Here is a 61,605-nt window from a genome sequence, read left to right on the forward strand (position 1 = left end):
CTCTTGACTCAACCGTGTACCTCGGCGCCTTGATCATATCTGCACTCCTTGGGAGAGTCCTTATTACCTTAGTCGCCCAACCTAAGTCATATGCTTAAGTTGAGAATCCAAGGTGCCTCTCCCGGATGGGCTTCATTGACCCCAAATCTCCATGACTCAGGTTCCGGTGGCGGTGTAGCCTTTCCCTGAGTCATGCAATAGGTACCCCCTTATATGACGTACTTTAGGTCTTACATTTGCCTCTTGCGAAATTGTATTCGCGAACTAGGGTGTACGCCATAAAGGTTCGCCTCTTTCTCTTTTGTCATTCTTCTCTGATTATTTTCTGTAAAATTCATTATCTCTGCGAGAGTCTCGCAATCATATATTGTATCTGAATTTCGCAATCTCAATTTTGTTGTTCAATCAAATGTATTTTTGAGAATTTTACTTATTGCGAGATTATCGCAACAACTTAATCATTCATACATTTCTTGTTTTTATTACCTTTGCCATCCTCTGCTTTTTTATTATTTTTTCTACTGCTTCCTTGGTAGTGGTATGTTCATCCTTTTTATTCTGAGCTAGCATTAATTTCGCAACATATCTTTTCCTTTCTTTTCGATTGTATCCACCATCAACCTCTCACTTCTTTGTACATATTTGATTTTGTGTCGCCAGTTTTCTTTCTTGTTTGCTCTTCCTTCGCAAGATTCTATCTCAGTTTCGTAACATCTCTTTCCTTCAACCCATTCTCCCTTTATGATTCCTACACCATTGGGGTGAGGGAATTTGATGCATTGGTGGAAAGTTGAAGCTACACTAGAATCCCATGTAGCCAAGGTCGACCAATTAATGCATTGTAGGGTGATTCTACATCAACGACACAGAATGAGATTTCAGAAGATATTCCCTTCAATGGAATTTGCATAGTAACCTCCCCTTTAGGCTTGTTAGCAGTACCATTAAAACCATATATATTATATGTTGATGGTATAAGATCATCATCTATTCCACCCATGGTTTTATAAGTATGATAAAATAAGATGTTCACAGAGCTTCTAGTATCGCCTAGAATTCTATTGATTGCCTATGAATTTTCAGCTTCATCATCCTCATCTTCTTTCATTTTTGGATTAATTTCTAATTTTATTACCAATAGATTGCCATGCACCTCTTCTCCTTCGGGAATTTCTTCTGCAGTAAAAAAAATGATCTGTTTCTGCCATTCCTCTAGTGGCGAGATTTTCGCAATATTCATAATTTCTCTTCCATTATTATCTCTTGCGAACACTCTACTCAAAAATTATCATGAAAATCTTCAATTGTCTTATATGAATGTACGATAGAGTGACAGAATAGATTTTTTGCTTTTGCACCAACTTCTATGAAGAATGTTTCTTTCTTTTTCATCGTATTCACTTTGTGATGTTCTGGCGGTGGTGGTAATGGTTGAGATTGTGGATGCCCTACCAGAAAGTCGTTTAGTTTTCCTTGATCTATCATTCTCAAAATAATTCTCTTTACATTTCTGCAATCGTTTGTGGTATGTCCATGAAAATGATGATAAGAACAAAATTCATGACTTCTGTGGTTTGGAGGTGGTTCCGTTCCCATGTTCCATGGTGTTGGTATATTCTCCATCAAAATTATAGATTCCCATATCTTCTCCATACTTGCATTTAGAGGTGGCATCTTGATTTCTTCCCATATTACCTTGTGACCTCCTTGTCCTCTATTAAAGTTTGGTCTTTGACCTCCATAAGTTTCTTGCGGTTGATCGAGTCTTTGAATCTTATTATTTCCTCCACGACTATAGAAATTTCTTTCTCTTTCATACTCTTCTTGATATCGGCTTCCCATAGCTACCAATTTCTGCTGATTGTTACTTGTCACCTTTTCTTGTTGTACTTGCGAAGTATTTGCCACTGTGTTTATTAGCTTGGGTAATAAGCTTGCATTTGATGTTTGTGAGCTGGTGTTCGCAACTGGATATGATTCCATTTCATTTTTTCTTTCCTCTAGAGAAATGTATTCTTCTTGAAGTGCTCGCAATTCAGTCATTGTAATCGTATTCGTGACTCTGAAAATTTGGACATACAACAGGTTTGTTGCAAACATAGCATTGATAAATGATAATATGAGATATCTCTCATCTACACGGCCAGCCATTTCGCTACACATAGTTCTCCATATTTTAGTCAAGTGTTTCAAACTTTCGCCAATCCTTTGTTTTAATCCAAACACATCTTCTATACCAGGTCGTGAGGAATTATTACTTATATATGCTCCCAAGAATGTGGTCTGCAGATGATTGAAGGAGGTTATTGAATTCTTTGGTAAACCTTCAAACCATTTTAACGCTTTTCCTGTTAAGCTGAATGCGAAATATTTGCACAATACCACATCATGATTTTCCCATTGTAACATGCACCTCACATAAGCTTTAATGTGCTGAATTGCACAAGTTGTTCCATCAAAAATGCTGGTTAATGTGGGCAAATTGCATTTAGGTGGTATTACTCCTAATTGTACTTCCCTTGTAAATGGAGTTTTCGCAGCTTCTTCTATTGCTTCATCCAATTGTCTTCTACCTACTTCTCCTCTGTTATTTAGCATTCCTCTCATTTCTTCTAATTCTTTCAAGATTTGTTTATTTACACCTGAATCTTGACCCATTGGTCTCTTTAATTTTTCTTCTCTTCTTCTGCATTCACGTCTATCTTCTCTTGCGAAATTTTGTATCTCTTCTTCATTATCCTCATCTCGTCTTCTTATGCGATTCTCTTCCTCATCCCTATCTTGAATTCGCAAATGATGATGTCGTTCATTTTCCCCTCCGTAATTTTGTTCATTTCTTATCAATTCAATTCGTTGTCTTTCAGCCATTCTCTTTACTCTATCATACTCCTCATTGAGATTATCGTTATTCCGGTTTTGTATACGCCTTCTTTCTCGATTGTCATGATTGTTCTGGCGAATTGTCTCCTGAAGCTCTTGTTCTTCCATTTCCGCTCTCAATCTTTCATGTTCGCAGATTAAACTTGCTTGTTCAACATTATGTCTTTCAATTTCTTATTCAATTGTCTGTTGATTTCTTTGAGTTTCTCTCACATGTAAAATTATTCTTCCTTCCTCTTGATTTCCTTCGCCATCTTGGTTATTTTGTGTCTGATTTTGCCCGTTCTCTTGATTTCCTCCAATTTTCCCATCATCAAAAGTTTCATTTTGTGGAATGTAACGATCATCTGTTCTTTCTCTATTTTCGCGATATTCTTCATTAGGATTTGATATTTCTTCTTGAATATTGTTTCCAGCATTGATTGTGGGTGAATTTCGCCTCATTTCTCTTCTAGTCGATCTTGAATATGATTTTGTAATACTTCTCGATCTTCTATTGTGCAGTCTTATATTCTCCATCCTTAATTCGTGATTTTGCCTTGTTAAATTCGCATGTTCTTCTGCCTCAGCTCTTCTTTCTTCATGTATTCTCCGCCTCAATGTTTCTAACGCTCCAATTTCTTCACCTCCATGAATTATTCCTTCATCTGCTTCTTGATCGCGAAGTGTACGCTCACTTTGTCATAATCTGTATTCCTCTCTTGAACTAGTGTTTGTTGAATTGGCGATTGAATTTTATTTTCTCTATTATTTCTCATTCTAGTATATTCTCCCATTTCACTTCTTTCTCTTCCAGCAATTCTTTTGCTTCTTCTAATAGTAGTCGGTTGTTCGGATGTATTTCTTCTTCTAGCCATTTCTTCAATGCTAACAGTATTGCAAGAAATTATTAAAAATTCTTAATCAATCACTTTAAATTTTCACAAATCTCAATATCAATCTTTAGCTTTTTCTAGAATAATCTTCAACTCCTCCCTGTTTCTAGCGCCATTATGTAGTTGTAGGAAATCCTACACTACACCCCTCATATGATTTCATTGTTGATCAACTCATTGTTAGGTTTATATTCTTAATTTTATTGATTAATTTTTGAATGTTCTTACAAGAAAGATAAAGAAGTCAAGAATGATCTCTGCTCTGAACTTTATCTCTCCTATTTACTTGTTTCTTACTCAAAAAAGATCCCCCTCTTCTTTACAACTCGAATGACTATTTATAAGGAAATACATAGTGGATGACAGCTAATTTGTCCTTTATTTTCGGATATGGTTTGCGACATTCTCGCAACCTTACAGATGTTAATTTCGCAAACTCTCTAATCTTCGCAAGACTATCACATCTTTCTCGTGACCTTAGATGACGTTATTTATTCTATCATTTCTGAAACTGTTGTGCGACGCTGTTATGCTGTGTCATTGGAAACATTGTCATTGCGAAATTCTGATCCTACAAGAACAATGACAAAAGCGAAAGGGGCTAATCTTTATGGCGTACACCCTAGTTCGCGAATACAATTTCGCAAGAGGCAAATGTAAGACCTAAAGTACGTCATATAAGGGGGTACCTGTTTCATGGCTCAGGGAAAGGCTACACCGCCAGTGGAACCTGAGTCATGGAGATTTGGGGTCAATAAAGCCCATCTGGGAGAAGCACCTTGGATTCTCAGCTTAAGCATATGATTTAGGTTGGGCGACTAAGGTAATAAGGACTCTCCCAAGGAGTGCAGAATCTGATCAAGGCGCCGAGGTACCTGGTTGAGTCAAGAGTGCCAGAGGCGTTTGAAGCGTACCTTTCCATTATTGACAAGTCTTAGCTTATATTGCACTCGCCCGAAGAAAACCCCACTTAGGGTGCAGTCTCGTAACCATAAGCCCTATAGGTAAAAGGGATAAGAGGCTGCGAAAACAACTGGTTGTTGTTAAGACTGGATGGGAGGAGCTAACCTTGTATGGTACAAGTACGCCTCCTTGAAGGGGCAACCAGGGGGAAGATAAGGGCGGCACCCTCCGTTAAGGAGATGATAAGTGTCTTAAGACGCAAATTTCATGAGGCTTTTTACTCGAAAGGGTATTAAGGCTTGTCATATTTGTGCAACAATCCTGAAGAGGAAATAATATAAAAGAAAAAAATAAGACGAGATCAATGGGTTTTCGCATGAAAGTGCGAAGACGTCCTGCTATTTCGTCGTAAGACAGAAATGTCATGGGCTTTATTTTCGCAAGAATATTTAGGCCTATCATATCGTCGCAACATTCCTGAAGAGGCCATAATACAAAAGAAAAAATTAAGGCAAGATCAATGGGTTTTTGCATGAAATTGCAAGAACTTCCTGCGATTTTGTCGCAATGACAAGAGGTGGCATAATAAGACCTTTAATTAGGAAGGCAAAATAAGACCACACAGGAATGATATTTTGAAAAGAATCAAATTTCACTTCGCATAAGATTGCGAAATTATAAATAAACAACTGCGAAGTTGAGGCACAAAATAATAAAAATTTGCAAAATCGTTCATTTGGATACAAATACCAGAGGCAAGTATGGGAATGAATGAAATTAGAAAATGTTATTTGTCTCCACATGGTAGATTTACACAAAAATTAAAAAATTAATGATTATATTGATTAACCATATTGCAAGGAATAATTGTTTTAATGAATGCAGGTCAAAATGAAAGAAACTCAAAGGAATATGGAAAACCAAAATAATTCGCAAATATACAGAAAGGAGGAATAAATGTACAAGTATTACAGAAAATTAAAGAAAGAAACAAAGACTACTTCTTAGTTGATCCTTCATCATCTTCATCAGACTTGTTCCCTTCTTCGTCTGCATCAGAAATTTCATCTCCATCAGAACCTTCATCACCATCAGATTCTTCATCATCAGCTTTGCTATCAGAAATAATCAGACTGGGAATGTTCTTTGGGATCTCCTCCAAGAGACAAGGATAATCATAATGAGGAATACTTTGGTCATCACAAACCATTTGAATAGTTTGATTGTGAAAATGCATAACATCATTCTTAAAGTTCGCAACAGTGATCTTGATTTGATTCTTTAATCTAGAGTACTTGTCGTTGCGAGAAGAAAGATTCTTTGCGAGTTCCACTTTTTCAGCTTCAAGTTCCTCAATCCTTTTGCGATATCTACTTTCAGAATTTGCGAGCAAAAGGCAATCAATTAATAACTTGATGAAAATTCATAAGAAACAAAAGATTAGTACTGGAGAACAGTTAATAACCTTCTATGTGAGAAATCATATCTCTAATCAAGGTTGTATGCTCAACTTGGAGACTAACATTTACACCTAAATCTTTTCTGGCATCGTCTAATATTTTCGCAGCCCAAGCGAATTCATCCTCATTACTTATAAGAAGACAAGAACGAATTTGGTTTTCTCTTTCAGAGAGCTCGGTATTCTTGCGGTTAGCTTCATCTCGTTCAAGTTGAACTTCAAGAACGGTCTCTTGGAATTTCGCCAAAGCCTTAACACCTTGATCATAGATGCGATCCTTATCATCTATGAGACGGATAATTTTGGTTCTCAACTAATTGATTTTCTCTTTAGAATTAAGAAGGAGACGCTTAAATCGGTTGGCTAAGCCTAAACTAGATCTATGGTCAATTTCTAAGAGGAGAAATTTGGATCTTAGTTCATTCATAGAAAGAGATGAAATTTTATCGTTTAAGAAACTATTTAAAGATTTATTAAGACGCTCAAGAAGGGTATCATTATCCAAGGCATTAGGAAATTAACGAAGAATGGTAGCTTCATCAGAAAGACCATAAATGTCTGCAAAAAGGATCAATTAAATAAGATAAAAAAACAGGATTAATGAATGAAAGGAAAGGAGGAAAGTAACATACCATAGAGATGATTATTAGCTTGCTGAAGACTAGAGAATTTGTTCTTATACAAAGAAGAATCAATTTCTAGTTGTCTGTTTTTCTCGCGAAGACATTTGACTTCAGCTTCCAATTCCTCATTCTTTGTGCGAAATTGAAGATTCTTCTTTTCAAGATTTTCGCGTCTCCTCTCTAGATCTGAGGCAACAACGAAAGAAACTTTTCCAGCCTGCGAGAAAATATAAAAAGTATTAAAATAAAAAGAGATTTTGAGTTACAACAATGATGAAGTAAAATGATGAAAGCATACCAGACTATTAAGAAAATGCAGGAAATTGGGAGTCACTGATCTAGAAACTCCACAAAGAGAATTATCACCATCCAATAAAGGAACATCGCAAATTGTAGCAAGAGCTTTACATGTGTTAGTGAATTGACTATCTCCCATTCCTTAGAAAGAATCAGAAAAGAGGCCAGAGAGCTTAGCCATAGAAGATTCAGATGGAGAATCTTCATTTGCAACAAGGTCATCATTATCCTCATCATCCTCATCATTCTCGGAGTTTTCATGAGAAGGAATATTTGAAGGAGAGGAATAACGGATTTTTATTTTCTTTGAAGGAGGAGCAGTTGGTTTTTCCCTGCGAAGAGCACCTTTGCTTTTATCACCAGTCTTCGCAACATTGGCAGGTTCTTCTATTTCAACAATAATCTTCACACACAGATATAAATAAGAAACGGAAGCAACAGTATACTGTTTAAAATCATAAGAGAATATTTCTTACCTCATCTGTGTATGAGAGAATAGCTAACAAGGTACTAGTCTTCCCAGTCTTGTTATAACTATCTTTCAGTTTTTGGATCTGTAGAATGTCGCAAGAGTAAGCGAACAAAAGAATAAAGACAAATAAAGAAATATAAAGTGAGCGAAACTGGAAGAAACATACTTCTTTCTCTTTCTCGGGCCAAGAGAATACCCAAGGTTGATAGGTAGCGAGATTCTCAAGAAGAACATTTGACCCAGCAATGTAAGGTCCTTTTAATATCAAGGGAAAAACACACCATTTATCATCTTTGGATTGGCGAGGAGTTGTGCTCTTACCAGAATGCCAATCAATGTCTTGCATGAGTATTTTAGCTTCATCAATGTTATCTTTCCTTTTCAAACGAATACCCCAGTGAGTATTCTCTTTCTTCATGGAGATCAATTCATAATTTTCAAAGAAACTCGCTACTGTGTATTTCTCAGCAATTATCTCCAAGTCTGCGAATTTAGGATCCCTAAGTTCTTTGGAGTACAAAGATCCTTTACCATCACCACGGTTAGCAAACTCTAGCATCAGACGGATGCAATCCCCACTCAATTGGAAGATAGCTCGTGAAAATCCCGAGTGAGCGAAAATTTCATAGAACAGAGCACTAGTGGAAAACAGATGTTCCGCGACCGTCAGGACATGTCATATATACGAGTTATACGACCATTTCCAACCGTCTCTGTTGGGGTCTCTGATAAAGCGCCGCTGTTTTGTACGACCCTTAACCGTGGGTCTCAAATAACGACGGATTTTAAGGGTTACGAGCTACAGACCCTTAGCCGTGAGTCTCAGATTTAAATTATAATATAAAAAAAATATAAATTCAGACTTGCTGAAATGCCTGAATGGCTAAATCTGAAATAATCTGACTGGAACTCAAAGTTAAGTCAAATGAAACTCAAAAAAAGTCAAGTCAAAGTCAAGTAAAATGGAACTCAAATGAAATCCAAATTTAAACTCAAACTTGAGAATTCCACATTCATTCACTTTATCCATTTGGTTTAAAATTACACAAAAAAGATGAAATTTTGGCTCAATACAAAACATGTCCAAGCTAGGTAGCTAATAAGTTCTAACAACAAGATGCTAAACTAATAGACAATAAGCTAAAAACAACATGTTAAACAACAAAACCATAAGATCCTCCGATGACGATGAACTTAGCCAATACTTCATAAATGATATCAAGTAGAGCATCCATGTGTTGTGTCCCTGGTTCACATACGACAAAGAACGTCGTTCGTGCAACATACACCAACCACCAATACCATAAATGTAATGTTCAAGGTATAAGGATCATGTAAACAACAGTTGGCTCATTAGTCAAAATTAATATCTGTAGCTGACAGGGAAATCGAAGGCAGATACAAAGAAATGGGTTGAATCCTTTGGAAACTCATGTGTTTTTATTTTTTGTAAGTAACGACATCACAGGGGAACAGATAGATCATTCTAAGGCAACAGATAAAACTCAAAATCAAATCACAAAAGGAGGTTCAAGTTTTGTTGTCAACTCACATGTGTGGGCAGGGGCAGCTACATTCCAATCTACCAGAAAGTAACACCAGCTACATTCCAATCTACCAGCTACATACATGCCGTCAAGATGTTCTTTGTAAATTCCATCATAAAGATGACAAATCTCCATAATCAGGTACAGTTTACCCTGCAAAAAACCACAAGTAGTGGATTAGGCCAAAAGACGACAAATCTCCATAACTGAGTGCATGTTTTCTCATAAGTGCATATTGAAGACTAAAGACAATAGGCTCTGAATTGAAGACTGAGATTTAAGTTAGACTTACTCCACCATCAAAAGCAACAGGCTTGCCAAAACGACTCAATTCCGCCTCTAGTTCAGCAATACTTTTATTAATTATCGACTGGAGGCCTGGGATGCGAGACTTGATTACAGTTCCCAAGTGCTGCAAAATCGACCATTATGCATCAGTTTGAGTATGAAATAAAGCAAAGCTCATAGATAACCAAGTATAATTTTAGGAACAGCCAGACAACACGAGTTTTCGCATTGCCAATCTTTATAAATTGCAACCTAGGTCACATATAACAAACCCCTGATATTAAAAATGTACGTTAAGATGAGGATGGTCTAAATCTAGACAACGAGATTTACAAGTTAAATAGAGTATACACAATCAAAAGAGACACTCTGACATTTTAAATAAATTTGGGAGACAATCCATTTAACATGAAGAATTCCTAGCTTATCATCAGTACCCAATGGAATTTATTTTGTATTTGAAATAAAAACCATCCATCCCAAGCCGTAACAGCCATCATATTCTATGGAGACATTCGCAGTATTCCGCATTTTAAAGACAAACAAGGAACCAATCCACAAGCTACGATACTCCTACCCTATACCACTTGAATATCATTGCAGTAGTTTGCCAAAATAGGACTAATCAATCTACCATATAGAAATTTAAAAGATAATCCTAGCTACCAGTTTGGACTAGCTAACACGAGGACACCCCCAACAGCTGCAGAACCAAACTCTATACAGGTGGTCCCCCAACATACTACTAATCCACTCAGGTTCTTTCCACATTTTGGAGTTTATTAGATGGAATCCCATGATTCACACCATATATACATCAAGGTTTATAAAATCTATACCCTGCAAAGTCACTTGCAAACCATAAATATCTGACAAAGCTCAGTAATATCAACAGACCCCAACAGAACCAAAGTGACCAATCACAGTTTGGAACAAGGTGGCCAACAAAAAACCCACCATTAACACTATGAATACTAGAACAAGGTGGAACATGTGTTTCGTAATTATTTACCTTTGTCGTGAGAACAGTTTGGACCATGCATATGCATTATAAAGTTGATAGTTCGAAACCCGGAACATCTCCGTCAGCTTGCCATAATAAATGACCATCACTTATGGCTTGGGAGTTTTCTTTACCATACACATCAAACCATGAATGTCTTACACAAAACGAAAAAATTCCTGCACAAGATCAGATAACAAAATTCAGATAGAGAACGGAGGTAGTTTTTTCCACGCAAATACTTGGACTATGGAACTAATTATTCTCCACATACCTGCCAAAGTTCAATCTCAATTAGTCAGGTATGTCTTTCTGGTCCTTGTATTTGTTAAGATTTGCAAGATGGTTTCTGATTATGTCGCAAAGCCTACAGAATTCAGTTGTTCTCTTGTGCTTCTTACAAAACTGGAAGACTCGGTGTGCAGTCATCATTACAATAGAGAGAAATATTACACTCAAACTCATCAAGACTGAAAAATCAAAAATGCCTAAGAGATAAAAAGCGGTTGAAAGGAGGTAAACCTAATTAAAATATCAGATGGCTTACCGCGTAGAATGCTTCTAGTTCAGTGTTGTTACGGAGAATTTCGAGAACCATTCTGTAGGCCTCTAACCACAGAGTAACAAGCTCGCGGTCAGATATATCCTTTCCCTTCTCTCCACCAATATAGCTCAGCATCAAGTCTTCAGGCCTCTTATCCGCTTCCAAGTCATCAATGTCTAGAGCTTCTTCTAAAGCCTCTGCCTGGGTCTTTGCATTCTCAACTTTCTCAGTTAAAAGATGCAAAAATGGTTTGATCACCTCTTCCAGAGAACCAACATTAACTTGTTGGCATACAATCTGGTACTGAATCAGTCTGTTCTTTGCAAACCGACCTCTCCTCATATCATACTTGTCTACAAGAAAATTAATTTGAAAGATTAACAAAGTAACACAAAAACCTAGTCAACTTGGATTAAAAATCATCATTCTAAGTCATATTGGAACTAATAATAACATCATACGTAATCAAATACTAATATACGCACAACCACTGAAGTATTCATTTTATAACTATCATGTTGTTAAAACAGAAATCCCGTTACATTTGACATCAACCAAAACAAAATTACTTCGAAGAAAACAGAACGTGCTTGTACATTAACATCACCAAACCAGTAATCCTTTCACATGAATTGAGACAAAATCAGTTAAAATTACACATATTACTTCATTACCTAGACCCTAATACATGATCAGTAGACTAAATCTAAACAAACAAACCCCAACTTCAGTATCATGAAAACAACTAACATCACCCAAATACCAAAATCAGATAAAACTTTTACCTGATGACGATGTTCCTATAACTTAAGTTGTTTGACTGAAATCAAACAATAAATACCCGAAATCAAACAAATACAAATAATGGTTAAAACCCAATGAAGACAGCCAACTAAAAAGAAAATCAAGTTGAAAGAAAAGAAAAAAAAATAAAACTCAAATTTTGCACCTGATGAAATTTGTAAAATCAAACCCTAATAACCGCACCAAATTGAGAAATCAACCTGAAATCAACCAATAATCGAAAAAAGCTTAAAACCCAACGAAGAGAATCAACCAAATCAACAAAAAATAAATAAATTAAAACTCAAATTTTGTACCTGTGAAGTTTGCAAAATCAATCCCTAATAATCGCACCAAATTGAGAAATCAACCTGAAATCAACCAATAATCGAAAAATGATTAAAACCCAGTGTAGAGAATCAACCAAATCAACAAATAAAGTTATAAGAACAGAAATAACGAGAACTTGAATTGAAACCTAATTGTACCTGATGTTGTTTGAAAAACCAAACCCTAACTTCACTAATGGCCAACGGTCTAACTACAAGATCGATGTTGTTTTTGTGCTGAAGATCGGTGTTGGTGTTGTTCATGGATGTGGTAGATAGATGATTTCTTTGAAGGTAGTCGGTAGTGGTTGGAGGGAGAGGGAAAGACAAGCTGAGGAGTGAGGAGTGAGTGTGAAGAGGAGAAAGATGAGGCGTAGATAGAAGGAGAAGATATCTTTATCCTCGATAATAACGAGGTCTCTTCTTTCCGATCCAGCCATCCATCTCATCTCAATCAATGGCTCAAATCTTAAACATCTACATCCGTTCATCAGACATCTAAAACAGTAACTGCAATGTACACCTGCGGGTCTCTGAATTGGAGTTCCAAGAGGGATACAAGGGTAAATAAATTTTGTTATTCTGATACAGCTTATTAAGCTCTCGGATATGGTCCATTTTCTTATTATATCAGAGACGGTTATTTATGGTCGGCGGTCCAACTACCATTAATGAGTGTCTCGGATGTGGGTAGTTAAACACCCATTTTCCACTAGTGGAGGAATATCTGGGTCATAAAGAGGAATGGGGAGACCTGCAAGAATTTGACCTAGCGAAATTATGATTGATTGATCATCACAATATTGATCAGAGAAAAGTTTGATAGAAAGAATTGACTTGGCACTTTCGCCAGGAATGGTAGAAAGTGTGAAACCTTTCTCAGCAAGATCTTTTTGGACGTATTTTAAGTTTTGCTCATGTTTATGGCCACTTGGAGGCATATTTGAATATAGAGTATGGGAATGAACAATAAGTAAGAGATTGAAGAGGGAAGAATTACAGTAGCAGATATTACGGAAGAACAATAGAGTTGCAGAGATGAGAGAATAAAAAGAAAACAGAAAGTAAAAAGAAAATGGAAAGAACAATAAGAAGAATATATAAAGAAGATTTCTTTTTACTCGAAGAAATAAACACCAGTAAGGCGAAAAGACGTGAGCGGTTGAAAAGCAACGGTTACAGAAGACGTGTCAAGAAACAGATGAAAGAAAGAATACGTGTGATAAATGCAGAATATGAAGAGATAAACAACTGCGACATTTCTCACATCATTCTCTACTTTGCAGAGAAGATATGAGAAGAGGCAAGATGTAGGATCAGAATCTCGCAGCAATAATGCCTCAGCGAAATTATCAATAACACAACACAACAACGTCGCAGAACAATTTCAGAAATGACATAATAAACGACGTCAGCTAAAATCATGAGAAAAATGTGATGGTTCTGCGAAAATAAGAGAGTTTGCGAGATTAACATTTGTAAGGTTGCGAGAATGTCGCAAGACATATCCGAAAATAAATGACAGATTAGTTGTCGTCCACTATGTACTTCCTTATAAATAGTCGTTCAGTTGTAAAGGAAATGGGAGATCTTTTTTGAGTAAGAAACAAGTAAATAGGAGAGAGAAAATCTAGAGCATTGGTTATTCTCGATTCCTTTATCTTTTCTTGTAAGATTGTTCAAAGATTCATCAATAAAATTAAGATTGTTAATCTAAAATGAGTTAAATGTTAATAAAATCATATGAGGGGTGTAGTGTAAAATTTCCTGCAACTACATTTAGGTCAATATAACCAATGACGGATATAAGCATTGTGTGGTAACACATATATGCACAAGTCATATTCCTTAACCCGAAGTTTGCGAACTTTGTTGATTGAGAGAAGCCGGAGGAATTGGCTTTTCCAAGTCCGCGAACTCAGTTTGCGAACTCAGTCCGCGAACTGACGGAAGTTCTCTTGCCGAGAATTTCTGCTGGGATTTTCCAAAAACTCATTTACGTATTTAGTCCGCGAACTGGCGGAAGTCTCCTTGCCGAGATTTTCTGCTGAGTTTGGAAAACTTTGCCAGTTGCCTTAAGTCCGCGAACTTTCTTGCGTACTTGAGTGGGTTATGATCTAAAGATGTGCTCTGAACCTGAAACTTAAATTACTAAGGAATGCAGTATGCAAACCGTGGCTATAAAGTTCATGAGCCGATTCAATCGAATCGAATCATCTTTGTTTTAATTGCGTCTTGTGTAGTTACATAAGATCTCATAGCAATTAAACAACTCTCTAACTAGTTTATTTGAGTCAATTGAACTAGTTATGGTGAAGAAGAACAAGGTTAGTATGAAATGCTCATATGGCTAACCTTTTGGGTTACTATATTAAACCAACATACACGTACACATTTGGGAACGATTTTCACAAACCCAGTAAACGTATATCTCAAGTGTGTGTGACAAGCTAAGTTTTCGATCTAACGGTTGAGAAATATTAGATTGAATCTAAATAAGGTTTTTATCTAACGGTGAATATTGATTGCTTTGTGACTAAGGCAAAACCCTGATTTGAAGACTATATATAGGAGACATCTAGCATTGGGCAAAACTAATCCCCACACGTCGGTGTGATACTAGTGCGCTCGCTAGAGTCGATTCTCCTCTAACCTTTGGTTTTCTTCTCTAAAAATAGGTTAACGACTTAAAGACTTCAGTGGGATTGTGAAGCCAGAGCGATACTACTTTTATCGTAGTTGTGTGATCTGATCTTGCATCTTCTATCGTACGAGTACAATCTATTGATTGGCTTGAGATCGTGAGAGTTCTCCGATAGGTAAGATAAATAAGTCACAAACATCTTCGTCTCACTGTTTGTGATTCCTCGACATCCACTTGTGTAGTCAAGAAAGATTGTTGAGAGGTGATTGATTAATCTAGGCTGTTCTTCGGGAATATAAGACCGGATTATCAATTGGTTCATGTTCACCTTGATTTCATATCTTAAGACGGAACAAAAACCTAGGGTTTTTCTGTGGGAGACAGATTTATCCTTTGATAGACTTTTCCGTGTGAGACAAATTTGTTTATTATCAAGTCTGCGATTTTGGGTTGCAGCAACTCTTGGTTGTGGGTGAGATCAACTAAGGGAATCAAGTGTGCAGTATCCTGCTGGGATCAGAGGCGTAGGAGTACAACTGTACCTTGATTTAGTGGGAGACTGATTGGGGTTCAACTATAGTCCAGTCCGAACATAGCTTGGAGTAGGCTAGTGTCTGTAGCGGCTTAACACGGTGTGTATTCAATCTGTACTAGGTCCTAGGGTTTTTTTGCATTTGCGGTTTCCTCGTTAACAAAATTTCTGGTGTCTGTGTTATTTCATTTTCCATATTATATTGTTTATCTTTATAATTGAAATAATACAGGTTGTGCATTAAAGTTTAATCGATTAGAGATCCGACCTTGTGGTTGTTTATTTCATTAATTAACACTTGGACATTGGTCTTTGATAACGTCCAAGTTATTCCTTGTATTTGATAAAGACTAGCTATTATTTTTAGCTTGAGTAAAAATCAAATCAAGAGAGAGATATTAACTCCTTGAGATACTTTTATCTAGATTGAGTCTGACTGTCTAGTTGATTCTCTAGCAAAGTATTTCGGAGTTAGTCCATACAGATTTCTAAGAGAAATATTGGGTGACGTTGTTAGACCCCCACTTTTTCAATTGGTATCAGAGAAAGAAAACACATTAAAGACCTCATCAGTCTGTGTTTGTAGCAATCCGACTCTGTGGACAAGAGCACTATCTCTGACAACGCAACATCAGTTCAGGGTTGCTCAGATAAGTTTCAAAGATTTGAAACCACTAAGGAAAACTCCTTATCGTCTCCTTCCGCCGAATCTGCATTCAACTGTAGAAAATCTCTTGATGAAAAGTTGGATGATCTCTCGGGCGATAGTGATTCTGAAGAAGGACAGAGTCTTGATGACGAAGTTTCTCAATACATCAAGTTGTTTAATCGTGAATTGAAAGAAACAAAGACAACTGCTTGCTTGAGAAAGTACATGGGCCCTCTCGTCAAGAAAACAGAAAGTTGAGAAAACTCTTCAAAGGTTATGATGGTGGATACAAAATGTTACAATCTACCGTTAAAGATCATGAAGAATAGGTTCGCTCAAAAAAATATGAATGTGACAATCTTCTTCGAAATCTCTGCATGTTAAAAGATAGGCTTGGCAAAACTAAAGCATGTGAATTTCAACAGAAATGTTTCAATGACAAAGAACGCAGTTTTCTTACCAAATAGAAATCCTTGGAAACCAAACTCATTGCTGCTCTTAATAAGGTAAAATCACTGGAAGAGAATCTAAATAGGTTCGGTTCTAGCTCTACAAAACTGTCTTCTATGCTGAGAGCCTGTAAAGAACACCATGATAAACGTGGTCTGGGATATAAAGGAATAGACACTCCTAACAGTGGTAAGATTAAGTTTTTTAAAGATGTTAATATTTCTCCATGTGAAGAACCTGTGTCAGCTTGCAAAACACAAGGATTCTACTTCTTCTAAATCTACTCAAAAGAGAACTACTGATCGTAAGTCCTTTAACTGCTATTATTGCGGAAACAAAGGACACTCTGAGTGAAGGTGTCGTCTTCGGATAAGGAATGAAAAGTTCAAAACATTCTTACATGGATGTCTAAAGAATTTGTTAAACCTATATCACAGATTGGAATCAACCCTGTTCGGCCTCAAGGGATACATTGTGATAAGGCTTGTCCTAATTATGTATTCAAACCGAAGGATGCCTACAATGGTGGAAGGAAAAACAACAAAAGTATGACAGGTGTTGTAAATCAGTCTGGAAGCAGAAAAAGGAACATGAGAAAGAAAAACGAGTTAAGTTCCTCTAATTTTCTCAAAAAGGAATGTGATTCCAAGACTTCCAATTCAGACTTCTTACATGTCAACAATCGAGTCTCTGATATGAAGATCCACATAAACATACTGAGACGAAATATCAAGAAAACATGGAATGATGTTAACCCAGGTACTTCTAAATCTTCTCTTGATAATGCTTCTTCAACTAAACCAGGTAGTTTGTTAAATACCGATGAAAAGGAAAAATAAGAAGTGAATAATGATGAGAAAGATGCTCATCTTATTACACCCTGAGATGTTCATGTTGCATATCTTTTTAAATTTTGTCTTGTTAAAAAGGGATGCTCATGATTCTCAGGATTTTCATCTTAAGAAAGCTGTCAGGATTGTACTGCATTCGATGTTACATTATTCCATTTGCTCCTCAACATCTTTTTATTTTACTTTTTGGGCTTCTTTGGTCTTTCATAGGCCCGATTCTCTAGTACACGCACCAACCCTCACAAACGTCATGTTTCCTAGGTTTTGATGGAATTCCTTATATATATAATGTGTTCCAGAGGTGCAAAAAGATTTTCTAAAAGTCTTTTTGGTGCACTATGGAGGGAAGCAACAAGGTTAATGATGTTGAGCTATGTCCTATTGATATCTCATGCTTTCATACTCTTGATCATGAAAACGAAGACAAACTGCCAGTTCATATTTCTTCACAACTGGTAGGAAATCTTCTTGGAGACTTTAAGGTCGTACGCGAATAACTTGGTATCGCAACATGGAATCTAGACTACCTAAAAGGAGAACTAAGGAAGGCAACTGAGGAACTCATTATTGTACAATCCCTGGTTGCAGACAGGATTTAGTTTTTCATCTGATCTTGGTTCTAGTTTGTTACCTAGTATGTCTTCTTTTGGTTTTGTTGGAAGAATAACTAGCGTTTTCAATAGTAATGATTGTGACTACACATAGCTATTTTTGTTTTCAATAGCAATGTTGTGACTACACATAGTTTTTTTTTTCATCCTCTTATGTTATTTTTTATGTTTATTGGTATTAAATTCTAAAAATATTTGGAGGACGATGTTATTGCATTATTGATCTTTATGATTTTGTGATATTGCAACGTGATTATGGGATATGTATTGTTTGCGTCTGTGAACTTGAAGGTCCCATATGCTTTCAAAAGTAAAGTCGTTCATGAATTGGTATTCGTATTGATGAAAGGACGAATGGACTTTTGACAATTACAAAAGTTATGCCTATGCAATCATGTATTTGATGGAAAATAAGATAAAATCTTTTGTGTGATAAGGATAAAGTCTATTATGTCATTATGATGGAAAATATAATAGATCCTTGTATGTATTCCACGGTATTGATCTTCATTGATCCATTCTTTTTGTACTACTGTGAAGGCTCCATTTATGTGTCTTATGTTGAGCACGATACAACTAAGTCGATTTTTCTTATTGGATTGTTGGTTGTTCCATAAGATGCTATATGTTGAGCACTATGAATTAAATTAATCATCTTGGTTAGTTATTTAGATATTTTCTCCGAAAGTATTCTTTTGTCGAGCAAAACTTTTGACAATTAAATTGATTACTTTCGTGATTAGTTTGGTTGTTTTTATTCCAATTAGATTAATTATGTGTTCTCTTGTAATTAGTCTAGTTGAGTTTTCATATATTCCACAAATCCTTGTGTTGAGTATATGAACGACTATACTAATCATGTTCTATTGGTTAATGTAGTCGTATATTCCGTAAGGTTTTCCTTATGTTGAGTATGTGAACGATTAAGTTAGTCATCTCCGTATGATTACCTTAGTTGCAGCTCTATAAGTTCACTTATGTTGAGCATTAACAATTAAATTGATCACTTTTGTGGTTGGATTTAGTTGCGCATTCCAATTAAATTAATCATGGGTTTACTAGTGATTAATTTGATTGAGTTTTGGATATATAATCCAATTAAAAATCCTTCTTTTCTTTCGAAATTAAGGTCGCTCTTGTTTTTCTTTGGGGAACGACATCAAATGGGGGAGAGTTCTTTTGAACTTGTGCTTAATGGTAATATCTTGCGGGGTGTGCGGCTGTGGAATTTTATAGGGGTTATCTTGTATCTTAAAACTCCTTGATGAATGCATTTAGCTTCGACTTTATGATTGCATCTAAATTAAGTTGGTATGTATTTTTTATTTTAGTCTATGAAACGTCTCTTCTCGAAAATTTCATTAGGATCCCGTTCTTGTACCTTTGCCAATTTTATTGACAAAAAGGGGGAGAATTAATGTGTAGTTATACTACATATACATATGGTTTTCGGATCATTGTGTAAGGGGGAGTGGTTTCCATGTGAGATGGAGTATTGACTAAGGGGGAGTGATACATATCACCGTAGTATTATTGTTAAAGTCGTGATGCAATTAGACTTTGATGTTATATAATAATACTATGTCACTGTATAATAATGATTGAGAATCTCGATTTCTCTCATTGTTATAGCTACGGATCTTCAACAACGGTGATGCTAAACTTACAACCTTTGGGATCATTGGAGTACTTGGAAGGACGAAGATTTCAGGGAACGTTGAAGATTAGACTATGGAATAGGAGCCACTAAAGTTTATCTTTTTTTTATTCCATATGTATTAATAGTTTTGTCACTAAAATTGACAAAGAGGGAGAATGTTAGAGCACAGCTCGGTCTACCTCGCATGCGTTGCTATCTCAAGCATGTTTGTCAATGTTAGTGATCAAAACTATGAGTCTTGATTTCTAGTACACATAGCTAAGTCTCGGACTAGGATAGAAAAGTGTATTTGAGCTCAAGGACTTCATGGCGATTCATCATACAACGAAGAAGATCTACTCAAGGAACCGTGGAACTTCATCAACAAAAAGGTATGTGGAGACTTGAACTTATCTATCACTCAAAAGTCTATCTCTTCTATCTCCTACTTCTTATGATACAAAAGTCGTATGCTATATAGACTGGATCATACACATTTGATATTTCGAGCCGAGTATATTTCGCTTATCTATATCTCGGAATCATGTGTTGGTAAAGCGTTTCTCTTTGATCGGGTTTATCTTCACCTAATGACGAAAGTCATATTGTTTCAATCACTTTGAAAATCGCTTTGACGAGAAATAGTGTAACAATTATATAACGTCCTCTAAGAATGTTTCAATGGTTGGAATGAGAGTTTAGGTCAATATAACCAATGATGGATATAAGAATTGTGTGGTAACACATATGTGCATAAGTCCTATTCCTTAATCTGAATTTTTCTAACTTTGTTGATTGAGAGAAACCGGAGGAATTTGCTTTGCCAAGTCCGCGAACTCAGTTTGCGAACTCAGTCCGAGAAATGACGGAAGTTATGTCTCCGAGAATTTCTGATAGGATTTTCCAAAAACTCGTTTGCGTGTTTAGTATGCGAACTCAGTCCACGAACTGGCGGAAGTCTCCTTGCCGAGATTTTCTGATGAGTTTGGAAAACTCTGCCGGTTGCCTTAAGTCCGCGAACTTGCTTGCGTACTTGAGTGGGTTATGATCTAAATATGTGCTCTGAACATGAAACTTAAATTACTAAGGAATGCAATATGCAAACCGTAGCTATAAAGTTCATGAGCCGATTCGATCGAATCGAATCATCTTTGTTTCAATTGCGTCTTGTGTAGTTACATAAGATCTCATAGCAATTGAACAACTCTCTAACTAGTTCATTTGAGTCGATTGAACTAGTTATGGTGAATAAGAACAAGGTTTATATGAAATGCTCATATGGTTAACATTTTGGGTTACTATGTTGAACCAACATACACGTACACATTTGGGCACAATTTTCACAAACCCAGTAAACGTGTATCTCAAGCGTGTGTGACAAGGTAAGTTTTCGATCTAACGGTTGAGAAATATTAGCTTGAATCTAATTCAGGTTTTCATCTAACGGTGAATATTGATTACTTTGTAACTAAGGAAAAACCCTGATTTGAAGCCTATATATAGGAGACATCTAGCATTGGGAAAAACTAATCCCCACACGTCGGTGTGATACTAGTGCGCTCGCTAGAGTCGATTCTCTCTAACCTTGGGTTTTCTTCTCTAAAACCAGGTTAACGACTTAAAGACTTCATTGGGATTGTGAAGCCAGAACGATACTACTTTTATCGAAGTTTTGTGATTTGATCTTGCATCTTCTATCGTACGAGTACAATCTATTGATTGGCTGGAGATCATGAGATTTCTCTGATAGGCAAGATAAAGAAGTCACAAACATCTTCGTCTCACTGTTTGTGATTCCTCAACATCCTCTTGTGTAGTCAAGAAATATTGTTGATAGGTGATTGATTAATCTAGGTTGTTCATCGGGAATATAAGACCGGATTATCAATTGGTTCATGTTCACCTTGATTTCATATCTTAAGACGAAACAAAAACCTAGGGTTTTTCTGTGGGAGACAGATTTATCCTTTGATAGACTTTTCTATGTGAGACAGATTTGTTCATTATCAAAAATCTGCGATTTTGGGTTGCAGCAACTCTTGGTTGTGGGTGAGATCAGCTAAGGGAATCAAGTGCGTAGTATCCTGCTGGGATCAGAGGCGCAGGAGTACAACTGTACCTTGAATTAGTGGGAAACTGATTGGGGTTTAACTATAGTCCAATCCGAAGTTAGCTTGGAGTAGGCTAGTGTCTGTAGCGGCTCAATACAATGTATATTCAATCTGTACTAGGTCACGGGGTTTTTCTGCATTTGCGGTTTCCTCGTTAACAAAATTTCTGGTGTCTGTGTTATTTCATTTTCCGCATTATATTGTTTATCTTTATAATTGAAATAATACAGGCTGTGCGTTAAAGTTTAATCGATTAGAGATCCGACCTTGTGGTTGTTGATTTCATTGATTAACACTTGGACATTGATCTTTGGAACCGTCCAAGTTATTCCTTGTATTTGATAAAGACTCGCTATTGTTTTTAGCTCAGTAAAAATCAAATCAAGAGAGATATATTAACTCCTTGAGATACTTTTATCTAGATTGAGTCTGACTGTCTAGTTGATTCTCTAGCAAAGTATTTCAGAGTTAGTCCATACAGATTGCTACGCGAAATATTGGGTAGTGTTGTTAGACCCCGTTTTTTCACAGTCAATCAATATTGACGGACTAAGTGAAATCGGTCAAGCTAGTTGGCACTAAAAATACATTTTAGTCCTCTAAATAGTTAACTCAACCACAATTGAAATGGGTAGAGTAAAACAATCCATACCCGTGCATTAGAATCCGCTGAAATGGGTAGAGTTATCTCCTCTTCTTTTGACAAGTCTTCCAAATCAATATTGCATGTCCTGGAAACCGATATTTATTACCAACTACACCAAGTATGTACGTTTCAAAAAGAAAAGGAATGGATTGTCAAAATTGGATATTTTTATATTGGCAATGAAAACATAAGACTGGAAACCGATGTTTATTACCAACTACACCAAGTATGTACATTTCAAAAAGAAAGGAATGGATTCACAAAATCTGGTACTGTACAAGAAAGTACTGAGAAAAAAATGACTAACTAAACATCAAAATCATAATTTCTCCATTTTAGGCAGACCTCAACCCTTCCATAGACATATCATTATGTCGCAAATGAAAAACAGTAACTACACCCAACGAAAACATGGGCAGTACATTTACTAACGACGAGAAATAATCAGACATGTAAATCTAACTAACCAGCGAACCCGGGATATATACATATAAAAGACGGAAGCAAAAATATCAATTTTTGCTCAACCTCCTATTCGTAAGCTCTTTCCAAGCTTACTGCCTCAACCTCGCTTCATATTATGTGGAAAAATAAAACAAATTAAAGGGAGTGAGCCACAATTTATTAGGAGATAGAACAGTTTAGTACGCAAAGTCGACGTAAATTATGAAAATGTAGACAAGATCAGCAGCGATAATCAGGATGGTGCGACCAAATATTGGCAATCAAATGCATAATAGCAGATTAAAAATTTGGGTTTCTATCGTGTAAAACAAACGACTCAGTTCTTATCTCTGTGAGACCTTATTCCTCGGGTAGTATTAGCTTTTCTTGCGAATTTTATAATCAACATCTCATTTAACCGTTTCACATTCTGATGCAGAGTCCCTTATATTACACTGACCTTGTTAGACAGGTACTCAAGTAAAATTATTCGACCGTGTTAAAAAGGTACCCAACTTATATTATGCGAGTTGTTAAAAGGATACCCAATTTATATTATACGACCGTATAAAAAAATACCCAATTTATATTATGTGACGTTGTTAAATCAGTACCCAGTTTATATTATGCAACCGTATAAAAGAGGTACCCAATGTATTTTTAGGACCGACTGAAAAACTGGGTATACTGAAATCATCAGAAAAGAACACCATGTAGCACCTACCTGACGTGTACAATGAATGACATAAGTGTAAATCTAAGTTATAGGAAAGACAGAAAGAAAGAACAATTAGCTGATGATGGACAAATCTAAGTGTAAATCTTAAAAAGGAGAGAAACGACAGAAGACAAGTTAGCTGATGATGGACAAATGCAACAACCTGGTTAATAGCTTCAAAATCATCAGGATTAGCATATTATAATTCTAAATTATCATACTGAAATGCATCTAAACATGAATATGTATATGGCAATTTTATGCCACCGGCCCTGAACACGTTAGAGAACCTAGAAGGCAATCAAAAATAATAATTTAACATCTTTTGGTCACACTGAATGTATTGATCAGTCAGGAAAGAAGACGATACATGCATTAATCATTTTGGAAGCCTGGATTATCTCTTTTCCTAAGTGGATAGATTTGAATCTCAAGTTGCATTGTACTCTGGATTATCTCTTTTCTTGAGTAGCTCCATGCCAAAAGACTGCAGATTTGGGGGGAATAACGTATCCATTTTTAGGCAGTGCAAAAAAGGGCAACAGAATATATACTCGAGTACAAACCATAACTTCAAAGTGGTAGAATGTCCTTAACGAACAAACCTTACGTTCTCATAGTAAGTCAGTAGAAGACAGGAAAAAAAGTGCAATGATTTAAATGTAGGCATAGAGATTGGTACTTTCCATGGAAGTCTGCGGCAAAAAAGCGTAGGAGTTAAGAAAGGTGTTTCACATGCAAGTATGATTCACGCTTACAAGATAATCATACGAGTATAAAGAGAATATAATCGTAACTTTCTTTGAGTAGATACTCCTGTAGGTAAAGAAGATGTCTGTGATCATGATATCAATGGAACCCAACCAGTTGAATGATAGTTCAGTTAGTGATGCCATGGACACGCTCACATTTCATAAAGGCCCGCAACTAAGGGGGGATTTGTTTGGTAATACAACTGTGCTATCTTTCCCGAAGTGGATTATTTGCTTAGCTAACAAAATAAGAAACACAATTTTAGCTTACCAAGGAGAACGAGAGCTAGGGATGGCCAAAGGATAATGAGGTTGTCCAAGTATCACTATAAAAATAGGTCTTATTAGTGAGTTTTTTTTTAGGGGCGTCACAAAGACTATTTGTGAGGGTGTTTTGACCAACTGTAGGAAATAGTAAGATTAGTGAAAGGAGCAATTTTCTTTGGTCAGTTTCGTGCTTCCGACAAAGTAAATTTTTTTTGTTTTGAAAGAGCCGACAAAGTAAATTAGATTTAGAAAAATGCCCATGTGAGAAAATGTATTTCATACAATGCCCATGCTTTTTTCAGAAATTATTTAATACCCATGATTTGACCTTTTCCATCGGTTTTTTAAAAAACACGTCTAATAGCCGTTTGTTGCATACGTGTTACTGAATCAGTCCTTGCAAATGACCCTAAAGCCCTTAAAGTCGTTAGACTCAAACTTTAATGAACAGGGTTGCAAAAACGAGTCAGCGACGATTAGATTCGGATCTCCACCCGAGTTAAACCTAGTTGGACCAGCGAGTCCTCCGACTCGTGATTGAGTGTAGTGTAAATATATAATCTAGTTAACTCGTGACTCATCTTCTTCTCAAGCACTAACACCATAGTATAACAGAGTCATTGGAGTGCATGTTAATTATTAGTGATTTGATAATAAACAAACAAAGCATTAATCCTCTTAGATCTCACTTTCTTTATCAGTAAATAAAAGAAAAAAAAATTGATGATCCATATAAACCTTCCACCATCTGCTAAGCAACCTTTCTCAGGAATTTCATCAAACAATTCAAGGCATTCACAAAATAAATTTCTTGTGCATGTGAATGGAATCAATGGATTAATCAGTTTACCATAACATACACAACATACATACATGATGCATAAAACCCAAATTTCTATAAACCCAATACCTAAATTAACTTTCAAAAGCCTAATTGATCAATTAAAGTTCAAAGAGATATGCATCGGACGAATTAACACTAACCCATTATTCCAAATTGTGGGAATTTTTAACCAAAAATGACGAACTTCAACAAATCAAAGCCAAGTAATATCTTGAAAACTACTGATGCTTTGTTGTACTTCGTCTATTTTTTTTTTTAAGAAACCCTCTTGATACTACTTGAATGAGCCGAAGGTAGTACGTAGTGATGATGATTTTAATGGCGGTGCTATCGGTTTTCTGTGTTGAATGAGAGGATTAAGAGCCGGACTACTGATTTTTCGCAAGCCCGAGCGACCAGTGATATGTTTGCTTAAGAAGGCTATTATTGGGGCGTCACACTCCGATAGAGAGGCTTCATTTGAATTTCTAATGTCCAAAAAAATGGTTATGGGATATCTTAACACATATACATAATGTCTAGATTACCCTTTAATTAAAAGTGATTTTACGTCCAGGTTTGGATTAATTTCAACCTTAGAATTTTATTTGCATGTAATTTTACGTCCAGGTTTGGATTAGTTCCAACCGTAAAAGCTCATTTTACGTCCAGGTTTCTTTTAATTCCAACCGTAGAATCCGATTTTACGCCCAATTTTCTTTAAATTCCAACCGTAGAAGTGATTTTACGTCCAAGTTTGGATTATTTCCAAACGTAGAAGTGATTTTACGTCCAGGTTTGGATTGATTCCAACCGTAGAATTTTATTTGCATGTAGTTTTACGTCCAGGTTTGGATTAGTTCCAACCCTAGAAGCTCATTTTACGTCCAGGTTCCTTTTAATTCCAAACGTAAAATCTGATTTTACGTCCAGGTTTGGAATATTTCCAACCGTAGAAGTGATTTTACGTCTAGATTTGGATTTTTCCCAACCATAGAAGTTTATTTTACGGCCAGTTTTTCTTCCCACAAAAACTTTGTCCCAGAATTCACCAAGTATACAACAAAATTCATTAATTAAATTTTATCTAATTAAATTAAATTAAAATTAACTAAATAAGGGTTGTTTAGTCATTACAAAATTATTTGAAATAATGGGTTTTTGATATTACTTATGGGTGATCCGTTTTTGTCCCATCAGATGACGCCCCTCTAATAAAATGTGACGCCCTAATAATAACCTTCTTGCTTAAAGCCCGAGAACAATAACAAGAAGAGATCGATGTGAACGAGAAGTTTATTAGATTCATTTTGGGATACGCTAACGGCAAGGGTAAGCACGGAAGTTCACATTAGAAATGGACAGACGGATCTGGATGAATTGCTAACGGCATGGGCATTAAATAAATATAAAAAAAGCATGGATATTTTATGAAATGCATTTTCCCACAGGCGCATTTTTTTAATTCTCCCAACTTGTTACTAGTTTTTTTGTTTTTTTCTCAACCTTATCTGCTGAAACAGATCTCGTTTTATTTCACTTCCATTTTTTCTCCTTCTCTTCTGTTCCTTTTTCCTCTTCTCTGTCCTTTTCAATTTCAATAGATTGAATTAAGAGAGGATTCATAGAAAATTAATACTGATGTGTTGAGGGAGAGAGTTGTTGATGGAGCCATAGTTGATTGAACGCAGAACTGTGTTGAGTTAGGGAGAGTGTTCTAAGAAAAATATGATGTTTTTACAGATAAGATTAACGTTTCAATGAGAATCGATAATGGAGATAAAATTTACGAATCTGAGATTTAGAGAAACGGAATGGAATCAGGGATAGTTGATGGTCATGGTGTCGATCCGTCTGTTGATTCAAACTCAACAGAAAGGTAAGTTGACTTTAGGGTTTATTTAATTAACTCTGTTTTTGTGGGAAATTGATTTATAGATTGATCAATTAGTGATGGGTTTGTTGTTAGGAGTTACGGTTAGTGATTGCATTTGGGTTCAGTGGCATAAGTGATATCGAAGGTTTTGACTGTTCCAGTTTTCCAATTGTGAGTCCTATTTGATTCGGTCCTTTACACACTAAGTTTCATGTTTATATATTGCTTGAGGCTTACTTGTTGGTTTATTTTATTTGTAATGTATAGAGAAGTGCTGGAGAAATCTTGTCTTTCTCGACGGAAGGATGGGTTGCACCAAAACTCCCTAGAAGGGCTGACAAGTTCATGCTCTATATACTTAGTGCTGGGAAGAAAGCTCTGGCTGATGGTGGGATCTCGAAAGAGGTCATGAATGAACTGGATAAAACTAGGTGTGTAAAACATGCCATGGGTTCTTCTTCCATTTGATTTTCCTTGTTTATGAAAATTTATGGGGGTGAATGCTTTTGGATAACGGATTTGATATCTTGTAGCTTGCATGGTGGTTGGGTCTTAAGTGGCTGCAATTTTGGATATAATCGTAGTTTTTAATAGGATATGTTGAGCTCATATATCACTGACTTGGTACTTATCACGTGAATGTTGAAAATGTGTAGGCCAATGTCTGTCATGCTTATCAAGTCCTGGAAAGAGGTGGAGTAAAAAAGGAAATTACTGTCGTTTTCATGTATGATGACATCGTGCTCAATGAGAAAACTCTAGGCCTGGTGTCATTATTAACCACCCTAAAGGTGAAGACGTTTATGCTGGAGTGCCAAAGGTTTGTTTCTGTTTTCCTTTCATCATTCATGTTTAGCATGTTTCTTTCAGTATAATATTTTTAAGCTGACATTTTACTAATTTGGGGATCTTATTGTTGCAGGATTATGTAGGGCGCTGTGTTACTGGTCACAACTTTTACTCAGTTCTCCTTGGAAACAAAACTGCTGTTAAAGGGGGTAGTTGAAAGGTTATTGATAGTGGTCCGAATGATCACATCTTTATCTTAAAATTTGTTTTCTTAATGCTTGTAAGGAAGATCTATACATGATGCAGTCGTTGTTCTCGCAGCTCATGTGTAGCCGCTAAACTTTACAAATAATTTTTTGCCAAATTGCTAATGTTCCGATTAACTTGCAAAACAGAATCATGATGGATTTGTTATGGGAGAAGGAGCTGGAGTTCTACTTTTTGAAGAATTAGACCATGCGAAGATAATTTGTTGTTTCATTTGAAAGTGTCATTGTTGAATTGCTAATGTTTATAGCATCTGATTTCTTTTGGCTGTGCAATACAGAAAAGAGGAGCAACTATCTATGATGAGTTTCTTGGCGAAAGCTTTACTTCTGATGCTTATCATATGACCGAGCCTCATCCAGAAGGTAAGAAAGTCATAGCTAGCATGTATTACATTGCCTTGAGAAACATGTCCAATGCTCATGTCTAGACCAAACATAGATGCATGCTCGCCTTGATTGATGCATTTCGCTGATGACTGTGGTTTCTCACAATGTACAATCAGGAAAAGGTGATGTTCTTTGTATAGAGAAGGCCTTAGATGGATCTGGGGTTTCCCAAGTCCATGATCGATCACCTATTAGGAGCAGCTGGTCTTGTGGAAGCTGTTGCGTTGGTGCTGTGGAAGCTGTTGCAGCTGGTGCCTTTTTTTTGTTTTCATGCCATCAGGTGTGTTTAAAGTTTGTCCCAAACTTTATACAGGCACTTTAGATGTTTTTAAGCTTAGTTACTACCTTTTTGAACTCTCTGGGTGTTGTTCTGTTGCCCAGATTTCTGTTTCAAAAACAGTAAAACATGCATATTACATGCATATTTGTAAGTTTCAATGGAAAACTTTGTTATGAATGCAAGTTTCTATTATTAAAGTTTAGTTTCTTATTTGATATATATGAAATGGTGTAAGTTTATGTTCTGAAAAACTATGAGATTTTTGAGGATTCTTAAAATCTAAAATCCGGCGACCGGTTACCGTTGATCTTTGCCGGGAAAAAATTAGCCGGTAGTGGTAGTACAATTGGTGACGGCCTAAAAAGCGTCACAAATAGAAAAATATGAGTGACGGTTGACCAAACCGCCACAAAAAAGAAAAACCGACGCCACTAGTCACGACGGCTGGTCCTGCGTCGCAAATGTTTATTTGACTGCTTTTTTTCTATTTATGACGCTTTTTTTCTAATTGTGACGGTTTAAGAACCCTCACTAATAGAACCTGTTTTTGTAGTGTATATGATATGACTGCCATATAGGTTCGTCCATTCCTTTGCCGCAAGGACACAAAAAGAGGAGTTAGAAAGGGAAATGTAGCAAAAACATTCATCTAAACTTGTCATGCCATTCAAAAAGAATACTTAGTGATTTTCATGATTAAATAATCTCTAAGCTCTTTCAAAAAGTTTTTAGAAAGGAAAAAAAGATATGAACAAAGTGCCACTGTTTCATCTTTTTCATATCAATAATACATCCACAAGTTCCAATAGTTTGTTGGTTATGTGATATCAATGAAATACGACACGAGCATAACTTATAAAGATAATCTCAACCCTACCTGTTTCAATAGCCTCTGCCTCATTTGCTTTCCAGTGTTTGACAATAGTTTCAGAGAGCGGGTCATCTGGGAAATATGTTCAAGTATGCATTATCAATCAAGGATTTTCCCTTCTTATCCACACCATTCTCCATTTTCAGGTTTCGGCTACAACAATAAGTTAAGAACTAAACAATCAATAGAAGAAAAAAAAACTAAAACTCAATATAACTAACAATAAACATTGTCATATGCAAATTCAAAACTTATACTTTTGTTGCAATTATACTTCGATTTAGACGAAGTCCTATCCTTAAAAAAAACAAAAACAAAAGAACCAAAGAATCAGGTCAATAATCATTAAACTCGTTAAAACAAGCACAAGCAAAAAAAAAAAAAAAAAAACCTAAATAAAAATCCCCAATAACGTATAATCTTAAAATAGTTTGATCAATTTAGGAACGAGATCTGATATCAAACGGATATGACATACAATAATTTACAGAGATTTAATTATCAAGCAAGATGGAAGATTGTTCTTCTTCCGTGATTGGAAATTATATTTTTATTGGAAAAGACCATAAGCGATTAGCCTTCTTTATTTCTTCTGACAAAAAAAGAAAATCAATAGTTGAATGAGCCGATCATAAGGAAAAAAAAAAACAGATCTGGAATCATGACGGTAAGTATGATCATCCTTAAATTTCAAAAGGCTAAAAGCTAATTCTAAAACCCATCACTCTTCCAACCATTTCTGGATCGATGTCGGCCTCTTACTTTGATCGGTTTTGGGTAGAGATGAACAGGGGAACCAAAAAGAGAAAACTAGAGATTAATTAACTACGTGGATGACAAATAAAGTTTCTGATACTGCCATTTGGTGACACATCACTATGCGGTCATTCAGCTGTCAAAATAAGCTGTTAATATAGCAATTTCGCTCAAGAATATCAACCATGTACGGAAAAAAGAATTCAGCTGACCCTTGACCAACACGTTCCCGAACAGGCGTGCTCCGGGGTTATGTCCTTAAGACCTATGAGAGGCCACCTTGGCCTACATACAGTATTGCACCCCCAATTCTTGAGTACATTCAGTCTCTCTCTCAACTAATTACCCAATTAAAACCGAGTCATCTCAGGAATACCCCTTCAATAACCTTTCATTAACCGGACAGCACTCGTAGAAACCTTCCCTATATATTGACCTCACCCACCTTATAAAAGAAGGACTCCTTTTCCTCGAACTCTTCCTCATTCCATAATACACGTATCTTTGCGCAAAGTTCTTGTTATAGATTATTACTTTGAGTTTTCTCATGGGTGGAAAGCCAGACGTATCAGCAACATTGAAGGAGACAAGTGAAGGTTGTGTTGCCCCAGAACCAAGGACACTGGCACCATAGCTTCTAAAACGTTATGACAAGCTTGATGAAGAAGATCAAGATACACTGATAACAAATTACGCTTTCTTTAATTTTTTCAAACCAAATAACGAAAGTTTTGGAGAATTCATACCTGAATTGAGTAATACTGCTTTTTATCAAAAGCCTTCTCATCAAGGTTGGTTGATCGTTCTCTGTGATGAGGGAGAAATTGATTACAGTCCATCCAGTCGGAATTATGGTGATTGTTTTCTTTGGAACCCGATAACGAATGAGACAATTGAGTTACCTACATTACTGGAGTTTTATAAAGGTAAATATGGATTTTACGATTGTGTTTTGTCATCACCTCCTCCAACGGAGCCTAATATTAATTCCCACAACAATAATAATGACTCGGTGGTTTTATTTTTTTGGTTGTAACCGGGATGAAGAGGCTAATGGATACACTTTTCTATTTTGTCGCCCTGGAGAAACACAATGGAGAATAAATAAGTTGACTACGGATATCGCAGACTTGATCCCACTGCGAAGGCCTAAGTCTCTCCTTTGTTTTAAAGGTAAGTTATATTTATTGTGTGCGAATTCTAATCACGTAGATGAGCATCACCTTGAGATCGAACACTTCATTAAGGATACTGATTTGGATATATCTATAAAGTCATTCCATGTAAAAAAGGAGGGGTTTCCAGTAATAGGAAAAGCATATGTTGATAAATCTCGTTACGTGGAATCTCATGATGAACTTTTCAGAGTTGACATCATTCAAAGTAGAGGTAGTGGGGAAGTCATCTCGATAAAAGTGGCGAGGTTGAATTTCTCGGTAATGGAATGGGAGAAGGTGAATAGTATTGGAGGTCATGTTCTATTTGTTGGCAGCCAGCATACCACAGCTTGTTCTTCAGCAGCTGAGTTGGGTTTATCAAGTGGTTGTTTGTATTACTTGCTCTGGCGTGACGAGCAAAGTGTGTACAAATTCGAAATTGGAAGTACCGGCAATACTGTTGCTTTGCAGTGTCCAAGGGAAGAATTTTCTTACACGGACTGGGTTACAATGCCTGTTAATGTGCATGGAAGAGTGGAAAATGTGTTAAGTGACAAAGATGAAGAAAATAGCCTCTTAACGGTACAAGATATCAAAACAAATGCTACTTAGGGGTGTCCATTGAGATTATTCCATGAACTTGCAACTTCCTCTTCGCCCGCGTTGCAGTTTCCGTTTTGATACAAATGCAAGTTCATGGAATAATCTCAATGGAGACGTTCTGGGGTTGATAGCAAATAATCTCCACGGATCAGATTATAAGCATTTCCGTTCAATGTGTAAAGGAAATAGAGAGATAATACCAAAAGTGCAGAAGACATCATATTTATCTCCATGGCTGGTGTTTTCTAGAGACCAAAATTATACTATCTTCGATGTCATAACCCCAAGGTGTACAATAATGAAAATTACATCATGAACCTGTCCGAGGCAGCAGGCTCTACAATCCGTTTTCACAGGGGCGGCTGGCTACTAATTGTATATATATAATTTGAGTACGAAATACTGACTCCAAAATGAAAATTAGGTCAAAAGCTTGAATTCTAGAACTCCTGGCCCCCTACCAATAGGAATCAAGAGTGTTGCATTTTATTCGGCATTCACAACCCAAGGTCTCTATTTTTCCGTAATTTTCTTCCTCTAAAATATCCTATCTTTGCGTTTTATTCGGCATTCACAACCCAAGGTCTCTACTTCTCCGTAACTTTCTTCCTCTAAAATATCCTATCTTCTTTTTCCAGTTTTCTTACGGCATGATATTACTTTTGCGGAAATCAGAGATTATGGTGTAGATTTTCGTTCGGCATGATATTACTTTTGCGGAGACCAGAGATTATGATGTAGGTTTTCTTTCTTTATCTTTGTATACCCCCAGAGGCTTTAATATCCTAGGGATTTATTAAGGGATTTCCTTCTTTTACTTCTTCTTTAATATCCAAAGAAACATAAAGCAATTTTATTTGCAAAACCCTAATTCCTATTCTTTTAATTTCTCATCCTTTCAATCATTATTTCTGTTAGTTCCAGTCTTCTTATCACGTGTTCTTATTTTCTCTCCACCTTCTGTGCATATCTTTGCAGTGAGGAAACTCTTGTTCTTTCTGTTGTATATGCTCTTATCAGCCCTGAAAAATGAATTGATATAATCCGTATTTTCTTCCTTCTTAGCAGGTGTAGATGCGATAATTTTTGATGATTGGTGCTTATTTTTGTGATTTATGGTTGGGTAAGTGATTTCAAGGGAGGAGACTGAAACATCACTATATCCATGTAGAGAAAATAGGTTTACTTGCATATACATAGCAGGTCAGTGCACACAAGTCTTAGTTTTGTAATAAATTTAGTTAGGAGAGTCCATTTGTTAATGTGGTTGAGTTGAAATGTTCTTTCGTCAGTGGTGTTTGATAATGTTTCTCATGTTCACAAGCGATTTCTCCGATCTCAACCATGGTCACTGTAATGTAATGTGCTTTGACTGTTGTTTATACTTCTTCTGTAGTATGCTTTTCATTATATAATTTATCTTCTCATCATAATTTACTTGCTCCTGTTTTCGTTTTATCTAGGCTGTTCTCAATAAAATGTGTGGGAACTAGGAGCATGAAGTGCAATAGAAATATATTATAGGTGAAGGTTGCAAGTGCCTTATATTCTACTCTAACTCTTTGCAGTTATATATTGAAGGTACTTTTTTTTCATAGTGACCAGTTTCTATAATGAAGGTTCAAGTTTGAGGGTGAATGTTTGAACTTACTTTTTTCCATAACTTGAATGCCCCGTGAACATAAACTTTGGTATACATGGTATAGTGGACTCACTCAATCCCTCGATTATTTTTTAGATTGGATTACTCATTCGTGCAGGTTGTTTTTGAGCTTTAAAAGAATTTTGTTCAAGAGGGTGCAATTTTTTTGAATGTCTCAATTACTTTTATGATTTTTAAATATTCTCTTCAATTGTATTATATCAGACTAGGTATCACCCCGACCTACGGCCGGGGCTCAACCTTTTTCGTTTTCGTTTTGTTGTTTGATCGGCTGGTCATTCACAAAACTAATTAGATTATAACGGTCAAACATCGAGCTTATAAGTTAGTTCAGACTTGCGTCCCTAATATTTGTGGTTGTGTCAAATTAGCCGGGGCTTACAGCCCCGACCGTGGTCCCTTGAGGATACCATAGTATTTTATTGATCTGGTCAAATTAGCCGGGGCCGTGGTCCCTTGAGAATACTATAGTATTTTGTTGGTCAGGTCAAATTAGCCGGGGCTTACAACCCCGACCGTGGCCCTTAAACATTCCCTAATGTTTTATTGGTCGGGGTTGTGACACTTAAATCTCGCACATAAATCTTTACCATGTTTTTTATTTTATTTGTTTTTTAAAAATAGCTTTTAGATTAGTTGAGGTTAACTTAAATTTTCTTGAGAAAGTTATGGTACAAATCATTATGCTTATTGGATGATTGAACGTTCGATGGACCAGAGTATATCTGGTGTACATGAATAATCTTCATGGAGGGTCATCCACCAAACATAAGCCAAACAGACCCTTAGCCATATGTTTTCCGTGAAGATGTATTAATAAGGAGATATTTGGTTGCATTAAACATAAACACTCTTACCCAATTCACTCCTCTTCCTCTATTAGGTTTTCTTTCTTCTTCTTTCTACTTTAGACCAATTTTTTGTTTAAATCATCAGCTTTGTTTTCTTTTATTTCACCGTATCCATCCTTTAAATCATCCATAATAATAACTCAGTATAGATAGAAGACCATCTGTTGGTGAAACCGTTAAAGAATGACGCTATTCTGTTCTATAAATACATCTACTTAGTGTTAGCCTATATTAACGGAAACTTAGTCAAATTAGGAAATCCGACGCTGCAGTCAAATTAAGAAATCCAAGGATCCGACGCCGTTAAATAATCTTTAGAATCATATTTTTATTAGGAAGCCAAGGGATCAGACGGACGTCTATATAGGACATATAACCGATCAATCTCCATCGTGAGATGACGAAATCGATGGTCGGATTTGTAAGACTACACACACCACTTCTTTTTATAATATAGATGTATTTCCATGTAAGAAGTGGTAAGGGATCATTTCATTCTGTACCCTTGGACAGGATGTAGCTGAGAAGGATAATGTCCAGTTGACGTGCACCATTTAACTTTTTTTGGAAGCAAATAGTGAATTTTCCGTATTGATGCTTGACTTATGTGCCTACACTAAATTTTGTTTATAATAACTTGTGCACCTTAATATGTTATGGTAATGTATTGATGAGTTATAAAGTCAATCTTCGTCCATGGTTGCTTTACAACTTCAAATATCACAATTGTAATGTTCGTTCGAGATCCAGTAGTATATATATATGTATATCCCAGACAGATATATTGTATTTTTGGTACATCCATATAGTTGTGGGAGCACCACGAGAAAAGCATGTTGTACACTTACGCTGTTGCTATTCCTATTAGCAACTTATTCTTGATATTTTTCACTTTGCGAATAATTTTAACTGCAGTTCATGAGGTTTCGGAAAATTGCTCGGTACAAGGAGGATGGAGGAATATTGAACGAGGTTATTGAAACTCTCGGAAATTTGACTGGATTTTTTGTATTTAGCTAGATTTTTAGAGGAGTCTGATCATTTCTTATACAAATTTGCAATATTTAGTGAATCATGGGTTCATGTTCTCTTTCAGGTCTCAAATATGGCACAAACTACTCAACAACTGTTGACAAATGGTCAACTGTTATGAAGTTCAGCAACAAAAAATGCTCCGAGACTTAAGTTATGCGAGTTAGTATATTACAGCTTCCGAAAATTAGCTTCATGCCTTAATGGTATGGTAATGTATTGCATATGAGCTGATTGATAATTACATGTTGTTTAGTATTCAATAAGGTTGCTTTAAATAGGTGGATGTTGATATTCCGTAGAAGAAACAACGTCGACCAAACTCTTAATACACCTAGCTAGATATGCTTAGTTTGGCTGAGGTGAACTGAATGTACAAAATAAGCTTACTGTTTGGAAAGGTACACATTGGAGTTTGTATCATTTTATAGAACTATGTTGTCGGAAATGTTTTGCTAACCTGTTTTTGCTTTTATCCCCAATACTATTGTAAAAGTTCAGCTGTGTTAGTTGACTTTATAAAATTTTATTCAAGAGGTTATATATAACTAAGGTGAAGTACTAAGGTGTTTTTTATTTAACTTATCTATTGTAGCTAGCTAAAGACATCTTTCTCTCCAATTTTGTCAATATCAGAAGATCATTTAACTTAGGGACAGGAAAATTGTTGAATGGTCGAGGGCTGATGTTTAGGTCGAGATATTCTAATAGATTTTGTATCAAATTTCTTCAAATTAATAACAGGTTTATTCATAAGATGCGCGAGAGATATTTAAGGTCCCACAAAGTGAAGATAATTCAAAATGGGGCTCTATTGATTCATACTTACAGGTACATTGATGATTCTTATTGCCTTCTCCTTTTCTTAGTGTTTGTGTTTACAATTAGTTATAAGCTTTTAACCTGCACTATATTTCATGGTCTTGCAGGTAGGAGAAGACACATATAGACTGATGCACTGCTTATATATCCTAAAATTCGAGCTCCCGTTATCAAATGAAGTTGAGTAAGTTGCATTAACTTTTAACTGTTTACTTAAGTTCCAGGAAAATAAGAACATATTTTAAGTGTAGCCAGTACTTAGTAGTCTCAAAGCCACTTTTTGGTCGAACGTTCTCATTCGTAGTTCTGGCAACTACTTCATTCTTTGTCTACCTATATAATTTATATTAGTTGTTTATATCTAACTAACCGGATATTTTACGGACACCATCATTGTGACATGTACTTTAAGATAATATCGGCACGATAAAGGAATGATTGGCGTCCTTGAACATGACATTTAACGTAAAAGCTCTAAACCCATTTCTTATCTCGTCTTTGTTTCAGATTAAATGTGTATAATATGCTTTACAGACGCAAGTTTGAGCAAAGCTAATTAGGTAGCTGGATGATTAAATTAGGCATGGAATGTGACCGACTTTCAAAAATGTTAAGGTGATTCTGTTTGATCTATGTTAATGCCATTACATAGGTAGTTCTTTTCTTAATCAACTACAGCCTATGCAATCCAATGCCATATCCATTTCCTAGGGCCTCATGTGGGGGATTCATATCTAAATATTTAGATGATCAGCATCAAAAATGTCTTGCAAATGCGTGTTCCGGCTGCAGACTAGGGAAATACTAATGTAAGGTATAACTCATATTTATGGCATCAGTTACGGCATAGATGAAGCCGCCACAACGGGTAGTGATGTACGCCGTACTGACTTTACTGGTGCATCTGATCATGGCTCTTCATTTAGAGAATCAACAGCTCTATAAAAAGGGTGATGCGAATCCACAAGATATATTTTGGAAGGTCCATTGGTATATGGTTAGGGGAAACTGGTACCGAGGATCGGAGATGCTCTATATTTGCACATTGATAATGAAGCTATTGTCTACTTTTCTAAAAGGAAGGTCCACTTAAAACTCTCAACTTGCATTCCGCTGATTTTCATTTCTCAATGCATGATTATATTCCCTATCTAAAGATTACTTCATTGATACATGCCTCCTTTTTGTTTACTGCCGTTGAAAGTACTATGATAGCATCATATTGGACTTCTTTGTAAGGTGGAAATGATTATCATGTTATATTACTGATGGGATTATCTGTTAAATATCTGGTAAGGTACACTACCTTTTTCATCACTATGTACACCATATTACTGTTGGGGTAATCTGTGTGAATGAAGCCGAATCAGGTAAACTCTCCTGTGATATGCTTATGACTTTCTCATATGCTCTATTTATCATTACATTAAATCTAATTACATTAAGAAATGGTTCTTGCTGTCTTAGCTCAAATTTGAGAGCACTTGACTTTCAACCATGATACTATATATTTCTTTTGTTGCTCGCTGCACCGAACATACAAATAAATCCATCAAAAAGCATGGAAGATGTGAGAAAACAATTTTATTGAGAGATTATCTGTCAGTTATACATGTAGCATTGTGGCTCTTCAATCCTACATTAGTTTGTGTTATCTGTAGTGTAATACTGTAATTTCTAAACCCTCTTATCATTATTGGTTACTAATTAAATATCTTGGCTTACGTTTAAAACAATTATTCTTCTTCTTCACATGAATCATGCTACATTCAAAGCAAACGTTCACGTAAACGAACAAATTGCCCATATTTCACAGGCAAAGGGTGATCAAGCTGGAAGCGATCATGTATCAATGAACAATTGAGATGACAAAGACAAAACAATTAACATGTCTTTTTAGAATGTTAAGTCCAAACATGACCTGAACATGTGTTTACTATTAAGGTATTTATTAACTTCTTCCGAGGGTTGTAGTTCTCTGTATTTGCCATTAACCAACTCATGAAATCAATATGTAGATCAATCAATTTGATCCCGTGCAACGCACGGGAAAGACACTAGTCACAAGAAATTATAACATGTTTTTCTACAATCCCTTTACACGAGAGACGGTCAAACTTCCAGACATGGATAGGGATAATTATTATTCAGTCGTATCTTTTTCTTCTTTGCCGACATCTTCAGATTGCGTAGTTTTTGCTATGGATGAGAGTAAGGATGGAATCTATATCGATTTCATTAGAAGGCGAGAAGCACATTGGCGTTCTCATAACTTTGATACTACTACTATTGGATCATACGGGCCATTCCTTGACACCGCGATTTTTCTCGACGGGGCTTTCTTTTGCGTCGATCATCATGGAAACGTGGGAGTTTTTTCAACAAAGGATACCAGTTGGAAAGTTGAACCTCATGAAATAAAAGAACCTCATGAAATATATGTTAATGACAGTTCTCCGGGTTTTTTAGTAGAGTGTGGTGGAGATCTTTTATTAGTGAAATTAGAATATGACGAGAAGCCGATTAGGATTCTCAATTTAGTTTCTCTGTTATGGAATGGGTAAAAGTTGAGAGTTTGGAAGAGCATGTCTTATTCATTAGCCAAACAACATGTGTATCGGCAGTTGCTCCGGTTAGTTACATGTAAAACAAAAGCTTTTTCCCTAGATTATATCGCAACGGTGGAGGGATCGTGTTCTATTCAGTTGAAACATGTAGTTATCATACTCTTGGGAGCGAGCATTCTGCAAAGGATTTACATGACACAGAAGGATGGTTTGAGAACTGCACTTGGATTCAACCTAATAGGTCGACGTCCAGTATTGAGGGGCTCGACTGGATCAAGACACCTTTATAAAATAAGTGATAGTTTTGTCTCCTTAATTTCGCTAAAATTGAAGATTTGTGTCTGCAATGAATCTATATTAAGTTTTCTTTGAGTCTATATTTATTCATTCTGGTGGATCATTTACTTTTAGCATTAATTCCAGTTGCTTCCAACTACATTTACTTTCTATGAAATGCTAATCTAATTTGGGATCCCAATCTAAGATAATTTTTGCATGATTTTTGCTTCATTTTTTTTTTTTTTTTTTTGGTTAAAGGAGAGGTTAAAGGACAAGAAGAAACATCACTTCCACGAGAAGTAAAAGAGATGAAACAAAACGGACTTTCGAACCCAAATATGTTTTTAGGGCTGATATTGACATGGGTTTTATAAGCTATAGAGCACAGACGCTTTCATGAGTTAAGGCAGCAGGGTAAGAAATTTATCATGTAAACTTCTCTGTCGCCCTTTTAGATTGGGATTCTCATCTTCTTTTTTTCTCTTTTCTTTCTCTTGTAAATTTATTCATACTGTATATTCTCTCTTTTGAAAAAATGTTCTGTATTGATATAAAAAAGAAAAGACAGTTACAAGATTAAGCGAATCCCATCCAGTAATAGTCCAATTCGTCGGGACTTGATCATCACACAAGCAGCGCTGCTATTAACCACATTATAGTAGCAAATACATCACTTGACTGCTCAACATGTGTTAAAGGCAGAATGCCTAATTAGGTACCACGACTGACTCATTTTCGATGGCAGCAATACATGACGAAGAGTTCTGACGCGATGGACGTTTTGTAATATCACCACCAATTAGAGTCGCGTTTGAACATATATGTTCAACATCATAGTTACAAGTTGGAAAATTGGTCACTGCACTTGCACCTCTGGATTTTATTGCTGCAATGTCATATACCTCGGCTGCTTCCTGTTGTGTACCTAGACACAATTAAAACACAACAATCAATCGTCGGTAAGTACACACACATGTATTACTGGTCTTCATTTGCACAATTAAACCCTTGCATCTCAATATTATCATTCTCACCAGCGGATACCGAAACAAGTATAAAGATGTTGAGAAAGAGGCAGGCATTACCGAAAGTTCCAAGATATGAGCGCTTGTTTGCGGCACTCTTGATTACAGCTTGCCATCTTTTACCACACCTTCTCACTCCTTTGTACATTGATACACCCCTTGAAAAGCCAGTACTTTTTCTGCATCAATAACAATTTACTCAATCAATGACAATGCATGCATTGTTTTTTATTAGTAAACTAAACCAGTCTCAAACCCATGCCAATAACAAAATAAGTACTAAATCCAATTATAAGAAAGCTAAAGGCATGTATAGTCAGATAGATCATATATGTACCTTTTTAAAGTGGCAACATATTCCTCTTTCTTCATGTTCTCCATTTCTATAATTTCTTTCTGATAATTGGATAACTGAAAAATATTTCAAAAATATACAATTAAAGACATGAAATGAGGTATCATATTGAAAAAAGTTAGATTAAATTACATACAGGGAAATTTATACGAGCAGTAGGGCCAAGATACTTCAATGCAGCTAAATCATAAGCCTTGGCTGCTGTATCTTCCTCATCATATACACCTGATTCAAAATTGCAAACCTTAAAAGTTTCATATTACAGCGACAACAAAATTAGTACAAAAAGAATAAAGAAAACTACAGTGAAATAAAACAAATCAAATGATTCAAATCAATAATAATGATTCTGAAACTTACCAAGATAAACTGTTTGTGGTCATCACCATTGAATTTGAACACCAAAAAACTAAAATTAGTAATCTGAAAGTACTATCACTACAAATGAAAAAAATTAATGGAATATGATGCAAATGATTAATTTCGAAACTCGTTAGCATCAAACTCTTTATTGCTGAGAACGAAAAAAGTTATCTCAAAGTTTTTGCTTTAATACCTTGTTTTCCTTTTCTTATACCTTCTTTTCTACAACTTCCATCCCAGAATTGCGCTTTATATTTTGCTTTCCGTATATCTCTAGTAACACCACGGTATTGAGAAATTTTTTGCCTCTTTGTATAGTTGAAGTGGGAAGTATTATTTGTAGTAGTAGTACTAGTCAAAGTTGAAGTAAATAGAAGTGAAATAGGTATTTTGTTTACTTCACAAGGTGGCCCAAGTTTTAGTTCCAGTTTTCTTTCCTCTGAACCACCAAAAATTCTTCTTTCATCACTACCACCACTATCTCCTTCTACTACCCATTCTGAATTCAAATCCAGCAGCTGTGGACTAATTTCTCCTCGGCTTGTGGAATCTCCGCACTTCATAACGACACCTATATATTAAACAAAGAAATCTGTGTCTTCTTTTATTTCAAGCAAAATCACTCTCAGCAGGAGAATTTATAGATAAAGGAAAAGAAAGGGAGAATAAGAAGCGAAAACTACCTAAAAGAAAAGAAATGGAACAGAACAAAGTTTAGAAGACAGAAAAGAAAAAGGGTCTCTAAACCGTACCTAAACGTATAATTTCGAAGAACTCTCTAGGAAATCTCTCTCATATCGGATCGTAACACAGTTAACCTAAAAAGTACACCAACCACGATCAAAGGATAAGGAAGCTGTAAATGAATAAAAACCATACTTATCACAATTTCTATATATCGCCTTATCTGGCATTCCAACACTGTAGGATTTCGCATTAATTCACTTTACAAAAACGATCCCACATTTAATTAGATGCCTAACAAAAACCAACACTGTAGGATTTCGCATTAATTCAATTTACATTAACATTGTAAGATTTTGCATTAATTCACTTTACATTAACACTGTATTAGCATTGACCCTCACTTGTTAATTAATCTTTTTCTGGCTTTCTCCTCAAACACTGTATTAGAATTGAAGAATTTTAATGAAAAAGAAAGAAGAATTTCTGCAATCTATATATAATACAAGAGTGAAGAACATAAAGGAGATGATTCTACAAATTGCAAGAGATTGACCTACTCTGGAGATTTTAGTGAAATAAACTCTCCCAAGAGAACATAGACCAGTATAATCTATAATTGAAGTCCATGTTGAAAGCAATACTCCAAGCTAGAACAGCTGCTATCCATTTTATGAGTAGGAGTCCAAAGGTGGTATTCTTTATCGAGTTTATGAGTAGGGAGCAGAAGACAGTGTTCCTCATTGTTAATTATGCACTGTAAGGTTGCAACTTGGAAGGAGGGCATAACACATGGTTGGTGCCTGGTAATGGTTGGTCTTGGGTCTTCCCTTTGGCGTTAACAATTTAAAGATGTGTTGGCATATACTGGGAATTCTAGTTTTGGTAGAATTATTTGGCCATTGATTCAGCTGCAATCTATTGGGTTTTATGGAAGGGGGGCAATCAAAAGACTTTCTAGCAAAACATGTTTCATGACTGATATTGACATGGTATTAGAAGCTAGAGCACAGCTGCTTGGCAGCGGGGAATGAAACTCATGCAAACTTCTCTTTGGCACTTTTAAGTTGGGAGTCTCATCTTCTTCTTTTCTCTTTTCTTCCTTTTGTATATTTGTTCATACTGTACATACACTTCTTTTAACAAAATTTAAGAAAAGAAAAAAAAGAAAAAAAACTGATATTAAGCGAATCCATCCGGTGATAGTCCAATTCGTTGAGACTTCATCATCACTAGTAGCGCTGTTTTCAGAGCTGTTAGACAACATTATGGTAGAAAATATATCACTTGATAGCTCAACATTTATTAAAGGCTTAAAGCCAATTTGGTACGACAACTGACTAACTCATTTTCGATGGCAGCAACATACGACGAAGAGTTCTGAGGCGATGGACGTTTTGCAATATCATCACCGGTTAACATCGAACTTGAACATATATGTTCAACATTATAGTTACTAATAGGAAAATTTGTCACTGCACTTGCACCTCTGTATTTTAATGCTGCAATGTCATATGCCTTGGCTGCTTCCTCTTGTGTACCTATACACAATTAAACACAACAATCAGTCATCCACAAATACAGACACCATGTAATTACTGGTCTTCATTCTCATTAGTAGTTACCGAACCAAATATAAAGCATAAACATACAGAGAAAAAGAGATTACCGAAAGTTCCAAGACTCAAATACTTGTTTGGGACTCTAATTCGAGCTTGCCATCTTTCACCGGACCTTCTCACTCCTCTATATATTGATGCACCCTTTGAAAAGCCACCACTTTGTCTGCATCATCAACAATTTTGTCTGTCAATAGCAATGCTTTCTGAATAATATTAATTGTTATTTTTAGTACACTAAACCCATTTCAAACTGGTGCGGCTACGATGTGGTCGGGCACATACTTCGAGTATGTGGCCCCTCTTTAAATGATGACACCTCATATAAAGCAGGAAATTTTTTGGAAAACTGTTTTATTAATTTTGCATTTCAAACTCATGCCAATATAAAGCAATTTCAGTACTAAAATCTTAATTTTCAGAAAACTAAAAAGATGTACAAAAACTCATAAATTTGGTTAGACAGATATATATTAATATATACCTTTTCAAGGTGGCTATGTATTCTTCTTTCTTCATGTTCTTCATTTCATTGAGTTCTTTCTCATAAACGGATAACTGACAAAAATATCAAGAATATAAAATTAAAGACATGAAATTAATTTCCATATAATTGGAAAAATTAATTAAGAATTTTTCTTTTTGAATTACATACTGGGAAATTTGTTTGAGTTGTAGGACCATAATACTTCAATGCAGCTAAATCATAAGCCTTGGCTGCTTTATCTTCCTCATTATTTTCGCGTCTCCTCTCTAGATCTGAGGCAACAACGAAAGAAGCTTTTCCAGCCTACGAGAAAATATAAAAAGTATTAAAATAGAAAGAGATTTTGAGTTACAACAATGAAGAAGTAAAAGGATGAAAGCATACCAGACTATTAAGAGAATGCAGGAAATTGGGAGTCACTGATCTAGAAACTCCACGATGAGAATTATCACCATCCAATAAAGGAACATAGCAAATTGTATCAAGAGCTTTACAGGTGTTAGCGAATTGACTATCTCCCATTCCTTGCAAAGAATCAGAAAAGAGGCCAAAGAGCTTAGCCATAGTAGATTCAGATGGAGAATCTTCATTTGCAGTAAGGTCATCATTATCCTCATCATCCTCGGAGTTTTCATGAGAAGGAATATTTGAAGGAGAGGAAGAACGGATTTTTCTTTTCTTTGAAGGAGGAGTAGTTGGTTTTTCCCTGCGAAGAGCACCTTTGCTTTTATCACCAGTCTTCGCAACATTGGCAGGTTCTTCAATTTCAGCAATAATCTTCACACACAGATAGAAATAAGAAATGGAAGCAACAATATACTGTTTAAAATCATAAGAGAATATTTCTTACCTCATCTGTGTATGAGCGAAGACCTAACAAGGTACTAGTCTTCCTAGTCCTGTTATAACTATCTTTCAGTTTTTGGATCTGTAGAATGTCGCAAGAGACAGCGAACAAAAGAATAAAGACAAATAAAGAAATATAAAGTGAGCGAAACTGGAAGAAACATACTTCTTTCTATTTATCGGGCCAAGAGAATACCCAAGGTTGATAGGTAGCGAGATTCTCATGAAGAACATTTGACCCAGCAATGTAAGGTCCTTTTAGCATCAAGGGAAAAACACACCATTTATCATCTTTGGATTGTCGAGGAGTTGTGTTCTTACCAGAATGCCAATCAATGTCTTGCATGAGTATTTTAGCTTCATCAATGTTATCTTTCCTTTTCAAACGAATACCCCAGCCAGTATTCTCTTTCTTCATGGAGATCAATTCATAATTTTCAAAGAAACTCGCTACTGTGTATTTCTCAGCAATTATCTCCAAGTATGCGAATTTAGGATCCCTAAGTTCTTTGGAGTACAGAGATCCTTTACCAGCACCACGGTTAGCGAACTCTAGCATCATACGGATGCAATCCCCACTCAATTGGAAGATAGCTCGCGAAAATCCCGAGTGAGCGAGAATTTCATAGAACAGAGGAATATCTGGGTCATAAAGTGGAATGGGGAGACCTGCGAGAATTTGACCTAGCAAAATTATGATTTATTGATCATCACAATATTGATCAGAGAAAAGTTTGATAGAAAGAATTGACTTGACACTTTCGCCAGGAATGGTAGAAAGTGTGAAACCTTTCTCAGCAAGATCTTTTTGGACGTCTTTTAAGTTTTTCTCATGTTTATGGCCACTTGGAGGCATATTTGAATATAGAGTATGGGAATGAACAAAAAGTAAGAAGATTGAAGAGGGAAGAATTATAATAGCAGAATTTACGGAAGAACAATGGAAAGAAGAATATATAAAGAAGATTTTTTTTTACTCGAAGAAATAAACACCATTAAGGTGAAAAGACGTGAGCGGTTGAAAAGCAATGGTTACAGAAGACGTGTCAAGAAACAGATGGAAGAAAGAATACGTGTGATAAATGCAGAATATGAAGACATAAACAGCTGCAGCATTTCTCACATCATTCTCTACTTTCCAGAGAAGATATGAGAAGAGGCAAGATGTAGGATCAGAATCTCGCAACAATAATGCCTCAACGAAATTATCAACAACACAACACAACAACATCGCAGAACAATTTCAGAAATGACATAATAAACGACAGTTAAAATCATGAGAAAAATGTGATGGTTCTGCGAAAATAAGAGAGTTTGCGAGATTAATATTTGTAAGGTTGCGAGAATGTCCCAAGATATATCCGAAAATAAAGGACAAATTAGCTGTCATCCACTATGTACTTCCCTATAAATAGTCGTTCAGTTGTAAAGGAAAGGAGAGATCTTTTTTGAGTAAGAAACAAGTAAATAGGAGAGAGAAAATCTAGAGCAGTGCGGAAATGAGTAGCGGCTTAATACAATGTATATTCAATCTAGACTAGGTCACGGGGTTTTTCTGCATTGGCGGTTTCCTCGTTAACAAAATTTCTGGTGTCTGTGTTATTTCATTTTGCGCATTATATTGTTTACCTTTATAATTGAAATAATACAGGTTGTGCGTTAAAGTTTAATCGATTAGAGATCCGACCTTGTGGTTGTTGATTTCATTGATTAACACTTGGACATTGGTCTTTGGAACCGTCCAAGTTATTCCTTGTATTTGATAAAGACTCGCTATTGTTTTTAGCTTAGTAAAAATCAAATCAAGAGAGAGATATTAACTCCTTGAGATACTTTTATCTAGATTGAGTCTGATTGTCTAGTTGATTCTCTAGCAAAGTATTTCAGAGTTAGTCCATACAGATTGCTAAGCGAAATATTGCGTGGTGTTGTTAGACCCCGTTTTTCATAGTCAATCAATATTGACGGACTAAGTGAAATCGGTCAAGATGGTTGGCACTCAAAATACATTTTAGTCCTCTAAATAGTTAACTCAACCACAATTGAAATGGGTAGAGTAAAACAATCCATACCCGTGCATTAGAATCCGCTGAAATGGGTAGAGTTATCTCCTCTTCTTTTGACAAGTCTTCCAAATCAATATTGCATGTCCTGGAAGACGATATTTATTACCAACTACACCAAGTATGTATGTTTCAAAAAGAAAAGGAATGGATTGTCAAAATTGGATATTTTTATATTGGCAATGAAAACATAAGACTGGAAACCGATGTTTATTACCAACTACACCAAGTATGTACATTTCAAAAAGAAAAGGAACGGATTCACAAAATATGGTACTGTACAAAAAAGTATTGAGAAAAAAATGACTAGCTAAACATCAAAATCATAATTTCTCCATTTTAGGCGGACCTCAACCCTTCCATAAGCTTAAATAGACATATCATTATGTCGCAAATGAAAAACAGTAACTACACCCAATGAAAACATGGGAAGTACATTTACTAACGACGAGAAATAATCATACATGTAAATCTAACTAATCAGCAAACCCGGGATATATACATATAAAAGATGGAAGCAAAAATATCAACTTTTGCTCAACCTCTTATTCGTAAGCTCTTTTCAAGCTTACTGCCTCAACCTCGCTTCATATTATGTGGAAAAATAAAACAAATTAAAGGGAGTGAGCCACAATTTATTAGGAGATAGAACAGTTTAGTACGCAAAGTCGATGTAAATTATGAAAATGTAGACAAGATCAGCAGCGATAATCAGGATGGTGCGACCAAATATTGGCAATCAAATGCATAACAGCAGATCAAAAATTTGGGTTTCTATCGTGTACAACAAACGACTCAGTTCTTACCTCTGTGAGACCTTATTCCTCGGGGTAGTATTAGCTTATTCTTGCGAATTTTATAATCAACACCTCATTTAACCGTTTCACATTCTGATGCAGAGTCCCTTATATTACACTGACCTTGCTAGAGTGGTACCCAACTTATAGTATGCGAGCTGTTAAAAGGATACCCAATTTATATTATACGACCGTATAAAAAAATACCCAATTTATATTATGTGACGTTGTTAAATCAGTACCCAGTTTATATTATGCGACCGTGTAAAAGAGCTACCCAATGTATTTTTAGGACCGACTGAAAAACTGGGTATACTGAAATCATCAGAAAAGAACACCATGTAGCACCTACCTGACGTGTACAATGAATGACATAAGTGTAAATCTAAGTTATAGGAAAGACGGAAAGAAAGAACAATTAATCTTAGACAGGAGAGAAACGACAGAAGACAAGTTAGCTGATGATGGACAAATGCAACAACCTGGTTAATAGCTTCAAAATCATCGGGATTAGCATATTATTATTCTAAATTATCATACTGAAATGCATCTAAACATGAACATGTATATGGCAATTTTATGCCACCGGCCCTAACCACGTTAGAGAACCTAGAAGGCAATCAAAAATAATAATTTAACATCTTTTGGTCGCACTGAATGTATTGATCAGCCAGGAAAGAAGACGATACATGCATTAATCATTTTGGAAGCCTGGAATATCTCTTTTCCTAAGTGGATAGATTTGAATCTCAAGTTGCATTGTACTCTCGATTAACACATATACATAATGTCTAGATTACCCTTTAATTAGAAGTGCTTTTACGTCCAGGTTTGGATTAATTCCAACCTTAGAATTTTATTTGCACGTAATTTTACGTCCAGGTTTGGATTAATTCCAACCGTAGAAGCTCATTTTACATCCAGATTTCTTTTAATTCCAACCGTAGAATCCGATTTTACGCCCAATTTTCTTTTAGTTCCAACCGTAGAAGTGATTTTACGTCCAGGTTTGGATTATTTCCAACCGTAGAAGTGATTTTACGTCCAGGTTTGGATTGATTCCAACCGTAGAATTTTATTTGCATGTAGTTTTACGTCCAGGTTTGGATTAGTTCCAACCCTAGAAGCTCATTTTACGTCCAGGTTTCTTTTAATTCCAACCGTAGAATCTGATTTTACGTCCAGGTTTGGAATATTTCCAACCGTAGAAGTGATTTTACGTCTAGATTTGGATTTTTTCCAACCGTAGAAGTTTATTTTACGGCCAGTTTTTCTTCCCACAAAAACTTTGTCCTAGAATTCACCAAGTATACAACAAAATTCGTTAATTAAATTTTATCTAATTAAATTAAATTAAAATTAACTAAATAAAAGTTGTTTAGTCATTACAAAATTATTTGAGATAATGGTTTTTGATATTACTTACGCCCCTCTAATAAAATGTGACGCCCCAATAATAACCTTCTTGCTTAAAGCCCGAGAACAATAACAAGAAGAGATCGATGTGAACGAGAAGTTTATTGGATTCATTTTGGGATACGCTAACGGCAAGGGTAAGCACGGCAGTTCACATTAGAAATGGACAGACGGATCTGGATGAATTGTTAACGGCATGGGCATTAAATAAATATAAAAAAAGCATGGATATTTTATGAAATGCATTTTCCCACACGCGCATTTTTTTAATTCTCCCAACTTGTTACTAGTTTTTTTGTTTTTTTCTCAACCTTATCTGCTGAAACAGTTCTCGTTTTATTTCACTTCCATTTTTTCTCCTTCTCTTCTGTTCCTCTTTCCTCTTCTCTGTCCTTTTCAATTTCAATAGATTGAATTAAGAGAGGATTCATAGCAAATTAATACTGATGTGTTGAGGGAGAGAGTTGTTGATGGAGCCATAGTTGATTGAACGCAGAACTGTGTTGAGTTAGGGAGAGTGTTCTAAGAAAAATATGATGTTTTTACAGATAAGATTAACGTTTCAATGAGAATCGATAATGGAGATAAAATTTACGAATCTGAGATTTAGAGAAACGGAATGGAATCAGGGATAGTTGATGGTCATGGTGTCGATCCGTCTGTTGATTCAAACTCAACAGAAAGGTAAGTTGACTTTAGGGTTTATTTAATTAACTCTGTTTTTGTGGGAAATTGATTTATAGATTGATCAATTAGTGATGGGTTTGTTGTTAGGAGTTACGGTTAGTGATTGCATTTGGGTTCAGTGGCATAAGTGATATCGAAGGTTTTGACTGTTCCAGTTTTCCAATTGTGAGTCCTATTTGATTCGGTCCTTTACACACTAAGTTTCATGTTTATATATTGCTTGAGGCTTACTTGTTGGTTTATTTTATTTGTAATGTATAGAGAAGTGCTGGAGAAATCTTGTCTTTCTCGACGGAAGGATGGGTTGCACCAAAACTCCCTAGAAGGGCTGACAAGTTCATGCTCTATATACTTAGTGCTGGGAAGAAAGCTCTGGCTGATGGTGGGATCTCGAAAGAGGTCATGAATGAACTGGATAAAACTAGGTGTGTAAAACATGCCATGGGTTCTTCTTCCATTTGATTTTCCTTGTTTAAGAAAATTTATGGGGGTGAATGCTTTTGTATAACGGATTTGATATCTTGTAGCTTGCATGGTGGTTGGGTCTTAAGTGGCTGCAATTTTGGATATAATCGTAGTTTTTAATAGGATATCTTGAGCTCATATATCACTGACTTGGTACTTATCACGTGAATGTTGAAAATGTGTGGGCCAACGTCTGTCATGCTTATCAGGTCCTGGAAAGAGGTGGAGTAAAAAAGGAAATTACTGTCGTTTTCATGTATGATGACATCGCGCTCAATGAGAAAACTCTAGGCCTGGTGTCATTATTAACCACCCTAAAGGTGAAGACGTTTATGCTGGAGTGCCAAAGGTTTGTTTCTTTTTTCCTTCCATCATTCATGTTTAGCATGTTTCTTTCAGTATAATATTTTTAAGCTGACATTTTACTAATTTGGGGATCTTATTGTTGCAGGATTATGTAGGGCGCGGTGTTACTGCTCACAACTTTTACTCAGTTCTCCTTGGAAATAAAACTGCTGTTAAAGGGGGTAGTGGAAAGGTTATTGATAGTGGTCCGAATGATCACATCTTTATCTTAAAGTTTGTTTTCTTAATGCTTGTAAGGAAGATTTATAAATGATGCAGTCGTTGTTCTCGCAGCTCATGTGTAGCTGCTAAACTTTACAAATAATGATGAGTTTCTTGGCGAAATATTTACTTCTGATGCTTATCATATGACCGAGCCTCATCCAGAAGGTAAGAAAGTTGCAACAGAGAATTTTACTAGTTCTGTAAGGAAGTCGACGTCTTGGTCATAGCTAGCATGTATTACATTGCCTTGAGAAACATGTCCAATGCTCATGTCTAGACCAAACATAGATGCATGCTCGCCTTGATTGATGCATTTTGCTGATGACTGTGGTTTCTCACAATGTACAATCAGGAAAAGGTGACGTTCTTTGTATAGAGAAGGCCTTAGATGGATCTGGGGTTTCCCAAGTCCATGATCGATCACCTATTAGGAGCAGCTGGTCTTGTGGAAGCTGTTGTGTTGGTGATGTGGAAGCTTTTGCAGCTGGTGCCTTTTTTTTTGTTTTCATGCCATCAGGTGTGTTTAAAGTTTGTCCCAAACTTTATACAGGCACTTTAGATGTTTTTAAGCTTAGTTACTACCTTTTTGAACTCTCTGGGTGTTGTTCTGTTGCCCAAATTTCTGTTTCAAAAACAGTAAACACATGCATATTACATGCATATATGTAAGTTTCAATGGAAAACTTTGTTATGAATGTAAGTTTCTATTATTAAATTTTAGTTTCTTATTTGATATATATGAAATGGTGTAAGTTTATGTTCTGAAAAACTATAAGATTTTTGAGGATTCTTAAAATCTCAAATCCGGCGACCGGTTTCCGTTGATCTTTGCCGGGAAAAAATTAGCCGGTAGTGGTAGTACAATTGGTGACGGCCAAACAAGCGTCGCAGAAAGAAAAAATATTAGTGACGGTTGACCAAACCGCCACAAAGAAAAGAAAAACCGACGCCACTAATCACGACGGCTTGTCTTGCGTCGCAAATGTTTATTTGTGACGGCGTTTTTCCTATTTATGACGCTTGTTTTCTATTTGTGATGGTTTAAGAACCCTCACCAATATACCTGTTTTTGTAGTGTATATGATATGACTGGCATATAGGTTCGTCCATTCTTTTGCCGCAAGGACACAAAAAGAGGAGTTAGAAATGAAATGTAGCAAAAACATTCATCTAAACTTGTCATGCCATTCAAAAAGAATACTTAGTGATTTTCATGATTAAATAATCTCTAAGCTTTTTCAAAAAGTTTTTAGAAAGGAAAAAAAGATATGAACAAAGTGCCACTGTTTCATCTTTTTCATATCAATAATACATCCACAAGTTCCAATAGTTTGTTGGTTATGTGATATCAATGAAATATGACACGAGCATAACTCATAAAGATAATCTCAATCCTACCTGTTTCGACAGCATCTGCCTCATTTGCTTTCCAGTGTTTGACAATAGTTTCAGAGAACGGGTTATCTGGGAAATATGTTCAAGTATGCATTATCAATCAAGGATTTTCCCTTCTTATCCACACCATTCTTCATTTTCAGGTTTCGGCTACAACAATAAGTTAAAAACTAAACAATCAATAGGAGAAAAAAAAAACTAAAACTCAATACAACTAACATTGTCATATGCAAATTCAAAACTTATACTTTTGTTGCAATTATACTTCGATTTAGACGAAGTCCTATCCTTAAAAAAAAAACAAAAACAAAAGAACCAAAGAATCAGGTCAATAATCATTAAACTCGTTAAAACAAGCACAAGCAAAAAAAAAAAAAAAGAACCTAAATAAAAATCCCCAATAAGGTATAATCTTAAAATAGTTTGATCAATTTAGGAACGAGATCTGATATCAAACGGATATGACATACAATAATTTACAGAGATTTAATTATCAAGCAAGATGGAAGATTGTTCTTCTTCCGTGATTGGAAATTATATTTTTATTGGAAAAGACCATAAGCGATTAACCTTCTTTATTTCTTCTGACAAAAAAAGAAAATCAATGGGTGAATGAGCCGATCATAAGGAAAAAAAAAAACAGATCTGCAATCATGATGGTAAGTATGATCATCCTTAAATTTCAAAACGCTAAAAGCTAATTCTAAAACCCATCACTCTTCCGACCATTTCTGGATCGATGTCGGCCTCTTACTTTGATCGGTTTTGGGTAGAGATGAACAGGGGAACCCAAAAGAGAAAACTAGAGATTAATTAACTACGTGGATGACAATTAAAGTTTCTGATACCGCCATTTGGTGACACATCACTATAAGGTCATTCAGCTGTCAAAATAAGCTGTTAATGTAGCAATTTCACTCAAGAATCTCAACCATGTACGGAAAAAAGAATTCAGCTGACCCTTGACCAACACGTGCCCGAACAGGCGTGCTCCGGGGTTATGTCCCTAAGACCTATGAGAGGCCACCTCCTAGTTAGTAAGTTCGCGGATGATTCGCGAATCATTCGCGAATTTTTCCGTATCATGAATTTTACCGTCTTATTCGCGTACGTTTACAATTCCGAACCCAAGTCGCGTATTATGTGGCATTCCCGGATTATTCGCGAATCGTTCACGAATTTTACGTATCCCGAATGATACGTCCGCTTAATTCGCCATAAATTCTTTAGCTCTTACTTTTCAAAGACTCCACTTTTTGGGCTTTACTGCCTTCCGAACATACACGACCGAATATTAGACGTGTTGTAATTTTTTATGAAACAAAAACGACTGAAGAGATTTGAAGGTGAAGGTGAGAGAGATCTCAAACTCACTAACCAATCATCTAAACCACCATACGACGTCCTTTTGGATAACTAATGTTGTATATATTATTAATATCATCATATTGAGTTTATTTTTCCTTAAATAACTCACACATATGCATAAAAATTGGTCTATGACCTTATAAATACAAATTATTTGTTATATATAGATACCGAATTTTCAGAGCCGAACTCACATTTATAAATCGAATTATACACGTAAGTATGCCGTTCCGAATTAATGACGAATCACGTCTCGTTGACCGAATTTTGGACCGAATCTGAATTTTACAAAATCGTACAATACTCGTACGTTTGCCGTTCCGTACGTTTGCCGAATCCCGAATTGCTAACTAGGGGCCACCTTGGCCTACATACAGTATTGCACCCCCAATTCTTGAGTACATTCAGTCTCTCTCTCAACTAATTACCCAATTAAAACCGAGTCATCTCAGGAATACCCCTTCAATAACCTTTCATTAACCGGACAGCACTCGTAGAAACCTTCCCTATATATTGACGTCACCCACCTTATAAAAGAAGTACTCCTTTTCCTCGAACTCTTCCTCATTCCATAATACACGTATCTTTGCGCAAAGTTCTTGTTATAGATTATTACTTTGAGTTTTCTCATGGGTGGAAAGCCAGACGTATCAGCAGCATTGAAGGAGACAAGTGAAGGTTGTGTTGCCCCAGAACCAAGGACACTGGCACCATGGCTTCTAAAACGTTATGACAAGCTTGATGAAGAAGATCAAGATACACTGATAACAAATTACGCTTTCTTTAATTTTTTCAAACCAAATAACGAAAGTTTTGGAGAATTCATACCTGAATTGAGTAATACTGCTTTTTATCAAAATCCTTCTCATCAAGGTTGGTTGATCGTTCTCTGTGATGAGGGAGAAATTGATTACAGTCCATCCAGTCGGAATTATGGTGATTGTTTTCTTTGGAACCCGATAACGAATGAGACAATTGAGTTACCCACATTACTGGAGTTTTATAAAGGTAAATATGGATTTTACGATTGTGTTTTGTCATCACCTCCTCCAACGGAGCCTAATATTAATTCCCACAACAATAATAATGACTCGGTGGTTTTATTTTTTTGGTTGTAACCGGGATGAAGAGGCTAATGGATACACTTTTCTATTTTGTCGCCCTGGAGAAACACAATGGAGAATAAATAAGTTGACTACGGATATCGCAGACTTGATACCACTGCGAAGGCCTAAGTCTCTCCTTTGTTTTAAAGGTAAGTTATATTTATTGTGTGCGAATTCTAATCACGTAGATGAGCATCACCTTGAGATCGAACACTTCATTAAGGATACTGATTTGGATATATCTATAAAGTCATTCCATGTAAAAAAGGAGGGGTTTCCAGTAATAGGAAAAGCATATGTTGATAAATCTCGTTACGTGGAATCTCATGATGAACTTTTCAGAGTTGACATCATTCAAAGTAGAGGTAGTGGGGAAGTCATCTCGATAAAAGTGGCGAGGTTGAATTTCTCGGTAATGGAATGGGAGAAGGTGAATAGTATTGGAGGTCATGTTCTATTTGTTGGCAGCCAGCATACCACAGCTTGTTCTTCAGCAGCTGAGTTGGGTTTATCAAGTGGTTGTTTGTATTACTTGCTCTGGCGTGACGAGCAAAGTGTGTACAAATTCGAAATTGGAAGTACCGGCAATACTGTTGCTTTGCAGTGTCCAAGGGAAGAATTTTCTTACACGGACTGGGTTACAATGCCTGTTAATGTGCATGGAAGAGTGGAAAATGTGTTAAGTGGCAAAGATGAAGAAAATAGCCTCTTAACGGTACAAGATATCAAAACAAATGCTACTCCTACCACCATTTTTAATGATGAGTATCAAAACGGAAACTGCAACGCGGGAGAAGAGGAAGTTGCAAGTTCATGGAATAATCTCAATGGAGACGTTCTGGGGTTGATAGCAAATAATCTCCACGGATCAGATTATAAGCATTTCCGTTCAATGTGTGAAGGAAATAGAGAGATAATACCAAAAGTGCAGAAGACATCATATTTATCTCCATGGCTGGTGTTTTCTAGAGACCACAATTATACTATCTTCGATGTCATAAACCCGATGTACAATAATGAAAATTACATCATGAACCTGTCCGAGGCAGCAGGCTCTTCAATCCGTTTTCACAGGGGCGGCTGGCTACTAATTGTATATATATAATTTGAGTACGAAATACCGACTCCAAAATGAAAGTTAGGCCAAAAGCTTGAATTCTAGAACTCCTGGCCCCCTATCAATAGGAATCAAGAGTGTTGCATTTTATTCGGCATTCACAATCCAAGGTCTCTATTTTTCCGTAACTTTCTTCCTCTAAAATATCCTATCTTTGCATTTTGTTCGGCATTCACAACCCAAGGTCTCTACTTCTCCGTAACATTCTTCCTCTAAAATATTCGTAACTTTCTTCCTCTAAAATATCCTATCTTCTTTTTCCAGTTCGCTTACGGCATGATATTACTTTTGTGGAAACCAGAGATTATGGTGTAGGTTTTCGTTCGACATGATATTACTTTTGCGGAGACCAGAGATTATGATGTAGGTTTTCGTTCTTTATCTTTGTATACCTCCAGAGGCTTTAATATCCTAGGGATTTATTAAGGGATTTCCTTCTTTTACTTTTTCTTTAATATCGAAAGAAACATAAAGCAATTTTATTTGCAAAACCCTAATTCCTATTCTTTTTTTTTCTCATCCTTTCAATCATTATTTCTGTTAGTTCCAGTCTTCTTATCACGTGTTCTTATTTTCTCTCCACCTTCTGTGCATATCTTTGCAGTGAGGAAATTCTTCTTCTTTCTTTTGTATATGCTCTTATCATCCCTGAAAAATGAATTGATATAATCCGGATTTTCTTCTCTCTTAGCAGGTGTAGATGCGATAATTTTTGATGGTTGGTGCTTATTTTTGTGATTTATGGTTGGGTAAGTGATTTCAAAGGAGGAGACTGAAACATCACTATATCCATGTAGAGAAAATAGGTTTACTTGAATATACATAGCAGGTCAATGCACACAAGCCTTAGTTTTGTAATAAATTTAGTTAGGAGAGTCCATTTGTTAATGTGGTTGAGTTGAAATGTTCTTTCGTCAGTGGTATTTGATAATGTTTCTCATGTTCACAAGCGATTTCTCCAATCTCAACCATGGTCACTGTAAGGTAATGTGCTTTGACTGTTGTTTATGCTTCTTCTGTAGTATGCTTTCCATTATATAATTTATCTTCTCATCATAGTTTACGTGCTCCTGTTTTTGTTTTATCTAGGCTGTTCTCAATAAGATGTGTGGGAACTAGGAGCATGAAGTCCAATAGAAATATATTATAGGTAAAGGTTGCAAGTGGCTTATATTCTACTCAACTCTTTGCAGTTATATATTGAAGGTACTTTTTTTTCATAGTGACCAGTTTCTATAATGAAGGTTCAAGTTTGAGGGTGAATGTTTGAACTTACTTTTTTCCATAACTTGAATGCCTCATAAACATAAACTTTGGTATACATGGTACAGTAGACTCACTCAATCCCTCGATTATTTTTTAGATTGGATTACTCATTCGTGCAGGTTGTTTTTGAGCTTTAAAAGAATTTTGTTCAAGAGGGTGCAATTTTTTTGAATGTCTCAATTACTTTTATGATTTTTAAATATTCTCTTTAATTGCATTATATCACACTAGGTATCACCCCGGCCTACGGCCGAGACTCAACCTTTTTCGTTTTCGTTTTGTTGTTTGATCGGCTGGTCCGTATTCTACCAAAATCTTTTTTAGTCATTCACAAAACTAATTAGATTATAACGGTCAAACATCGAGCTTATAAGTTAGTTCGGACTTGCGTCCCTAGTATTTGTGGTTGTGTCAAATTAGCCGGGGTTAAAGCCCCGGCCGTGGTCCCTTGAGGATACCATAGTATTTTGTTGATCGGGTCAAATTAGCCGAGGCCGTGGTCCCTTGAGAATACTATAGTATTTTGTTGGTCAGGTCAAATTAGCCGGGACTTACAGCCCCGACCGTGGCCCGTAAACATTCCCTAATGTTTTGTTGGTCGGGGTTGTGACACTTAAATCTCGCACATAAATCTTTACCATGTTTTTTATTTTATTTGTTTTTTAAAAATAGCTTTTAGATTAGTTGAGGCTAACTTAAATTTTCTTGAGAAAGTTATGTTACAAATCATTATGCTTATTGGATGATTGAACGTTCGATGGACCAGAGTATATCTGGTGTACAAGAATAATCTTCATGGAGGGTCATCCACCAAACATAAGCCAAACAGACCCTTAGCCATATGTTTTCCGTGAAGATGTATTAATAAGGAGATATTTGGTTGCATTAAACATAAAACCTCTTACCCAATTCACTCCTCTTCCTTTATTAGGTTTTCTTTCTTCTCCTTTCTTCTTTAGACCAATTTTTTGTTTAAATCATCATCTCTGTTTTCTTTTATTTCACCGTATCCATCCTTTAAATCATCCATAATAATAACTTAGTATTAATAACTCAGTATTATTATGATATAGAGAGACGGAGTTAAGAATTAAAAGTCGTTAATGGAGGGGAAGAACTATAGATAGAAGACCATTTGTTGGTGAAATCGTTAAAGAATGAGGCTCTTATGTTCTATAAATACATCTACTTAGTGTTAGCCTATATTAACGGAAACTTAGTCAAATTAGGAAATCCGACGCTGCAGTCAAATTAAGAAATCTAAGGATCCGACGCCGTTAAATAATCTTTAGAATCATATTTTTATTAGGAAGCCAAGGAATCGGACGGACGTCTATATAGAACATATAACCGATTAATCTCCATCGTGGGATGACGAAATCGATGGTCGGATTTGTAAGGCTACACACACCACTTCTTTTTATTATATAAATGTATTTCCATGTAAGAAGTGATAAGGGATCATTTCATTCTGTACCCTTGGACATGATGTAGCTGAGAAGGATAATGTCCAGTTGACGTGCACCATTTAACTTTTTTTGGAAGCAAATAGTGAATTTTCGGTATTGATGCTTGACTTATGTGCCTACAATAAATTTTGTTTATAATAACTTGTGCACCTTAATATATTATGGTAATGTATTGATGAGTTATATAGTCAATCTTCGTCCATGGTTGCTTTACAACTTCAAATATCACAATTGTAATGTTCGTTCGAGATCCAGTAGTATATATATATATGTATATCCCAGACAGATATATTGTATTTTTGGTACATCCATATTGTTGTGGGAGCACCACGAGAAAAGCATGTTGTACACTTACGCTGTTGCTATTCCTATTAGCAACTTATTCTTGATACTTTTCACTTTGCGAATAATTTTAACTGCAGTTCATGAGGTTTCGGAAAATGCTCGGTACAAGGAGGATGGAGGAATATTGAACGAGGTTATTGAAACTCTCGGAAATTTGACTGAATTTTTTGTATTTAGCTAGATCTTTAGAGGAGTCTGATCATTGCTTATACAAATTTGCAATATTTAGTGAATCATGGGTTCATGTTCTCTTTCGGGTCTCAAATCTGGCACAAACTACTCAACAACTGTTGACAAATGGTCAACTGTTATGAAGTTCAGCAACAAAAAATGCTCCGAGACTTAAGTTATGCGAGTTAGTATATTACAGCTTCCGAAAATTAGCTTCATGCCTTAATGGTATGGTAATGTATTGCATATGAGCTGATTGATAATTACATGTTGTTTAGTATTCAATAAGGTTGCTTTAAATAGGTGGATGTTGATATTCCGTAGAAGAAACAACGTCGACCAAACTCTTAATACACCTAGCTAGATATGCTCAGTTTGGCTGAGGTGAACTGAATGTACAAAATAAGCTTACTGTTTGGAAAGGTACGCATTGGAGTTTGTATCATTTTATAGAACTATGTTGTAGGAAATGTTTCGCTAACCTGTTTTTGCTTTTATCCCCAGTACTATTGTAAAAGTTCAGCTGTGTTAGTTGACTTTATAAAATTTTATTCAAGAGGGTGTATATAACTAAGGTGAAGTACTAAGGTGTTTTTTATTTAACTTATCTTTTGTAGCTAGCTAAAGACATCTTTCTCTCCAATTTTGTCAATATCACAAGATCATTTAACTTAGGGACAGGAAAATTGTTGAATGGTCGAGGGCTGATGTTTAGGTCGAGATATTCTAATAGATTTTGTATCAAATTTCTTCAAATTAATAACAGGTTTATTCATAGGATGTGCGAGAGATATTTAAGGTCCCACAAAGTGAAGATAATTCAAAATGGGGCTCTATTGATTCATACTTCGAGGTAGATTGATGATTCTTATTGCCTTCTCCTTTTCTTAGTGTTTGTGTTTACAATTAGTTATAAGCTTTTAACCTGCACTATATTTCATGGTCTTGCAGGTAGGAGAAGACACATATAGACTGGTGCACTGCTTATATATCCTAAAATTCGAGCTTCCGGTATCAAATGAAAATAAGAACATATTTTAAGTGTAGCCAGTACTTAGTAGGCTCAAAGCCACTTTTTGGTCGAACGTTCTCATTCGTAGTTCTGGCAACTACTTCATTCTTTGTCTACCTATATAATTTATATTGGTTGTTTATATCTAACTAACCGGATATTTTACGGACACCATCATTGTGACATGTACTTTAAGATAATATCGGCACGATAAAGGAATGATTGGCGTCCTTGAACATGACATTTAACGTAAAAGCTCTAAACCCATTTCTTATCTCATCTTTGTTTCCGATTAAATGTGTATAATATGCTTTACAGACGCAAGGTTGAGCAAAGCTAATTAGGTAGCTGGATGATTAAATTAGGCATGGAATGTGACCGACTTTCAAAAATGTTAGGTGATTCTGTTTGATCTATGTTAATGCCATTACATAGGTAGTTCTTTTCTTAATCAACTACAGCCTATGCAATCCAATGCCATATCCATTTCCTAGGGCCTCATGTGGGGGATTCATATCTAAATATTTAGATGATCAGCATCAAAAATGTCTTGCAAATGCGTGTTCCAGCTGCACACTAGGGAAATACTAATGTAAGGTATAACTCATATTTATGGCATCAGTTACGGCATAGATGCAGCCGCCACAACGGGTAGTGATGTACGCCGTACTGACTTTACTGGTGCATCTGATCATGGCTGTTCATTTAGAGAATCAACAGCTCTATAAAAAGGGTGATGCGAATCCACAAGATATATTTTGGAAGGTCCATTGGTATATGGTTAGGGGGAACTGGTACCGAGGATCGGAGATGCTCTATATTTGCACATTGATAATGAAGCTATTGTCTACTTTTCTAAAAGGAAGGTCCACTTAAAACTCTCAACTTGCATTCCGCTGATTTTCATTTCTCAATGCATGATTATATTACCTATCTAAAGATTACTTCATTGATACATGCCTCCTTTTTGTTTACTGCCGTTGAAAGTACTATGATAGCATCATATTGGACTTCTTTGTAAGGTGGAAATGATTATCATGTTATATTACTGATGGGATTACCTGTTAAATATCTGGTAAGGTACACTACCTTTTTCATCACTATGTACACCATATTACCGTTGGGGTAATCTGTGTGAATGAAGCCGAATCAGGTAAACTCTCCTGTGATATGCTTATGACTTTCTCATGTGCTCTATTATCATTACATTAAATTTAATTACATCAAGAAATGGTTCTTGCTGTCTTAGCTCAAATTTGAGAGCACTTGACTTTCAACCATGATACTATATATTTCTTTTGTTGCTCGCTGCACCGAACATACAAATAAATCCATCAAAAAGCATGGAAGATGTGAGAAAACAATTTTATTGAGAGATTATCTGTCAGTTATACATGTAGCATTGTGGCTCTTCAATCCTACATTAGTTTGCGTTATCTATAGTGTAATACTGTAATTTCTAAACCCTCTTATAATTATTGGTTACTAATTAAATATCTTGGCTTACGTTTAAAACAATTATTCTTCTTCTTCACATGAATCATGCTACATTCAAAGCAAACGTTCACGTAAACGAACAAATTGCCCATATTTCACAGGCAAAGGGTGATCAAGCTGGAAACGATCATGTGTCAATG

At 35.9% G+C, this 61,605-nt stretch overlaps 3 protein-coding genes and 2 long non-coding RNA genes across 8 annotated transcripts; 3 read left to right on the forward strand and 2 right to left on the reverse strand.

The window, feature by feature from the left end:
* The first annotated feature begins 26,700 nt into the window (after positions 1–26,700).
* Positions 26,701–28,938, forward strand: LOC113354492. 3 transcript variants are annotated; one of them, XR_003361913.1, is made up of 7 exons: positions 26,701–27,019; positions 27,110–27,187; positions 27,284–27,447; positions 27,673–27,836; positions 27,939–28,025; positions 28,201–28,437; positions 28,578–28,938. It is a non-coding gene; the product is annotated as an uncharacterized LOC113354492 (long non-coding RNA). The 3 variants fall into 3 exon arrangements; XR_003361912.1 differs by having other exon boundaries at positions 27,939–28,437; XR_003361914.1 differs by lacking the exon at positions 27,110–27,187 and having other exon boundaries at positions 27,939–28,437.
* A 9,684-nt stretch (positions 28,939–38,622) lies between these two features.
* On the forward strand, positions 38,623–39,060 carry LOC113352720 (F-box/kelch-repeat protein At1g57790-like). The gene has a single exon (XM_026596507.1). The coding sequence runs from the start codon at positions 38,623–38,625 to the stop codon at positions 39,058–39,060; it is 438 nt and encodes a 145-aa protein (XP_026452292.1).
* Positions 39,061–40,049: 989 nt separating this feature from the next.
* Positions 40,050–41,648, reverse strand: LOC113352721 (AP2-like ethylene-responsive transcription factor AIL1). Its single transcript, XM_026596508.1, has 6 exons — positions 41,279–41,648; positions 41,083–41,091; positions 40,859–40,947; positions 40,705–40,778; positions 40,428–40,546; positions 40,050–40,267 (listed from the first exon to the last, which is right to left on the reverse strand). The coding sequence occupies exons 1-6, from the start codon at positions 41,646–41,648 to the stop codon at positions 40,050–40,052; spliced, it is 879 nt and encodes a 292-aa protein (XP_026452293.1).
* A 1,426-nt stretch (positions 41,649–43,074) lies between these two features.
* Positions 43,075–47,023, reverse strand: LOC113352722 (AP2-like ethylene-responsive transcription factor AIL1). Its single transcript, XM_026596509.1, has 5 exons — positions 47,002–47,023; positions 44,044–44,147; positions 43,873–43,946; positions 43,439–43,554; positions 43,075–43,310 (listed from the first exon to the last, which is right to left on the reverse strand). Exons 1-5 carry the CDS (start codon positions 47,021–47,023, stop codon positions 43,075–43,077), a joined length of 552 nt encoding a protein of 183 aa, XP_026452294.1.
* A 2,342-nt stretch (positions 47,024–49,365) lies between these two features.
* LOC113354493 lies at positions 49,366–51,428 on the forward strand. Of its 2 annotated transcripts, XR_003361916.1 has the most exons (7): positions 49,366–49,681; positions 49,772–49,849; positions 49,946–50,109; positions 50,359–50,498; positions 50,601–50,687; positions 50,789–50,884; positions 51,072–51,428. It is a non-coding gene; the product is annotated as an uncharacterized LOC113354493 (long non-coding RNA). The 2 variants fall into 2 exon arrangements; XR_003361915.1 differs by having other exon boundaries at positions 50,601–50,884.
* Positions 51,429–61,605: the final 10,177 nt, after the last annotated feature.

The sequence above is a fragment of the Papaver somniferum genome, chromosome 2 (assembly GCF_003573695.1).
Source record: "Papaver somniferum cultivar HN1 chromosome 2, ASM357369v1, whole genome shotgun sequence".
Taxonomy (NCBI): domain Eukaryota; kingdom Viridiplantae; phylum Streptophyta; class Magnoliopsida; order Ranunculales; family Papaveraceae; genus Papaver; species Papaver somniferum.

Bases quoted from the DNA above. Each gene is read 5' to 3' on its own strand.
- LOC113352721 (XM_026596508.1), bottom strand. From the start codon at position 41,648: ATGAAGTGCGGAGATTCCACAAGCCGAGGAGAAATTAGTCCACAGCTG. The intron at 40,547-40,704 runs GTACATATATGA...TTATTGATGCAG, and splicing joins TATGTTGCCACTTTAAAAAG to AAAAAGTACTGGCTTTTCAA. The intron at 40,268-40,427 runs GTAATGCCTGCC...AATTGTGTCTAG, and splicing joins CTCATATCTTGGAACTTTCG to GTACACAACAGGAAGCAGCC.
- LOC113352720 (XM_026596507.1), top strand. From the start codon at position 38,623: ATGGATAGGGATAATTATTATTCAGTCGTATCTTTTTCTTCTTTGCCG.
- LOC113352722 (XM_026596509.1), bottom strand. From the start codon at position 47,023: ATGTACATACTTGGTGTAGTTG. The intron at 43,947-44,043 runs GTATGTAATTCA...TATTTTTGTCAG, and splicing joins CAACTCAAACAAATTTCCCA to TTATCCGTTTATGAGAAAGA. The intron at 43,311-43,438 runs GTAATCTCTTTT...AATTGTGTATAG, and splicing joins TTTGAGTCTTGGAACTTTCG to GTACACAAGAGGAAGCAGCC.